The sequence below is a fragment of the Lissotriton helveticus genome, chromosome 7 (genome assembly GCF_964261635.1).
Source record: "Lissotriton helveticus chromosome 7, aLisHel1.1, whole genome shotgun sequence".
In the NCBI taxonomy this organism is placed as follows: Eukaryota; Metazoa; Chordata; class Amphibia; order Caudata; family Salamandridae; genus Lissotriton; species Lissotriton helveticus.
In genome coordinates this window covers 670,979,854-671,051,942 of record NC_136068.1, presented here as the reverse complement: position 1 = coordinate 671,051,942, position 72,089 = coordinate 670,979,854, and the positions used below count along the sequence as shown (strand labels likewise).

General features: G+C 43.5%; 1 long non-coding RNA gene across 1 annotated transcript; it reads left to right on the top strand.

The window, feature by feature from the left end:
- The first annotated feature begins 25,709 nt into the window (after positions 1–25,709).
- Positions 25,710–42,976, top strand: LOC144766957 (uncharacterized). The gene is made up of 3 exons (XR_013598001.1): positions 25,710–25,841; positions 37,579–37,834; positions 41,396–42,976. It is a non-coding gene; the product is annotated as an uncharacterized LOC144766957 (long non-coding RNA).
- Positions 42,977–72,089: the final 29,113 nt, after the last annotated feature.

Genomic DNA, 72,089 nt, shown 5'->3' with positions numbered 1-72,089 from the left:
AGTTTGGATCAGCCAGTTAGCTGACTTTTTCGTGGATAAGATTAAAGTTATCCACGATTCCTTTCGCCATCTATGCCTTTCACCACCGCCGGGCTTTACATCTGGCTCGCCCACATCTACAATTGAGGAAGGTCCACTTCTGTCGGAATTTCCGGTGATGTCTCCCACGGTCTCTCTTGACCTTTTGTCTCTGCTTAAGTCCGGCTCTCCGTCTGACCCTTGCCCGGCTAAATGTTTAGGGAAAGTAGCGCCGGCTTTAAATGCGCTGCTTAATCCTCTGCTTAATGCTTCATTGAGCACGGGTGTTGTCCCTCAAGCGTGGAAGCATGCATTGATTCTTCCACTGATCAAGAAGACTAACCTTGATCCTCTTATCCATGCTAACTACAGGCCTATCTCTCTCCTCCCTGCTCTGGCTAAGGTGACCGAGAAGCACGTGCATAGCTCTATTTCCAACTTTATTGAGAGTAATAACATTCTCCATGACTCTCAATCGGGCTTTCGCACGAATTTTAGCACTGAGACCGCCCTTCTCGAGGTCACCGATGCCATCAGAAAGGTTTTGGATACTGGAGGGAAGGCCATTTTGGTTATGCTGGATTTGTTGTCGGCGGCTTTCGACACCGTCCCCCATGAAGGTCTCCTTTTAAGACTCCAGGAGATCGGTTTTCGAGGGACGGTGTTGAATTGGTTTAAGTCATTTCTGACCGGCCGCCGGCAAGTGGTCTGGGCACCTCTGTTTTCCTCTGAAATGCCGCCGCTGGAGGTGGGGGTGCCGCAGGGTTCTATTTTGAGCCCTGTGCTTTTTAACATCTACATGGCCCCCTTGGCGGCGGTTGCGGAATCTTTTGGTGCCCAGATCATAACCTATGCGGATGACACCCAGCTGCTCTTCACATTTGATACGGGCAAGGACTTCGACGGCCCGAGGATTAGAGACTGTTTGGGAGCTGTCTTTGCCTGGTTCCAGCGTCACAGCCTAAAATGCAATTCCGATAAATCGGAATTGCTTTTTTTTGGATGTCCTCCTGATCCTGGCTGGAAGGCCTGGTGGCCTTCAGACATGTTTCCACCGGATGCCGCCTCTTCCAAAGCCAAAAATCTGGGCGTTGTGGTAGATGATGGCCTCGCCTTTGGCCCCCAGATCATTGGGCTGACTGGCAAATGCTTCGGCCTCCTGAAGATGCTGCGGAAATTTCTTCCGCTGCTCTCGCTGAAGCATAGAAAGATTATCGTGCAGGCCTTGATAGGTTCGCGTCTGGATTACGCGAACGTTCTCTATCTTGGCCTGCCGAAATATCTTTTGGCCCGACTGCAGATTGTGCAAAACTCTGCGGCTAGAGCCATTTTTGGCCTCCAGCGTAGAGCTGGAGCCACAGAGTTGCTAAAAAAATTGCACTGGCTTCCAGTCGCTAAAAGGATCGCTTTCAAGGCGCTTACTTTTGCCTTCAAGTCCCTTCATCGGATAGGCCACAAATATCTTCAGAAACGCTTGGCTTTCTATGTGCCTCGCAGGACGTTACGCTCTGCGACTTTATCCAAAGCCCTGATTCCGCCTATCCGCCTGTCTAGAATCGGAGGACGCTCCTTTCGATTTCTAGCGCCTCAAGGTTGGAGCGACCTGCCTGTTCTGCTCAGGAAAGCTGATGACTTGCTCTCCTTTAGAAAAGGACTTAAAACCTGGCTTTTCACTCAGTAATGGTTTCGCCTCCTTTCTTCTTTTATGTCCGTCGTGTTATGTTTCCTCTATTCCTTAGGCTCTTTGCCAAAGCGCCGGGACACTCCTAGGAGTAGCCGTGCGCTATAAAAGAGCATTTTTAACATAACATAACATAACATAACATAACATGTTGCCAGTAGTGAAAGTTCTTGATGACATGGGTGCACGACATTGCATTCGTGCATTGTTGTACTGCACACTTATGCGCCCCGAGAGTCAAAACCCTTACACAGGGTACTTACTTATCACCGGGCAGACGTTAATCATTTACAGTTTGCCTCGCTGGCTGGTTGCTGCTAATGTGGCCGTTAATTTGCAAAAGTGCAATTAATGCAGAAGCAAAAACTTGGCATCATCTATCAGAATCCGCCCCAGGAGCACAGAACATGCTGTGAAGTCTTTTTAGCAAAGCAGATAAAATTAACGAGTCTTCGGCTGCAAAGCTTCACGCAGACTCTCATCAGAGATGTGTTTGTTTGTGGTACATTTGTCACGTAGAGCCTTCCTCCTCCTCCTCAAGAAGCGTCTTTCAGTCCTTCTCTTCTTGTGCAAAACCCAAGACATTTTTCGGTTTGATGGAACGCCAAAATATTTCGACAAATTACTCTTACTGACACAGATGCCATGGGGAAATTGATTTGACATCCATCTGCAGAAAACGTTATTTTTTTATCTCAGAAAAGGCCCCTTAATATCGATTTGCTCACTTGATGCATGGACGTCGATGTACCATAATGGTAGGGTAGCGGAAGTGATATCTTTAGTGCATTACATGACAGGAAGTGAAAGCAAATGACCTTTGCCCCCGATGACCTCATGTTAAAAATGTGTCATATGAGTGACACTTTTGAAGTAAAAGTAACAAATTATAGGATTAATGAAATCACAAAAGCACCACTAAAGCAGATCACTGTCTATTTTTGTTACAATCTACACCTGCTATGACAGACTTGATACGCCAGGGGGCAGCAGTTCATTTACACAGCTACAAGCATATGCTAACAAAGTTATAGGCAAGTAGTGGCTAAAATGCCACGCATGGCCCGTATGTCCATATGACGCTTAAATAGCATAACCATCATATGCCCACACACACCCAACACATCCTGTGTTATACACACACAATGCCAGGTTTAGAAGCATATGCCACGTGAAGCCTGTAGTAGACCACCTTATTCCAGGTCATTATGAACACTGTCTCCAGTCCTGCACTATAAACCTACAAATCATTGCTTTCAGGTGTGCCAGTCTAATTAGTAAAATGAAAGTAAAGTAAAACTACAACACTCAAAATGCATCAGGTAATCACATGAAAGTCCAGGACTGGAAACAATGTCCATAATAATGAACAGTTTCATAAGCACATTAAGCGCTACACTACAATCACGTAAGCCCTCCCTTCTCAGGCTCATTATGGTTAGGTACAGTCACAAATATGCTGTACATTCTTGCCATGAATAAGTGTGCACTCGGCTGCTGAGTGGCAAGTGCATCCCCTCCATGTGCAGATATAGCCTGAATCACAGAGTAGAGACTCCTCATGCTAAGGTTTAGCCTGCACTGCTCATTGAAGCTTCTCTCTGCAACATCACAGTCTCTAATGCCCAGTGCAGTATCCTCATACACATGATTGGCTCTAATTCCCAGAGCAATTGCACCATGAGCAACATCTGGGGAATTTAGTGGGAATTGGCAGGACATCAGCACTTTTACAGACCGGGCCAAATCACCGGATGTGCTGGTTCAATTGGCTTATTCAAGCATGCCACAACTACAACTACCAGAATGCACTGAGTTATATGTAAGTCCAGCACAGGAAAAGAGGTGTCCTACCACAATTAAATGATCTGGAAAGCCCTATACTTTTTTAATGAACAGGAATACCAGGGAATAAAGGCCAAAAGAAGGACAAGTACCCAATTGTCAAAGCTGATAAAAGACAAATTAATGGCAACTACCAGATTGTCGCCGCAACAATGCAATGAGGACCTATTTTCAAACCATTTTTAGGGCAAGGGGGCATACTAAGAAATTACACACTAAAGCTTTCTATGCAGTGCAGATAACAACGTATTTGTGTTTTTACTGCTTCACCCCTTTTCCACCCTAACCTTCATCACACTGTTGCTGAGCGAAAAACAAATACTTTCAGCATCATTACCACAAATCCACATAGAAATCCACATTCCACTAGGGATGGATTTTTCAAAACTACAAGTCTCTTCCTCTATAGTCGCTCTACACATAAGACTTTCTATGCAGCCTTTTTTCTGAGCTCTGTGTACTGTTGCAATATCAAACGTTATGTTATGTTATGTTATGTTGTGTTATGTTATCAAAAGCTTATAAAGCGCACGATAACCAAAGTTTTCATGCCTTCTGTTGCTCATATACTGGGCTATGCCAAATAATTTATGGATATGGCTGTGGAAAATCAGCAGACCCCATTCTTTTCTGTGCATAGCCTTCACACAAAAGACTGCAAACTATATGGAAGGTGCAGTGCAATATATGTACCCCCAATGCTGCTGACCCAGCCATACCTCAAACATAGATGAACAGCTAAAGGAGTGAAAGCCACTATGTCTCACCTTACCTCACCTCATTGCCCATGGCTTCAGTGAGCTACAAGTAGCTGCAGGTGGCAGGAGCAGATATTTCTCCATCTCCATAGAAGACCTCAAACCGTTTGGAATTCTGATAATTTCCATTCACACAGTCTGTAGTTAGTACATTCCTTACCCACAACATTGCTTCTTTTGGTTGCCCGCCCCCAGATGCTGCGCACTGGGATAGCTGCATCTTGAAAGTGAAACATGGCTATGGTCAGTTTCACGCAGGCTTGTACTGGGAAGTGAATTACTGCAATTAATTATCATAATCCATGGAGTTAATTAGTAGAAAAGAGGAGTTGGCCTAACGGCTAGGGTGCTCCTCCTCGAATCTGTGGAACTGGGTTCGAGTCTCGGCAACGACGCCAAACACCCTGTGATTCTGGGCAAATCACATTCGGCCACATGCATCATTGTAACATTTTGCGATTTCTTAATTGCAAAAATTAAGGAATCGCAATTAAGAAATCGCAAAATGCTATGCATTAAGAAATCGCAATATTTTTTGCGCTTCCTTTATTTTCCTTAATTGCCATTCTCATTTTGCGATTCGCAATTAAGGAATCGCAAAATGAGAATGCCATTTCAAAGGTGCATGGGGGGTTCCAAGAACCCCCCCCTGCACCCCTGAAATTTAACTTTAAGAACATTTTTCACACACACATGCCCCAAAGGTATGTGTGTGTGTAAAATGAAACTTTCAAAAATGCACTTTTGTGCATTTTTGAAAGTTTTCGCAAATTACCATGAAGTTCAACTTCATGGTAATTTACCTCTTCCTATTTGCGAATTCGCAAAAAAAAAATATTCATGCATTGCATTTAAGAAATCACAAATTGCGATTTCTTAAATGCAATCGCAATTTAAGAAATCGCAACATAATTGCGATTCCTTAAATTGTGAAAAAATAAAGAAACATGATGCATCCCAAAAAAGGAAATTGCATTCGCAAACGGCAGAATTTTGCGATTTGCACCGTTTGCGAATGCAATTTACCTTGATACATGTGTGCATTAATCTCCCCATGTGTAACAAAAATAAAAAAATAATAATGTGTCTTCATGTAACACAACTGGTGCTAAGTATAGCGCTCTGATACCCGATTCTGGTCAAGTTCGCTCTATATAAAATTCCATAAAATAGATGAAAGCCAAACGGCGCAAATACTCATTACATTTTTGTACAATGTTTTCCCAACATCAGGAAAAATGACCACGCCTGCAATGCTCTAAAATCTGAATATAACACACTGTGCCAAATGTTGCACAAAATAATCACTCTAACAGCCTGAAGGTGTGATCATGCTTGGGGTCTGAAGAGGCTGTGGAGGTGGGCTGCTAGGTGATCCTCGAAACTGTAGCAGTTTCCAACTTTATGTTTTTATGTGGTATCCAGCCCAGTTGCAGGAAGCTTCCTTTTAAAGGAAATAAATGGAAAACAACAGCAGGATCCTATTTGTATCACTGCCTTGCCAACCACAGAGAGCAAGGGGCACAAGGGCACTGCCAGTGGTAGCATAGGACAAGTCAGGGGTTGATGCTGCGCCGTCTGGTGACCCGTAAATGACGTCCATGACTTGATGGTTTCCCAATTAATTATGACACCAACTGGTGTCACCAGTATTATTGACAGTTCTATTTCTCCTACAGTAATCACAAACATTTCTCCTGCAATGACCCTCACATCCTACTTTACCAGCCTTTCCTGTATCCTTATAGGCGTGATTGAGTCTGAATGATTAATACCTCTACCAATCATCCAGTGTTGTGAATGGTTCGGAGCATTGATGAACACAGCTGTTTCCAAATTAGCCTTTTTGTCTATTGCACATGCTTCGGCCTTCTCAAGGGTGGACTCATTTCTACAAGTAATATTAGAACAAGCAGTCAGTCCATTGACTTAGTCCTATGTCCTACGCACAATGGCCCACAAAAGTAGCAACATAATCCTCTCTGTTCTTTAACATTTATCTATATTGGCCCCCTAAGGAGCTGGTAAGAACATGTATGTATGCATGTATGGCATATATGTGCAGTTGAACCTGGCCAAAAGGCAAAGTGCTGCACAGGGGGCCAAAGGTAAACTTAAAGTCAATACATGATTGGAGAGATAGTTTGGTTCTGTGAGGAGAAGCAGACTCTTACTGCATCGAGATGCAGTGTTCTTCAAAGAGGTGCAGCTTCAGCTCTTTTAGATATCTTATTCTGCAGCTATCTTGATGATGTTCAGCCTATTTTGAAAATCCTACCTGCAACCATCAAACATAGAAATAGTTGTGGTGCCTCTTTAGTGGAAATAGAGCCAGTGACGGGTATATCTCATTTGCAGCTCAATCCCAGCAAAACGGAGCTGATGTTGGATGGCACGCCATCTACTATTTTTCTAAAAGAAGTCTGGCCAGTGGCTGTGGAATCAAGTCTAGCGCTTTCTTAGAAAGGGAAAAATCTTGGGGTCGAAATAGATTCTGAATTCTCAAATGAAAGAGAGAAGTAGAGAGTGGCTTTACTAACTGCATTTTTCCTTGGATGTCCCTCTTGATGAAACCTACGCCATACAGGATCAATGGCAACCAGGCCGAACCAGTAGCTGGAATCCAGACAGATACTAAATTGACATAAGCACTGATCTCAAACGGCGGAAACTTTCTTCGCGAAGCAGAGCCTTGAAAAAGTCGCAGGCCTGCATATCTCGACGGGGCGAAACACAGAACAGAAACAATTCTACCAATGTAATTTCTTTTCTTTATTCATGGTGTGTATCAATGAGAGTTTGAAGGATTGTGACAATAATAGAAAAATAATAACAAAGTGTTTAGCACAGAAACTGCAGAATATACAAGCCTTCAAAAATGCCTGATGTCGCCTGGAAAATGTACTCTCGCCGTTCCCAAGCACAAACCTATGAAATGGGGTGGCAGATCGTTTTCAGTGTGCCTGGTCACAATCTTGAGATTCATTTAACAAAGCACAAGGAAAATCCGAAATTGAATGGTGTTTAAACACAAGTGGGAAAATTATTAGTCAGGAAACGAAGCACTAGGAATCTGCAAATTTATAAAGCTTGATGGTAAGACACTACACACCTTTTTAAAAACGTTTGCCAGAATCACTAATTATAAACCTGACAATGATTTATACAATTTAAAAAAGGGATTCGTGGTGGTAGTTTAAACTTTACTGATACTGTGCAGGATTGACTGCAGCAGTTTACATCAACAACACTGCCGGCATAACACCGACCGAGTACTACATTCATGCCTTTATATCTATATCCTCAGAACTATGTTGTCATGAACAACTATGTTGATGGCCATTACACTGTTGTAGGTAAGTATGGACTCTCCTTTTGAAATACCTTATGTTTGGTGGGGGCTGCTGAAGCTCTCGGTGTCTTCCAGCCGGCAACTGGGACCGCGACCCTGCCGCTAGTCTCCCCCTGCCGCCGTTGCCTTTCCAGACCACGGCACGGCCGCAGTGAGGGGGGGACTCCATTTCCCAGCTACCCTTGCGCCAGGAAGCTGCACACGCCCTGCCCAGCGCCCGGAGGGGCATAAAGTTTGGCGAGAGCACCCGCGTCGTGGTATCGCGTGCGGGTCAAGCCCGGGACAAGGGCGGGCCGTCTAAGGCCGTCCGAGGATGGAAGAGGCTGGGCTGGGCCACCCCCCTTGGATGTAGAGGAGTGCAAGACTCTTGTTGCCTGTTGGACTGAGAAACAGTATACAAAGTAAGACATTAAGACTGTTAGTCATTGTGGACAGAATCAGGATGATTCATAACATCTAATGTGGTATCTGCTAAGGTTATTATTTGGGTGTTCAGATGTGCTAGGGTAGTGTGTATCGAGGGAAAAACAGGGTAGTTATTTCATTCTAGTAATAACTTCACTCTACCTATAGCATGGCTAGCTGAGTGAAAACCCGCTCATCAAAAGTTAAATCACATAATACCCCCACATCTCGAGCCACACAGCCGGAGCCTAACCTATCGCTCCCACGAAATGCACAGCCCACCGCGATTGACATCATGCTGCGGAAAGTCATTGGGGCAGTTTCTAGCGAGATCGAGCTCACAGAGAGACGCCTCTCCTTAACCCCAACAACCGACCCGCCTGCTTCGCAGAATAGTACTGACAGTGAGATAGTGGTGGTCTCCCCCAAGGCTATTTTGGCGTCACCCGCGTATGATATCCCTTGCGCTCAGATGCCCGTTGTGGCAGAAACGCTGGTAAATGAACCCGATAAGGAAGAATCTAGCTGCAAAAAAAGAAAAGTATACCCAAAGAAACCAGGTGCCAAAAAAACAAAAAGGAAGGTTACAGCATTGCCATCAGAGTATATAGATTTAGAGGATAGGGAATCCCAAGCAACAGAGGACCCTGTCCCGCCGAGGTGGATGGCTCAAATAAGTTTGGGGATAAAAAAACATTTAGAAATGTTTATTGCAAGCCAGATCAAACCACTAGCTAGCAGGCTAGATAGAATTTTAAACGAATTAAATAAACGTGGTAGGACACAAGATATCGCTATGATCACCAAATCATCAACCAATACGGTTACTAGGGTCAATAGTACGGAGCCCCAATCACTAACAGAAATTACTAACCAAGGTAACAAGAATCAGCCTGTCAGCCAGGTACCAACTTCATCTAACACTACCATACAATTGGGGGTGGGTAACACCACGGGGATAGAGCCAAAGGGTGCAGACAGGGGAACGGGTCAAGTGCAATCCCAGTCAAGTAATAACAAGCCTCCTACCCCTAAACCAGTAGAAGTTGCTCACATAAGGCAGGAGAGCACTGGTAGAAGTTCGACTTCCATGCCCACTGTTTACTTACCACCTGAAGCCTGCCCCTATGTGGTTGTACTGGTGGGGGTCCCGGAACTCAGGCCAGAACAGAAAGAGACGCACAATGAATTAAAAAACAAAATAACAAACTGGTTAAATCTGAATAGGCCCTTGCCAGAGAATAAAAGTGGGGAGATCCTCCATGTTAGAAGAGTGAACTGGCTAGGCACAAGAATTAAAGACACAACAGGTAATTGCACAATAGTGAATTTCAGGGACACAAGTTTAGTGGAATACAAATTGTGCAATGGCCACATAAGCCCTATAAGTTCAATAAGACCACTACCATTGGGTTATTTTTATCCAGTGCATCGTGCCCGCTTAATGCAAGGCATCTGCCGGGTAGACCAGGGCAGGCTTCAAGAGCACATACTGTTACCAATTATAGCTGGGAGGGCCACATGCAGAATGTACAGAGTGCTGCCGAATGGACAAATAGATTTAGCCCCCTTATGTCCCTGGACGCGAACGATTGACTGTCTAGATCAGCTCACTACACCACCGATTCAATTGGGGCGGAGCTAGGAACCACTAGGGCACAGGAAGTGACAGAACCCACGACAGGGTTGACTGATGTTATTGTCCCATCACAATCCCAGGATATGAATCTGACTAATTTGCATGTACAGCATAAAAGGGGCAATATTCTGGAGTACGAGAACCAACATATTATGCAGGAAGGCCTCAATATTGTAATGGGGCTAAGGGTTGTTCCAGCACAACAACCCATGTTAGCCCAGGGGGAACAGCCTGTGCTGGCAAGGTGGGAGGAAGGGTTAACAAAAGCACCCTCGGGACCAACGGATAGGACAAATGAATACTCACTAGAGGGGGGACCGAAATTCTGTCATGGAATGTAGCGGGACTGGCGGGGAAATTTCACAACAAAGAATGGCGACAATATATTAGTGGGTTCCAGGTTACAGCTCTGCAGGAGACATGGGCGGTGGAGAGTACTCTGTATCACATAGCAGGCTACAAATGTTTTTTTGTGCCTACTCAAAAAGCTAGATCAGGTAGGGCAATTGGAGGGTTAGCGCTATATGTTGACCTAAACCTAGAAGGAGTTTGGATATTGCCCCTCTGGTCCTCATTTACCCTTCAAGGAGCTGGATTTACTGGGAGTGGGTGGAGGTTGATTTTATTCAACATCTATAGCACAGGGCTTGCAACAGGAACTAATTCCCCGTTATAGGAATTAGATCATAGACTTAGTCAGGAGCTAGATGGCAAGAAAGGGGTTGTAGAACCTTCTGTTTTAGTGATGGGTGACTTAAATTGCCATTTATGCCCAAACTTGTTTCCATTGACTGGTGATTGGTCTTCTTGTACAATCGAGAAGGGATCTCACTTTGAACACACTCTAGAGGGAAAAGCCCTTAGCAAGCTTCTAAAATCCTACGCGTTGGAACACACAATAGACATGGTTAGCTTGGAGGAAGATGGATCTTTGACCCCCACCTTTAAAGGTAGAGGTTGTTCCTCCTATATAGATTAAATTGTGGTTTCCAGACTTTTTAGAAATTGTATTAACTCGGTCAGGATAGACTGGAGCATATTCAGTGACCATAATCCCTTGGTTCTTGTATTAATAGATAGAGGTAGGCCCAAGAGGAGTTTAGATCCGGATATTGAATTGAGAGCTACGGACCAGGGTAGACGACTGAGGTGGGCTGAAATCGACAGCAAAGTTTTTTATAAATCTTTAATAGATAAAGGGGAACATTGGATTGAGCAGTGCTTAGATCTAGAGATAGTGGGCAGCCCCCTGGTAGAGGCATTTCGGTCAGTCAGTAGCCTGGTCGAAAACCTATTAAAGGCAAAGGGCCCTGGGGGAAATATCCCTCATTCAAGATGGTTTGATAACAAATGCTCACGTGCACTAAGAGACCTAAAAGCCAGCTTGAAATCTAAGCCAAGGGATAGACTAAGGATAATCCACTGTAGACAGATATATAAAAATGCCTGCACACAGCCGAGGGAGCAAAGGCGAAGCACCCAGCCTTCCCGTTGTGAGGAGCGATATCGGCACTAAACGCTGCTGATCCACTCCAAGGCACTCGAGCCCTCCCATATTAGAAAAAGGACAGACATTAGATTTCCATAGCACCAGAGATGCCGCTCCTCGAGTAGCCCCCGTGCGCTCTTCAACTGGAAATACATTCCTCTTTGAATACAAGTCCGGATTTTTGAACCAAAGACCCAAGTGTCAGTTTTGGTCCTGAGGAGAACCCCCACAAGTTCCGGGGTTTGAAACGCGTAGACCACATTGGTCTCGGGTCATTTAAATATTTCTTGTCAAATAACCGACAGTGAACAGCAAGAGACTTTGAAACTCTACTTGATTTACAAATATTTCAAATTTGATAAAGGAAGAAAAATACTTCACAGAGTGTATAACCTATTTCATAATTTTTTGACACCGAGACCTATTATTTCTTTTGTTGAGTGAATGTATTCGTGTGAATGACTGGCCAAGAATGTATGAGGCGTGCAAGTGTTAAATCCACAGTATTATTTGTTGTTTGTATATATTGTATATATATGATGTTTGTATTTCCATGCACAAAAAATTGCATTTAAAAAGTTAAGAAATCTAAAAAAGAGCAATTAAAAATCATTTTTTGCAATTCTTAAAGCAAGTTGTTGATGTTATATTCATAACAACTTTTTCTTTACAGTTTGTCAGCTTCTGACTGAAGTTCTCAGCACTGGCGTTTGTTTTGTTTAATTATCGAAGTTTGGCTCAGCCTTGCTGAGTTTTGAGTCAAGACCCATCGTGTTTTTTGACTAAAACAGAGGAAGTCCTCTCTTCAAGCTGAAGCGTGGGCCGATTTAAGGGACGCTGGAGAAAAAAGAGAACAGACAGCATTTTGGAGAATAATCAATAGGCCATGCTTCCAGGACAGTACTACCCCAGACATAGGGAACAATATCCTGCCCGAACAGTGGGTGTCTTACTTTGAGGGCCTCTATAATCAGGAGCTGGCAGGAGATGGGGGGGGGGGTGTTGGGAGGGAACGCGGAGTACGGACGTAGAATTCTCTCTGGAAGAAATTACCAGGGGTATCCAGGGCCTGTCCCGTAACAAAGCTCCAGGCCCTGATGGCTCACCACCTGACCTATACCGAAGCAATGTTGACTTATGGGCCCCCATCTTAACAAGGGTTTTTAATGCGGCAGTCAAGTCCGAACTACCTCGTTCCTGGTCGACCGCAATAATTGTCCCCTCCTTTAAGAAGGGCAATTGGGACAGCCCTCAATGTTATAGACCCATCTCACTGATCGATGTATCGGCTAAAGTCCTGGGCCGGGTCATCCTTGAACGGTTAATTGACTGGACTGAAGAACACAGCATCATCGTAGATACCCAGTATGGCTTTAGAGCAGGAAGGTCCACCAGCGACCAATGTTTAAATCTGTACATGCTGGTGGCCAAATACACCAAAGCCAGCAATAAAGCCATATACAAGGGTTCATGGATTTAGCGGCGGCATTTGACCATGTGAACAGGAGCAAGTTGTGGGCGATGATGAGTGAGATGGGCATTGACCCTGGCCTGATCAGTATTCTTAGGGATTTACATCGGGATACAACCGCACAAGTGCGCTATAATATGGATGTCGGGAATACTGGACCTTTTAGGTGTACCAGTGGAGTGAGACAAGGGTGCATTCTCGCCCCTTTCCTTTTCTCGCTCTATATTAACAATCTAGAGAGGTCCCTAATTGCCCTAAACACAGACTGCCCGAAAGCAGGCTCGCGCCATATACCGGTGCTTTTGTACGCGGATGACAAGGCCCTGCTTGCCCGCACCCCGAGGGGTCTGCAGTGTCTGATTGACGGATTCACCAATTTTATGGACACTTAGATTTATCAGTGAATCTGAGTAAGTCATTTGTGATGCTGGCAGGTACGAATCCCTGTAAGATATTTGTATATAAGATAGGGTCTCACACCCTAGAGAAGGTGCAGTCTTTCTCTTATCTTGGCCTGCTTTTTGACGGGGCACTGAAATTTAAACCTCTAGTTGATGAGCGGTGCTCAAAACTCATATCTGCTAATGGTGCCATTACAAATTTTGCCCGCAGGCTTGGCCGTTGGTCTCTGGAACAACCTATGAACTTATACGGAGCCATAAGTTGCACCAAAGCCATGTATGCGGCAGAAGTGTGGGGTTTTGTGGACATCAAGCAGTTGCAACTGGAGGAAGGTAAGTATTTAAGAAGGGTTTTAAAAATCCCAGCTACCTCCCCGGCGATAATAGCCCACAGAGAATTAGGCAGACCATTTATGGAGGATCAGGTCAAGCTCAGGTCAATTATGGCATGGCTGAGAATCTGGGGAAACCAAGAAGCTGACCTGAACAGACAAATCATGAGAGACTGTTTTGAACAGGGATAGGAGCCAGCATATCCCGTGGCTTAAATATGTGAAGGACACTCTAGAAGATTTAGATGAGCTGGACCTTTTTAATAATCCTAGAGCGGTATCGAACCTGAAAAAATTGAAGATTAAAAAACGGTTACTTGATCAGTTCAATACACGCAGGGCACAAGTGGAAGCCTCGAAACTTACAGTCAGATCCCACTGTCTTATTAAGAATAGTGTGGGCATGGAACCCTATTTGTATCTGATGCATAATGCCCAGGATCGTTTTTTAATGGTTCATTTTAGGCTCAATTTATTACCTAATATACTGGCTGATCCACCAGGTTTTACCGTAACCATTGAGCAGAAGGGTGCCTGCGGCTGCGACAATAGGTCTCCGCAGGACACCCTTCATTTTGTACTTTTATGTTCTTATTATAGGTCCCCCAGACGGAAATTCTTGGTAGAGATTTTAAAACAGATGAAGTTTCGTCATGCCAAAGATGCCCTACTGTTTTTCCAAAGAGCAAATGACGCATGCACTTTATGTTGTATAATGTATTTCATTAAGGTATCAGTTAGGCTGAGAAACACTAGAGGTTTGAGCTAATCAATGTTAAAGATAAGCCTGTTTCTACCTTTTATCTGTATCGACTTTTTTATATGGAGTTCAGAGACTGTATTTAATTCGTTTTTAATTGTAGATATGTGCTTTTATGATGTTTTTTATTCATCGAATAAAGATTTCTGAACTGAACTGAACTAATACAAAGATTAAACTGAGTGTAAATATTAAAAATATTTTAAAAAATACAAGGGTAGAGGATTAAAACAATATTAAAATAAAATAGGTTAAGGGTAAAGGTTTATTGGCTAATTTAATTGAGATTGTATGTACTAGAATACATGTAAAGCTTACCAAATGTAATTATGTACATTAACAAATGGAAGTATTCAAATATTAAAAAGTATAATAAAAAATAGAGTTTGGTGTGATCGTCCTCCAGAAATATATTATTTCACTATTAATATTAAATAAAAAAATGAAAAATAAAGTTTTAAGGTTACTACAAGACACTGTAACTAAATGTAAATAATTGAAAATAAAAAAATAAACGTTTTGGAAGGTTCCCCTAAACATATTTTTATAAGTTAAGGATAGATATTGTGGTAAATAAAATGTACTAAAAAGTAATAACATATCTAAAATTTAGGGTAAAAACATTGCATTCTATTTCACAGGGCTTAAAATTACTTAGCATTTTCCTTTAAATTGTTGTCATTTTCGTTCACATCAGTTTAACACCATTTTAGGGAATTAAATACATTAATGTTTCAATTATTATCGACATTGCAGTACGAGGAAGTAGAATGACACCTTTTACAAACTAATACTCATGCTAGTTCTGATGTTTATTTTGTAAAAGAGAAGGGAACTTTTCGGATTATACTTGTTAATATTTCAAGTTAACAATGAACAGTGTATACATAATTATGTTTTGCAGGTCATTATCCTTGTATATTGTACAAAACAAGTTGATTTGGTAATTCCCTCTCTCAAGATGGCGCTATGTTTTAATTATTATATTTTTCCCATGCCTTAGTCCACTTTCTATTTTATATATATCTGTTTATGTTGACTCCTTTTTTACAGGGATTTGTTATGGCTCTTCCGTCCCATGTTCAGGACACGACTGACTTTATTAACAAAATCAAGGACATTAAATGGAAGGAACATTTTTGACTTATAGCGTTGGATGTTACATGGTTATACACGAGTATTTTACACAATGATGGTACCAACGCTATCCAATACTATTTGGCAAAAAGACCTGTCATACATCGTCAACACAGCGAAATGTTGATAGCAATGATACATTTCTGCATATACAATAACATGTTTATGTTCAATAATCTGCTTTTTCAACAAATCCAAGGAGTAGCCATGGGGGCCAGCTTCTCCCCCAGCTACGCCTGTTTATATCTTGGCTGGTGGGAGGAGCTGGTCCTTAAGGTACAATACGCTGAGATATTTGAGTTAAACATTATAACGTGGCTCAGCTTTACTGACGATTTAGTTGTGGTATGGCAGGGCACAAGAGCACAGGCCGAAGAATTTATTAAGAAGATCAATAACAACTCCCTTAATCTAACTTTTACGGCCAGCATCAGCGAGACTTCTGTCAATTTCTTAGACACACTGGTTTTTGTGCACAATAACAAACTTGAAACCCGCCTTCACCGTAAGGAAACGGCGGGCAATTCAGTTTTACACGCCTCAAGTGCTCATCCTCGCCACCTGGTCAACAGCATCCCCTATGAGGTTGAAACGTATTTGCAGCACTGAGGCAGACCTAAAAGAAGCTCAAGAAATGAGCAGACAGAGGTCTTTTGAGAGAGGCTATAGTCCAGCAATCCTGGAACAAGCAATCACTAAAACCAAATTGCTTGACCGCAATCATCTACTGGCTGACAAACAGCCAGTTGAATCCTCTACCAACTCCAAAATCAATCCCACTGTAGTCAATAAGCCGGACTTTAAACTGATCATGAGCTACAGCAGCCAGCATAAAGAAATTAATAAGATAATACAATCCAGCTGGCCGATAGTGCTCAACGACCCAGTAATAGGACCCCTGCTACCGCGGAGGGTGTCCTTTACACACAGTCGTGCACCTTCCATGAGGGATAGTTTAGTCACCACAAACCCTGAAATTTTAGAAAATAACTCCTGGTTACAGACCCACAAGGGATTCATACGATGTAAAACGTGCAAAGCATGTGTACATGGTGTCAACACCACTTCGTACATAACGCCCTTTAGTGAAAGATCATATAAAATAACCACACTTATGACGTGCAAAACGGAATACGCAGTATATGTTCTTTCCTGTCCATGTGGCTTACGCTACATAGGCAGCACGAAACTCCCAGCACATAAAATAATCCTCCAACACCTCAGAGCAATCACCAATGCAGACAATACGTACCCGGTAGCGAGGCATTTTAAAGAAATCCATCAGTCAAACTACAAAAGCCTCGGCTACTTTTTGATAGATGCTATAACACCAAGCAGAAGGGGTGGTGATCGCGAAAGCAAATTAAGAAGGTTAGAGACCAGATACATCTTACAATTAGATACTAAATATCCAAACGGTCTCAACATTACGGAGGATTTACATACTTGTTTATAAAACAGAGTTCAATCTTAAGGGCAATAACAGTCCAACTAATCCCATAAAAGTACTTTGTCATCAACACAGGTAACGGTTCTGAATTTCGTCACACATAATTTGTACCATCAAAATCGAAACACCCTCATTAATTGCGACAATAGAAAGTTGTAACATATCAACTACCAGAGATAACTCTGTCGGATGTACTCTATGCACTTTATTTATTGTAATATTGTAAAATTTGGGGTTGTTTGATATGTAGGGCAAACACAGGCCAAAATCTGTCACCTACAGCCCCACAATATCGATATCTAGAGGAATCCACTACCTCAGGACACCTTTTCACATATGCATATCATGAGACTGTATTTTAGACTACAGATATTTATATAGAATTGAGAAATATATATTTATATGTCTTAATCTTTTTATTTATTTATTCAAATAATATTTAATTATGTATCTATTTAGCAAGCCATGGAGTATGCATTTGCGTCAAAGTGAACATATAATATTGACATTGTGATGTATATTCACTCTTTATAGGTAGAAATTGAACAAGTCCAGTAGAGAGAGTGTCCTTCATAAAGGACCACATTATTTGAAACAAGTATACCACCACTTTAGGCCATATACACCGTATGAGGGGTACCATTGATAGTGGATCATTATTATAGGATGGAACAATTCATATAATTATGGAGCAACAAATCAGGTATCTGCAGTAAGGGACATATGTGTGTGACGGGGCGGGCTCTCCCATGAGGGTACAATCCACTTTCTTTAAAGTTTCCGACTCCGTATCTTTAACAGCGTCCCCTCCTCCCTCTCCCATCCTATCGACCCCAGGACAATGTGGTACATATGTGGCAGATTAAGGCAATATGTTAGTAACAGCATGTATATTGAAATATATGATGTTATGCTTCATCACTCTGAATTAGAAACAATAGTAGTGTCCACATTACTATGGTCAACACGTGTTTTAGCAGGATCAATTAATTTGTATTTAACTTAAATAGCACTTCTGCACTTTAGCAACACAACACTTATTTCTTTTATGCTGTATAGCAATTGTTTTAATCATGTGATGTTGTCGATAGTCCTAGATCCCCATTCAGATAAACTTGCGATTTGCATAAATATAAAAAAAATTCTTTCAATATGAGGTATTTTCCCGTGTAAACTATTAAGCTGTATTGAAATAATGGGAGTTTTATATTGAATTGCCCTTATAACTGTATTTTACATGTACATCGTTCAATTCATTGTAGGCGAAGTATTTCGCTACCTTTATGAACTTCGAAGTCATGTGATTAATTTGTTTCACCTGAGTTGTCACTTTAAATTGCACTCACATACCTGCACTCATTGTCGAGTGAACAAGCGGCGCAGGCTGCGAAACGCATTTTGGCGTATCCAGAATAAAGACCTTCTGATCACTTAACGTGGGTCTGTGTCCGGATTTGTGGCAAGCTGCGCAATGCAAGAAGCAAGCGCTGTCCCAGATTGGAAGCATGGATATTTAGGACTGCAGTGTTCTGTGCAGTCATCACGGACCCCTCCTCCGTTTGGTTGGTGTTTACAGCAGGACAGCACTTCCGGGGCAACCCGGTAGGAAAACACGTCCGTGAAGGAATAGAACGCCTGACCCCCCTAACCCGACAACCTCCTGGGAGAGTTGATGCTAGTAAGCCTTACCGAGTCGGCTGATGAGGAAGATATTCTGGCGGAAACCAGGTAGGACGCACAGGATATATTGGGGAGAGGGGAGTGCTCTGTTTCTCAGCTTGGGTTACATATTCAAGAAATACGACGCGTCTGAGAAGCAGTTACGAGTTTATTGATAATCTGGAGAATGTCATCAGACATGGTGCCTGAGAGGGAGGCGGATGCTACGGAGATGTTCTCTGATGCCCCTCAGACAGCACAAAGCACTAAAAACAAAGATCCAACTAATCCTGCCAGCACTGACTCACTACAAACAAAATTCAGAGCATTAGAAAAAAAGATGAGGCAGGAACAAAGTAAGTGGTGGGAATCATGCTCACTGCAACGATACATAGAGGTGGGACGCATTCCCCGGGGCTTACAAATATTAACAGCGCCCACATATGAAGAACCTAACCTGATTTGATGCGAGAATGGGCAGAATGCAACCTTAAGTTATCGCGTAAACTCACATTGATTCTAATCAAGTATGCTGACATTGATAGGGCGAGATTGTTAACAGAAATTGACACAATTAATGAAGAGTTAGAGGCGCTGGGAACACATGAGGAAATTGCCAAACTCCGCAAAGACATGCTGGGCCGAATTAAGAAAGAAGAGGACAAAATAAAAGAACGTAAGACCCAGAAATTCCAAAGAGATAAGAACGATTATGAACTGGGCCAAATATTTACGTTCGCGAAAAAATATGATGCAGTACGCAAATCATACTCTAAGAAGGGAGCATTTACAAACATGCCCAGCAGATCAAGGACAAACGATGGGATGAGTGAAACGTCATCAGTGAGCCAATTCTCTTCAACAGGCAGTGAGTCCGAAACGGAAATGCGGGACCTCAAAGGTGGAGCCACTAAAGACAAACCATCCGCAGGCGAGGAAATGAATTTTTTATGCGAGGAGCACCTGGCAACCCTCAGACCAAGAGGGCCACAAAACACGACCGCAAGTGGGCAAACCACAAACGGGGCCAAAGGCGCAAAGCCAACAAATGCAGGAAACAACGCCAAGCCAAAATCAAGGGGGTATTGGAGGAAAAGGTCAACCAAACCGTCATCAATCTCTCTTCAGCAATCCTATCAACAGATGAAATCAAAACCTTAAGCCTAGGGTTATCATATTGTCCAAAGAATAATTTCGATTACGCCAACGCCAGAATGGATATATACAAAGGCGTGCGAAAATTAAAACTGAAAAAATATCACACAATGAGGAATTCATCTAGTGTACAAGAGAATCTGGCACAAAGCGGAACAACTACAAGTCAGCTACCTAAATCCCAAATGGAAATGGTAAAAACATTGGAGGAACTATGGAACAATCCTACAAGCCAAGTCATTATGCCATCACAGGCGGTGATTAGTGATATAAACATGAGCAGCACCACATTGGCACGCAAAAGTAAAGGTTTTACAAATTTTAAACCCAAATCTGCATTCTCGCCTATAGCTGTCCATGATTCCATAGACACATTCCATGAGATAATTACAAATAAAATCAAAAAATTGAACAAAAAATCAATATGACTAAAAAATATCATTGTGTCCAAGATATAAAATATCAACAATTGATGACCAAACTTAAAGCAAATAATAAGGTGGTAATTCGTAACAGTGACAAGGGCGGTAATATAGTCCTATGGGCACAAAAGGATTACAGAGCAGAAGCGTTCAGCCAACTGAACGATCGTGAATGCTATGAACGAACTAACATAACAACGTTAAAAGCTACTTACCAATCCTTCTATAACAAACTGAAAACATGGAGAAAAAGGGATCTGATTAGTGAGGATGAATACAAGTATCTACGAAATGACAACCCCACTATCCCGACAATATATTTCATACCTAAGATCCACAAGAACGCCAAGGTCGGCCCATCATCACTGCTCGAGACAGCCTCTTGGAAAATACATCTGTTTATGTTGACTATTTTTTACAGGGATTTGTTAAGGCTCTTCCGTCCTACGTTTGGGACACGACTGACTTTATTAACAAAATCAAGGACATTAATTGGGAGGAACATTTTTTACTTATAGCGTTGGATGTTACATCGTTATACACGAGTATTTTACACAATGATGGTAGCAACGCTATCCAATACTATTTGGCAAAAAGACCTGCCATACATCGTCAACACAGCGAAATGTTGATAGCAATGATACATTTCTGCCTATACAATAACATATTTATGATCAATAATCTGCTTTTTCAACAAATCCAAGGAGTAGCCAAGGGGGCCAGCTTCTCCCCCAGCTACGCCTGTTTACATCTTGGCTGGTGGGAGGAGCTGGTCCTTAAGGTACAATACGCTGAGATATTTGAGTTAAACATCATAACATGGCTCAGATTTATTGACAAATTATTTGTGGTATGGCAGGGCACAAGAGCACAGGCCGAAGAATTTATTAAGAAGATCAATAAGAACTCCGTTAATCTAACTTTTACGGCCAGCATCAGCGAGACTTCTGTCAATTTCTTAGACACACAGGTTTTTGTACACAATAACAAACTTGAAACCCGCCTTCACCGTAAGGAAACGGCGGGCAATTCAGTTTTACACACCTCAAGTGCTCACCCTCGCCACCTCGTCAACAGCATCCCCTATGGGGAGATGCTTAGGTTGAAACATATTTGCAGCACTGAGGCAGACCTAAAAGAAGCTTAAGAAATGAGCACACAGCGGTTTTTGGAGAGAGGCTATAGTCCAGCAATCCTGGAACAAGCAATCACTAAAACCAGATTGCTTGACCGCAATCATCTACTGGTTGACAAACAGCCAGTAGAATCCTTTACCAACTCCAAAAATCAATCCCACTGTAGTCAATAAGTAAGACTTTAGACTGATCATGAGCTACAGCAGCCAGCATAAAGAAATTAATAAAATAATACAATCCAGCTGGCCGATAGTGCTCAACGACCCAGTAAGAGGACCCCTGCTACCGCTGAGGGTGTCCATTACACACAGTCGTGCACCTTCAATGAGGGATAGTTTAGTCACCACAAACGCTGAAATTTTAGAAAAAAACTCCTGGTTACAGACGCACAAGGGATTCATACGATGTAAAACGTGCAAAGCATGTGTACATGGTGTCAACACCACTTAGTACATAACGCCCTTTAGTGAAAGATCATATAAAATAACCAAACTTATGACGTGCAAAACGGAATACGCCGTATATGTTCTTTCCTGTCCATGTGGCTTACGCTACATAGGCAGCACGAAACTCCCAGCACATAAAAGAATCCTCCAACACCTCAGAGCAATCACCAATGCAGACAATACGTACCCGGTAGCGAGGCATTTTAAAGAAATCCATCAGTCAAACAACAAAAGCCTCAGCTACTTTTTGATAGATGCTATAACACCAAGCAGAAGGGGTGGTGATCGCGAAAGCAAATTAAGAAGGTTAGAGACCAGATACATCTTACAATTAGATACTAAATATCCAAACGGTCTCAACATTACAATCTTAAGGGCAATAACAGTCCAATTAATCCCATAAAAGCCCTTTGTCATCAACACAGGTAACGGTTCTGAATTTAGTCACACATAATTTTTACCATCAAAATCGAGACACCCTCATTAATTGCGACAATAGAAAGTTGTAACATATCAACTAGCAGAGATAACTCTATCGGAGGTACTCTATGCACTTTATTTATTGTAATATTGTAAAATTGGGGTTTTTGTTATATGTAGGGCGAACACAGGCTAAAATCTGTCACCTATAGCCCCACAATATCGATATCTAGAGGAATCCACTACCTCAGGACACCTTTTCACATACGCATAGCATGAGACTGTATTTTAGACCACAGATATTTATATAGAATTGAGAAATATATATTTATATGTCTTAGGGCCAGATGTAGGAGCCCTAATACCGGTCGGAAACGGCCGATTTCGGCCGTTTCTGACCGGTATTAGGGTTTTCAGATGTAGGGGGCTGAAAATACAGAATCGGTATATTTACCGAATCGGTAAAATTACCGATTCGGTAAATTACCGAATCGGTAAATATACCGATTCTGTAATTCCAAATGTAGGTGGCACAGTTTACAGTGCCACAGGCCCTTAAGAGTCGGTATTTTACCACACAATCCTATTGTATGGTAAAATAACGAATTCAGGTGTGCATGCACATCTGTGCATGCACACCTGTGCAATGTGACACACAGACATGCCCTTAGGGCATGTATGTGTGCCACATGTCACACAAGCCTGTACTTGGGGTGCTAGAGGGTGTCAAAGTGACACCCCCTGCACCCTTGCAGGATTCGGTATTTACCGATTCGGTAAATACCGAATCAGTATTGCCCATTGATTCCTGTGGGCTTCAAGCCCCATAGGAATCAATGGGCAATACCGATTCCGTATTTACCGAATCGGTAAATCCCGAATCTTACAGATTCGGTATTCCTGAATTCGGAATTACCTACATCTGCCCCCTTCTTCCCATTTACAGACTCTTAAATACCGAATCGGTATAATTCAGTATTTAAGAGTCTGTAAATGGGAATTACCTACATCTAGCCCTGAATCTATTTATTTATTTATTCAAATAATATTTAACTATGTATCTATTTAGCAAGCCATGGAGTATGCATTTGCATCAAAGTTAACATATAATATTGACATTGTGATGTATATTCACTCTTTAAAGGTAGAAATTGAACAAATCCAGTAGAGAGAGTGTCCTTCATAAAGGAACACATTATTTGAGCCAAGTATACCACCACTTTAGGCTATATACACCGTATGAGGGGTACCATTGATAGCGGATCATTATTATAGGATGGAACAATTCATATAATTATGGAACAACAAATCAGGTATCCGCAGTAAGGTATATATGTGGTACATATGTGGCAGATTAAGGCAATATGTTAGTAACAGCATGTATATTGAAATATATGATTTTATGCTTAATCTCTCTGAATTAGAAACAATAGTAGTGTCCACATTACTATGGTCAACACGTGTTTTAGCAGGATCAATTAATTTGTATTTAACTTAAATAGCACTTCTGCACTTTAGCAACACACACTTATTTCTTTTATGCTGTATAGCAATTGTTTTAATCATGTGATGTTGTCGATAGTCCTAGATCCCCATTCAGATAAACTTGCGATTTGCATAAATATAAAAAACATTCTTTCAATATGAGGTATTTTCCCGTGTAAACTATTAGGCTGTATTGAAATAATGGGAGTTTTATATTGAATTGTCCTTATAACTGTATTTTACATGTACATCGTTCAATTCATTGTAGGGGAAGTATTTTGTCTACCTTTATGAACTTCGAAGTCACGTGATTAATTTGTTTCACCTGAGTTGTCACTTTAAATTGCACTCACATACCTGCACTCATTGTCGAGTGAACAAGCGGCGAAGGCTGCGAAACTCGTCTTGGCGTATCCAGAATAAAGACCTTCTGATCACTTAACGTGGGTCCCTGTCCGGATTTGTGGCAAGCTGCGCAACGCAAGAAGCAAGCGCTGTCCCAGATTGGAAGCATGGATATATATATGTTTATATATATATATATATATATATATGCCATAGACTTAGTCTAAATCGCCGAGCCGCCATGCAAGGAGCATTTCGAAGACCAGAAACGAAGAGTCGAACAAGAGATGCAGGCGAGCAATTAGGTGTCTATTTAGTACAAGCGCACCCTGCCAGCATGACGTTTCGGCCTGCCCAGAGGCCTTGATCACATGACGCCATGGAGGGAGCAATCAACTTTTAAAGTGCAAGTGCAAACCAAGAAACGCATATGATTGGTATTACGACACAGAGCACAATGGGCAATGAAAAAAGACTAATCATCAAGGACACATCTTTAAGCATTGGAACATGACACCGGTAAAATACAACATTTTTGATTATAAATAGCTGACATTACGTAGCTAAAATCAGTATATACATGGGTAAATCCATTTTAGCAGCAATTAATCATAAAGCAGCAATTATGGCAATAGTGCAAATATGCTTGTGCAAATACGCAAAAAGTGCCTCACAATTTACTGTCATGAACCCAATTCACTTGGTCAGAATATTTGTATAATACAAAACTAAATGAATATGATATATCATACTCAGCGAGAAAACTGGCAATCCACAAAAATACATATGGCCAATTCCCACGAAAACAAAATAATTAAGTGCCTGCTTTACATATTGGCAGTTTTACCGCCATCCCGACACAGTGGCAGTCCCTAGTACTCCACCTAATCAACACTCTTTCGCCCACCATATTTAGATGCATGCAGGCTGCTTAGCCATCTGCTTCGAACAAGTGTTTCCAGCTGTCAGGAATGGTCAGGCAAATCTTCTTTGCAATCCTCAATTGCTATCTGCAGTTATTAAAATCCATCAAGTTCGTAAATCTAGTTCAAAAAGACACACCTTCAGTCGATGGTCTTCACTGTTTAATAAAGGTCTATGGTCATTACTGAGGCAGAATTCTAAGATGGCCACCTTGATTCATTGTTAGGTTGCCGGTCTAGTGTTCGCGATCGCGCAACGCTCTCAGTTGGTTTTGCGGTTCCTCACCTGTGGAACTACGCACTTCAACTCAATTTCTTCGGGGAACGGTCGCGTTATATTTGCCGCCGTTTCCATTCCGGTTTCTGAGGCTGAAGTTGTTTGGTGCTGGATCCGTGAGTATAGACCTAGACCTTGCTGAATTAAGGCTAAACCGTGGATGCGGTAAGTTCATTTATAGTCCATTATTTTTCTCGAAGGACGCTGCGGTCCTTATGACCAATTGTTGCTGAAGAGGAAAACATCCATGCAGATTCCTCGCTTTAAGGAAGAGAAAGTTAGTCTTCACGAGAGTTATTTATAGTAGTTATTGTCACAGAGACCTGCTGAGACATTATAAGACAGGGAGATAGATATGATATGAATATCGTTTCCTGAGCAATTTAGCAAACAGACTTTGATAATAGGATATTAAGTGAACCACTGAAGCAGTGCACGGAAAAACTTGGGCAGAAGACTCCACAAGTATGTGTAGTTATATATATATATATATATATATATATATATATATATATATATATATATATATATAAATATATAAAGATACTTATCACCGAAGGTGAAGCCCAAGTCCTCATTTCATTTCATCATTTTGGACATCCCATTTGAATGCTTCATTGTTTCACCTGCATAAGAGAAAGAAAGGACAATCATGCAAATACGGGGTGCAATAAGGTAAAAAGAATCCCTTTAGATAGATATAGTGAGTTGGGGTCTAGTACTGAGAATAACATTTATCTATGTCATTATTTGTACTCTCATTTTAGAAGGATTAACAGCATTCCACGTTGTAGAAAATACTTCGAGAGAACAGCTACCCACACTGCTAGAACAGGTAATTACATTAGAGAAGTGAAGTTTACAGTCATAAGAGTTAAGGAAAGATCTGCCAGAGAATATTATTTTCTTTAGGAGGAAGACTCAGAAAAGAAGAAGAGTGCAGTTCTGTACAGCAGAAGGAAGACGTGGTGTGTTTCTCTCTTACTCCCAATCCCCTTTTCCCCCTCTGAGATGCCGGAATCTATATGATCTTGGTATATCAGTGTGGGATAGAGGAATAAGCATCTGCTCCTGCGGAAGCTAAAGATTCTGGATATAAGGTACTCGACACCAGCCTTGGTTTGGGGCACTGACGTGGTGGACTACAATACTAGCAAATACTACACCATTGCCGTAAGGGTGGCAGTTTCCTGCTGAGCCGATTTTGATTTCACAGTTGTGGTGGCGGTCTTCTAACAGCGGTTCACAGACAGAGTGAGTCTGTCGCCATAGGCGCTCAACAATGCACCATCACTGTGGCCATTGGATAGATGCTAGCAGAACACACCTGAGGTAAATTGGCCAAATGGAAACACCTGCATACTACACTATAAAACAGACTCCATTCCAGACCATGATCCTTTGCCATTCCAACTCCACCACAACTGTTAATCCCAGAGGCTTTGCCAGTGAAGTGAGTTTTTTTTCCATTCTCCTTGTCTCCGGTACCTTTATCTCTTCTCTTTTAGTATTGTGAGGTGAATAATTTACTTTATTTTTCTTTTGTGCACAATGCCAGGCCCCAAAAATTCACATTTTACTGAGGATGATATCCTCAGAGTAGAGCCACAATTGTTTGGAACACAAGTGCAGAATACACCCATATCCCAGAAAAGGCAAATGTAGGCCAGAATAGTCAACAGAATTAAAATTGTAGCAAACGTGAGCACACAGGAGGGAATTAGGAAGGGGTGGAATTACCTGCGGGGTAGGGTGCGTTCCTTGGCCTTCAAGTGTCACATGGAGGCCCAGAGAACTGGTGTAGGTTCACACAGGCCACCCAATACCATTCATGCCCTGGAAGATGAAGGTCTTGCAGATATTACATCCTGACAGCGTGACAGGAATACCTGGTGGGATGGAGTCTGGTAAATTACACTTTGCAAAGTCACAATAAACCTCAATGTCTTGTTTGTTCTCAGCTCTGATGTTGCCATTGTGTCCTGCACATATTTTCCACACATACAAACCTCAAAGTGGGAGAGAGGAGTTGGCCTAATGACTAGGGCAGTCAACCTCGAATCTGGGGAACTGGGTTAGAGTCTCGGCAATGACGCTGAACATCCTGTGATTGTGGGCAAATCACTTAATCTCCCCATGCCTAACAAAAATGAATGTGTCCTCCTGTAACGCAACTGGTGCTATGTAAAATGTTCTGATACCCGATACCTTCAGGTCAAGTTTGCGCTATATAAAACTCTGTAAAAAGTAAAGTATCAATATCAGTTAACTTAGATTGTTGGTGTGGATGTATTGTTGTATCTAAGATTACAAGTGTAAATCTCCACTGTATATCACATGATGGTTTGGTGCCTGTAAGTGATACACCAAATACCCATTACACATATCTGTGTGTCAAAATGTAGGTGTCTGGCGCTTTTCTACTGCATAATTTCCACAGATATGTTCCACCAACTATTTTGCAAGCATTGGGAAGTTGTCTTTGAAATTACTACAACTACCATGATGCCCTGCTGATGTTCCTCTAAACACTATTGCTACATCATATTGCTCATTCTCTCTTTCCTAACTGATTACAGTATATCATAAAGTGTGATGTAGTGATCAATCCCTATTCTATGCTCTCCTCTGAAAATGGTTTGTGTTGTTTTCTGAATGTTAATCACAACAAAAAGAGTAGGACTGCGCACACTGAAAGGTGTAACACTGATCACATTTTAGCATGCTTCTGGGTTTTCACCCTCTGGTCGGGGTGCATGAAGTAAACAATAAGGCCAGCGTCACCTGAATAGGAGACATCCCCCTGAGCACTGCGGAAGTCCACCAATAGTGGGTGTAAGAAAGGATGAAGGATTCACTTATGTGTCAAACAACGAGTAAAATCCCAAGGTGCAAAGTTCCAATATTTTATTGTAGATAGGTCATTGATATTCCATGATTCATATAATTCCCATATAATTTCATATGCAGAAAATCATGTCCAGTGTTTCAAGATCCCAATACATTTCAAGCTATCACAGCCCTTCGTCAGGGCCCAAATGATCTCAAATAACCAGCAAGAATACAATGAAAAAAACGAGTTCCGTCCAGCATAGATGTAACATATATACTGGTGAATGATAATGAGTGAAAAGAATACAGTGGGCTCGCTGATGGTGAAATTGCGTGCAAGACGCGTCATGTCATACGGTGAACACTACCTGAAATGCCGAAGTGCAAATAGTATACCAACGTGCCACTTGAACAAAACTGACGTTGGAGTGCAACAAGGCGGCATGGATACATCATGTCTACTCTATTTCCATCATTAACCTACAACAACAACAGGACAGAGCAGGCCCACGGCACCCATGAACAATCCTCCATTTAGCTTACATTTTGAAAGGGGCAGACAATGCACATATGTAGCAACATAGTATTTTATAAATGACGTGACTAAATCAATGTACCACTGTAAGTCATACCACTACACTCGACTCCACCACTACTACACAGACATGTAGGTCTGCTGTGGTTGTTGTTGCCTTGTTTACCTTTTATGCCACTCATGAAATGCCCTGACTTATTCCATCAATCATCACCGATTCTAGTGAGTGACTGCAAAGATATTATGTCACTGGGGTCATCATCATTGTGTTGTCCAACCCAGTGTGCAGTGTGTACAGAGTGAGTCCATATTCCATGTTCAAAATGCAATGGATCGGCCTGCAGTAGAAGTACAAATATGTTATTAAAAAACAAGAAGGGTAACATTGACTTGAGTTACCTGTAGTGTGTGGATTAAATAATAGTATACAATGATTTCACTTCATGCACAACAAACAACAACAACATAAATCACTCAGTCAGCGTCCAATGCATGCCATCATTCATTCGCTGTTCCTTCTCATCTTAAGTTAAGGGGCAGTCTCTCTTGGCTCGGAAAGGAGAATAGCTATAGTAGTCATCATGTTCCACTTCTTTTGGAGGGACTCAACGAGGCAACATTTTCTTTTGTCTCCTATTATTCTACATCCAATCATCATCTGACTTGAGGGTAATGGGTTAAGGGCAAGTCAGGAGGATGGAGGAGCAGGACTTGGAGGAGTGGACTTCAGTTAAATACAGAGAGCTGCAACTCCAATATGGCAATAAAAAGACTAGAAGACAGTGGTGATAGATTTGTTGTGATTCAAAGTTTCAAACCAGAAAGACAGACACACACAAATAAATGTACATATAGAGGGAAGAAAGTAAGAAGTTCAAGTCTAGTTGTCAGGGAAGTATCGCTCGTCCTCAAACTCTGGGGGTTCAACCAGAAGTAGGTAATCATCTAACACACTACTTCCGTCATCTAAGTCGCTGTCCTCATATTCCTGCGTTGATTCATGTATTGTGTAATTCTGTGGTAAAAAGTGCTGATTCATTTTGATCATTGTTAACCTCTACACATTGTTTGGTGGTAGACTGGTCCTTTTCACTGTTACAATGGCACCAGCAGCACTGAAAACACATTCTGAAGAGACACTTGCGACAAGGCAAGCCATATAGTTTATCTCCAGCCTGCTGAGCACTGGCCATTGGCCCCTTGTCCCATATCAATGCTGCAATGGGTTTTGATCAATGTAAACCTCTCTCTGTTGGGTCATCTAGATAGGCCTGGACCATCCGCTCAATGTTCAGGGGTGCTACACTTTGTTTGGCCTCTTTTGTCTTTGCATCAGCACTGAACCTAACAATCCCTTGCTGTAAATACCAATCCTGTGCCTATTTGACTGGGGCTGATGATCCAGTTCTTGCTGTTGTGAATAGTGTTGGTGACCGCTCTGAGCCAAACGCACTGCCTTCAGGCTCTGAAGTGGAAATTGATGCCGGATGCCCTGCTGCAGTACTTGTTGTGGGTTTGAGTAGTGGGCCTTTAATTGCCAGTCATTCATTTTCAAAGTCACTGGCTGCCTCAGCTATCCAAGTTTTGTACAGGCAACCTCCAGTTCTGAAAATGGAATTAATGTCTTACTGTTCAGTGCTGGTTTGTACCGTGGATCCAGATTTGTGGCACAAATGTAATGTTTTTCTGACACAATCTTAGTTTGCACCCTTGTATTTTCAGCTAAGCAATGGCATAAGCTCTTCACCAACTCATATGCTTCCTTTTATCCTCCACACCTATGTACGCTTCAGAAACCTCCTTCAGCTGTTTATCTAACATGTGCAAAAATGGGATAGCTTGGCCCTTAGTACAATCCTCCTTGCTGACTTCACATGTGAAGACCTCGAAAGGAAGAAGCATCTCTGTCCAGCATTTAACTAGGCACCATTGGTTACATCTGAAGGGTCATGCCTTTTACAGTAGCATCCCCTCTTTGCATGACATATTCATTGATTGGTCTGTCCTGCTCAATCAGATGGTCAAGCATGTAATAAGTTGAGTTCCAACGTGTTGCCACTTCCTGGATGAGCGCTTTGACTGGCATTCCATAGTCATGTTGAATGATCATCAGCCGCTTCTGGGCTTTAAAAGAATGGCTGAAATGTGTGCATATTCTTCGGCAGGTGGTCAGTAAGTTGCTGACTATGGCTTCTTTTTTCAGAAAGGCTTGAACAATAATGTTAAAGCAGTGCGCCAAACACGGGACCCTGAAATATGCACCATCCTCCATGGCCTTAAGTACATTACTGCCATTATCCATGGCAACAAAACCAATGGTAAGCCCTCTTGGGCACAGGCATTCAACTACCTTGCTGTTAAACTCTTCCAAAATATTTGCAGCAGTATGAGATTTCTCCATGGTGAACATGGGTACAGTTGCATGTTTCTGAGTAGCAAGAAAAATCTCAGCAGTGTCAACAACACCTGCTTCAGATATCTTTTCTCTAACCCCCACAAAAGAGATCCAGTGTGCAGTTATGCACATGTAATCACTGGCTTGGCAACTGGTCCACATGTCTGTTGTCAGGTGGATATTGTGAACAGCATTCTGCTGCAAAGCTTGTTTAAGCAATTCCAGCACATCATGATGTAGTGCTGAAACAACAACTCTGGTGAAATAGGACCTTCTGGGAACCTTCCATTTAGAGCAGATGGCTGACACAAATTCAATGAAACCCACCCCTTCCGCAAAAGAAAAAGGGAGAAGGTCCAGCGCTAACATTTTTGCCAGCTTCGCATTGTACAAACGTGCCGTTGGGTGGTTGTGTTCGTACTGCCCCTCCAACCTAAGCATGCTGCAATGGTAGGCTGGATTATTTTCCTTTGTGGTGCAGCTGTCTGCTTGAAACCAGTTGGGCTCAACAACACACTTTTTTTCATTGCTGTACTCGGTTGCCTTGGTGTCTCAGTATGACTCTGCATCTGACTCTTCTTAATATGGTACCACTGAGATGTTGCTGAGGATGTCGGTTGTACCACTACACTGCTGTGGACAGTGCTAGAAATGTGTCCCTCTTGTTCACCTTCCACCGCAAACATATCATCTTCTACTTCTTCATCCCCACCAACAGCAATGGGTGCAGTTTTACTTTTTTTTCTTGTACGCGAAGTACGTGTGCCTCCCACTGGATTATGTGGTGTTTTTTTAGATAAGTTGTTTGGCCTCCGGTACCATAGCTTGTAACTAGTTTACCCCGTCTAAAAGCGTGTTGCCAAATTGAGCATATAGCAATGTTCTCCTCCTTACTGCTAACCGAAAAGAAGTCCCAAACTGGGGAGGTGAACTTTCTGGTGCTACTGGAGGTGCCACTCTCAATGCCAGATGAACTAGAGGGTGGGCGTGGAATTTGACTCTGTGCACTTACAGTACCACTACCTACTGAGGTGGTGGTTGAGCTGGATGTAGATGTAGGTCCCTGCCGGGCCTTAGCAAATGCAAATATGGAAGCTGGAGGTGGTGTTACCAGTTTTGGTTGTATCCGTGCTACATCCCTTGCAGCGAGTTTGGATAGGGTAATAATGTTGGTCCCCACCTTCTCTGGGCCGGGAGTGATGTTCATGATGACTGGCTCATCCTCATCATCCCCCTCTTCTACATCAACCTCCATAACTCAAAGGCTTTCTGGAACCTTCCTTTTCACTAGCCTTGTCTTGTGGCGGGCATCACTCTCAGACTGAGCTGGTGGGTTCCAAGTGGCATTTAGATAGTCAGAAGCAGGGCTTGAAGAAGAAGTTGATGGACTAACCCTCCTTTTCCTTTCTGGGGATCTGGAAGACAATGGATCTTCTGAAAGAGTTGTTTGCTCATCTTCGTCTGCAGGAAGCTCGATTTCCTGAACTGCCCCTACTTCAGGAGGAACAACTACTATTGTGGCCTGTTGTTGCGGCTGTTGTTGTGACTTTTGTTGCTGCTGTTGTTGCGGCTGTTGTTGCGGCTGTTGTTGCGGCTGAGGTGGCGGCTGTTGTGGTGGCTGCTGTTGTTGCCCACTTTTCTGCTGAGTTTCTACCTGTGTTGATTGGGTACTACTTTGCGATAATGACATTTCAACATCAGTGCTCGTTAGTAGACTGGCTACCTCTGCAACACTCATGGGCTTGGGCCTAGGTTGGTGGGGTGGGCCCGCTGATATGGAGCTGCTGCTCCCAGCTTGGTCCCCAGACACCGCTGATGCAGGCGTAATTTTTTGTTTCCCAAAAAACATATTGGCCGGCAAACCAGTGTTGGTAAGTGCCACTTCCTTCGTCTGTTTCTTCTTCTCACTGGCAACTTTCTTGGTACTGGAGGACCTGGGACCTTTCTTTGTGGATGACTTCTTCCTTCCGATGTCAGCAGGACGCAGGTGCACAAGTTGCAGAGATGTCTGAGGTCACACGTGACGTGGTGCACAGCAGGACTTCTGTCTGGCAGTATAACGGGTGATGATGACACCTCCTCCTCTGTCTTTTTGTGTACCTAAAAGCAAAGAAGCCAGGAGAGGAACATCAGTGAAATGTTGCATTTGTTGTGGTTCAATTACTACTAGTACAAAAAAACAAATATAATATGTAACTTAGTGTGTGGTGGTCACACTTGTTAGTGTTTTAATATTAATTGTATTAAGTCAATTTAAGTTATAAAGAATACATATTAGTGGAACCATTTGTGAGACTTTGACAACAAGGGCTTTCATGGTATACTGTGTACACTCAGGAAGGATAGAAAAGAAGAAAAACAAAAACAAAAATACAAGTGCAATGGAAGTGGAACCTGTTTGGCATTAATTTGCTCATCACATCATTCAGGGAGCTGCAGCTGGCAAAGGGGATGGAAGCAGTAAGCCGAGCGGAACATAGGAAAGACATGGAGGCATATATGGCAGAAGCAGCACACTACACACTACTAAACTACCACCGAAATGGCCACCAGCCACATGGACACTCACAATCACAAGCAACAAGCAGGAGGCCTGGAAAATAATGAACTGAAACAGGCCTATAATAGCCAGTCAAAGGAGGCATGCTAAACAACACAGCTTTCAATGCAATAAAATGCATAAACGGAAATCCACAGGGCTAAACAAGGTGTGCAAGTTACACAAGAAACACACCACACATATACACACACACATAACTAAGGTATTCATTTAACACGCACCCAAAAATTGAAATTCCCCCAAAAAACACATTTTTCAATTCAATCCAATGCCATCCATGCCCTAAATGATGTTTAAATTCAACAGAACACACAGAAACAGTTGTTTCATGCACCAATAACTACCTCTGAGCCTACTGGATGAAAGGACAATTGGCAGGCTAGGACACAAGCCTGTAGGCCTATGGCAAAATCACACTGCCTGGCTTCAAAATGGCTACCAGCCACATGGCCAGACCCACAACAACAAGAACCTAAAGGGAAGCCAGACAATGCAGGCCTATGGCAAAAGCAAACTGTCTGGCTTCAAAATTGCCACTGGCCACATGGCCAGGCCCACAACAACAAGAAGCCTAGCCCAAAAAGGAAACCCATGCAGGACTATATGGCAAACACAGCATACTTATAACTACTACCAGAAATGGCCACCAGCCACATAGACACTCACAGTCACAACAAGCAACAAGCAGGAGGCCTGGAAAACAATGAACTGAAACAGGCCTATAATAACGAGGAAAGGAGGCATGCTAAACAACAAAGCTTTTAGTGCTATAAAATGCAAAAACGAAAATCCAGAGGGCTAAATAAGCTGTGCAAGTTACACAACAAACACACCACACACACACACAACAAATGCCTTTGTTTAGCACACACCAAAAAAGTGAAATATCCCAAAAACACATTTTGCAATTCAATCCAATGCATCCATGCCCTAAATGATGTTAAAAATAAATTCCACACACACCAAAGGAACAGTTGTTTCATCATGCACTCATGACTAGCTCCGGGCCTACTGGCTACCCACAATAAATTGTTTTAAAAATGATGAAAAATACAAAAATGCTGTAGTTGCAGCAACTGCAATGCCCCAATAAAACAAACACAAACTTTCTTGTAAAATCTCAAATCCAAAAGTCCTCAAATCCAAAAGTCCTCAAATCCAAAAGCCCTCAAATCCAAAAGTCCTCAAATCTAATGATATATGATGCAGCAGACACAAAGAATGATCCTTCCAGCTCCAAATCCAATTGGAAAGTGAACAGGACATGGACAAAGCATTGGGAGGAGCCTGCTGGACATGAACAGGAAGTTGGAGACTCTGGGGCACTTCCTTCCTCTACAAAAAAAAGTTTGAATAAAAAAAGGACTCCTTGCACTAAAAAGTACTGCCAAATGTCAATCTGAGAAGTTTTTTTTCATCCAAAACATTATTTTCAGGAAGGTTTTATGCTGTTTGAGATATTCTTCTTCTCCATACTGCAAATGTTGCATGTTTGGCATCGCAAGATTTACCAAACTGCTGCCAGATGACTGATGGCGCGTCCGAATGATGTGTTCGCGATGGCGTGTCCGAATGATGTGTTCACGATCGAACACTCTCGCTGGATTGCGCAACTGTCTGCCAAAATCTTGTGTCGCACGCGAACAGACAGGAAAACTCGTTGATGAATGCAGGGATCCCGGTAAGTCACTACAGCGCATGCGAAAATGCATTTTTAAAGCACGAACAAGGAAAAAATTCTGCTACGTCGTGGATCGCAAAATTTTCGGCAAGTTCCACAAGCGGAGCATATTTTACCACCCAGGCCTAGTCTCATCACTGAAGATAAAACTTCCTGCAGCCCAACACCGAAAGTTGACATACCACCAGATACTTTCACAGTGCATTGGAAGGATCCTGCGGCCACAAAATGAAGTTCAGACATGATTTGTACAATTGTTGTAATAGATGTGGGAATTCTGTTGTGAGTAGAGCTCCCAGTTTTATGGTATTTTTTTTTTAACATTTCCATCTGGATTTATCCATATTTATTTTTCCATCTTATTGGTATTTATCCATATTTATTTTGTGTTTTGAGAATAAATAGAGTCATAACACGGTAAATTTCCACATTTATTTAACTGATAAACATGCACTCGTACTTTGCTGCCTGTCGCGTTGTAGCAAACTAAGCAGCAAAATATATCCAAATATAGCCAAACCTTACACCCACAAGAAAATATCAGTATTATAATACAAATATATGCTAACACATGTCTGTATTCAGGGAAATCTGAACCCATCTTTTAACGTCCCATTCGGTGTATCTGCTCAGCTGGGATGTACGTCATTACGACGCACACTTTTACAACGCGTTCCATTACAACGCGGTTGTAACAACGCAAGTCGTTACATCGACTTGCTTTGGGGGGGCGCAAATTAAAAAAAATGTATTTACTATTCCAACACCAGTCCCCGTGGATAGTAGGGAAGGTGTTGGGATAGTAAATTAAATGATTTACTATCCTTGAGCGCCCCCCAGCGCAATTCGTTGTAACAACTTTCGTTGTTATGACCGCGTCGTAATGGAACAGCGTTGTAAAAGTTGCGTCGTAAACGTCGCATACCGCTCAGCTGTTGTCCTAGAAAGCACAAAAGACAGCATGGAGAGTCACCCACGAGACGCATAATTTTCCGAATTTTTCCGCTTTTAAAATTAAATACAGACACATTGTTTTCTCTCTGTATTTATCCATAAAAATCAGTAGATACGACTCCAGCTGATGCAATAAATCCAGTATAGTTTGCCTATTCAATCTGAACTTCTTGATTATTTCCCTTTCTTCCATGGTGGCAAGGTCTGGAAAGGGGTTGTACACCGGTGGCTGTCGTCTCCACACTCTCCCAGGGTGTATATGTCTGCTTTGAAGAAACATGTGAAAATATTTTTACATTATCCACAGCAATATATTTGATGAGCAACACAAAAGTCATGTTTTTTACAACATTTAAATGGGTTAATACATATTTTGAAGCAACATTTGCTTTTTGTCCTTTAACCATCACAAATTTATGTATGGCCTTAATATGACTCTGAAAAACAAATGTGTAAAAAATCTATAGCAAATGTATTATTTACGCATTCTTATTTTATTTTGACGTTTTGCCTCCAAAAATATCGTCAATGGAGGTGTACACAATACAGTGCTGATATTGCGTTTCAGCAGAGTAACATACAACACATAAATGTTTACTTAAAATAAATAAGGGGCCTATTTACAATAAAATGTTGGAGTGCGTAGCTGTGCCAAATTTGGCAGCGCCACACTGAGACATTTTTAAAACGCAGGGATGAACCATATTCACAAGAAAATGACGCACCCTTGTGTTTCCCCTATCGCTGGTGCAAAAAAAGCTGAATAGCGTCAGTGCAGGCACCCTGCCTGTTTTAGAGTGGCCTGCACTGCTTAGATGTTTGTTTATGTGTGGGAAAATATGCCTTCCTGCACATAAACAATCAATAATGGCAATTTGCACCTTCTTTGTGTGCTGCAGAATCCGACAAACAGAGTAGCGCACAGCCTTGACGTCACTTATTGGATAGGAACAAGGTGACCCTTGTAAAGTAAAGGTTGAGGAAAGGCTGTGCTCATGTGGCATCATGATCATCAGGCTGCAGATAGCAAGGCCTACCATTGAGCAGTGCTCAGTCAGAATCATGGGCCAGGTCATACAAGTGATGCACTGAGGTACAGCTGTCAAGAACATATATCCTTAGCAGGTCAAAATTGAAGGTGTGCTTAAATATGCCCCTGAATGCTTTTAAATGGACAACAGTTGAAAGGGAGAGTTTCCAGCTAACAATTCTTTTCAATTGACTCATATTTCAAAGAATACCATGTCCACATATCAAAACCCTTATTCACAGAGATCACTCACTATTCATTGTGCCATAATCTTAAGTAGTTCACAATTTTTAGCACTTCGCAGAAGTAAGTCACATTATAGATTATTAAGGGGCCCATGGGTTGGATGATGTCACAGGTCTGGATGTGTGTGTTAAGACCATGACATGGAATGAGGATGGGCAACATGTCGCTATTGAAGTGTGTATGAGGATATTGGTTTATCTCAGCATGTGACAATAAACATTGTATGGGAATTTATGAGTTATACTACAGATAGCTGCAGAAAATTGTTGTGACAGCAATACAGACAAACAGAAAGTCACAATACCATTGTTTGTTCTTTCCTTTCTTGTATCTATACAGATCAATGCCCACTGGAAGCACTAAAAAAAGAAGGCCATCGCCAGGAAGATGTGGATCCTGGGGGTCTACATGCAGTGCAGCGTCCATTGCTGCAAGATGTAGGAGGACCCATAAGATTGCAGAAGTCCAACTTGGGAAGTCCTCCCAATGTATGAGGGGTGCATACCACACCCTGACCCCCTAATGGCCTGTATTCTTGCGATGGCCTATCCAAAGCTTGATGGGCAGTTGAGGGCTCGACAGCAGCAACAAGGGGGTAAGTTCTTATCAGAGTTACACATTACATGACCCATTTTTTGTTACAACCAGGATTTTTCCACATCAATATTCAGGGTGACCCATATTCAATGCTCAAGAAGTGTTCTTGAAGTTGTAAGTTTTACGCTAAAATAATGATGTGCCTTGTCTTCTGTTTTTGGATAATTATCTCACCTGATTCTCGTCCCAAACCAATGAACTGTTCTGAGCAGACACATGGCTGGGTAAAATCCACATATATATCATGTTGTTTGATGTAATGAGGCATAGTTGTAACAAACAGACAACTGGTCTTCATTGTGTCAGGTGTCATGCTCCTTCACTGATGTGGATGATGCCATGTTAGCCCTATTACAGATGACATAGCATACTACGCACTTATGATTAGGCCTGGGCGTGAAATTCTGCCCTTGTCACTGAGTTTGGAGAGTTTTTTCCACTCCAGCTCCGTGTACTGCACTGAGTTATGAAAAACTCTCCTATGTATTTTTTCCCTCGCTCATCAACATTAAGTTGGTGAGCGCGATTGAGGAAAATTTTATTCCTGGTGACATTTCTCAACGTGGGCAGTTGCGGGTGGCTGCTACCACTCACGTTGAGAAACCTTCCGTTCACTTTGGAATTGGAATTGCAATTGGATTTACAGAGCGCATAGCTACCCGGGGGCGTCCCAGCACTGGACTCATAGATAGTTCTCGGGAGCAGAAGGGACCTAAGGGAACACCCATGTTTTCAGGAGCTTACGGAATTTTAATAGGTCGTTTTCCCTGCGAGTGTTGAGGGGAAGGGAATTCCAGAGTTTGGAGGCGTTGTATGAGAATGAGCGTCCTCCTGACCGCGCCCTTTTGACTTTGGGACGTTTGCTAGAGAAAGGTGGTCAGATCTAAGATTCCTGTTGCCTTTGTCTGGTTTGATCAGGGATCGCAGGATTGGGAGGCCCTTGTCTTGTAGAATTTTATGTGTGATACAGAGGGATTTGAAGTTGATTCTCTCATGGATTGGGAGCCAGTTTAGGGAGCTAAAGGCAGGCTTAGCAGAGCATCGTTTTTTTGTGCTTGTGAGCAGCCTCGCCGCTGAATTCTGAACCAGTTGGAGTTTGTTTATGACCGGTTTCGGGGCGCCAAGGTATAGGGCGTTTCCATAATCCAGCCTGGACCGGATGAGGCCTTACATGAGTAGTTTTCTGGAGTGGGGGGGGTAAGAGTGGAAGGATTTTGCGTGAGGTGCGTAGGAGGCCGAAGCAGGTTCCCGCGGTTTTCCTAGCTTGTGTTTGGAAATTGAGGTCCTGATCAAGCCAGACACCCAGGCTTTTTATTTCTTTTTTTTGGGGTGGGGACTGGTCCCATGCGTGGTGGCCACAAAAGCTTGGTGGTGGGTTTGGATTGATTGCCTAGCACTGGGGTCTCTGATTTATCTCCGTTTAGTTTGAGGAGAGATTTGCTCATCCAACTGGAGATTTCTGTGAGGCAGGAGCATAGGTTTTCCTGGCAATGGTCCGTCTGGTTTAGAGCGACCACGAGCTGGGTGTCATCAGCGTACATTATCGGGTTGATGCCAAATGGGGTTACAATATCCTCCAACGGAGACATGTACACGTTGAAGAGCGTGGGGCTTAAAGATGAGCCCTGGAGCACACCGCATTGGAGTACGACAGCTCTGGAGCGGGCGTTGCCTTCGGGACCTGAAAGGTTCTGTGTTCTAGAAAAGATTTGAGACAGGATAGGGCTGACCCTGTAACTCCTATTCTGTTTAAACGGTGGACAAGGATAGAGTGGTCCACAGTGTTGAAGTTGGCACTAAGGTCCAGGAGGATCACTTCTGCAGATCCACCAGTGTCCAGGATCATTCTTGCCTCTTCTTTGAGGAAGTTACCGAATGGCAAAAGAAGAAGCACCCTCTTGCCCTGTGCATGGTGCTGATTGCGCTGATTTTCCAGTGCGGGACAAACACCCGGTGCTAAAAATCAGCGCAAACTTTGTGACCTAGCGCACTCCGTCACTTGCGGAACTCCACGTAACGTCGCAGAGTTTTTTGTCTCACTTCGCAGGGGAACTCGGCGAACTCCACCCCGGCCTTCTTATGATACAGTGGATGTAGCAACCGTCACATTGGTAATTTGGGTTTCTACACAAACCAGACCGAACATGTGATCCAACATGACTAATGAGTGCAGAATTGATGGCTACATATTGGTATCAAGACATATCCTAAATTTGTTCAGCATTAGAAATACTGTTTCATACATATTAAACAGTGACAGATTTTCATGATGTCTTTCTGCTTCACAAATGTGTGTGTAAGGCACTTAGCTTTTGGCCAAATAATTGAGCTAGGTATGCACATTTTTATGAAACACAGAAATGAATGTGCACACTATGGTGACAGTGTACCAAATACCCCAAACCATTCCTTAATGTCCTTTGTAATGACCAGATGAACAATTAATGATGGAGTAAAATGGGAAACGTTAAGGTATTTTGGAAGATGGATTTTTCCATTATATATATATGTATGAGTATTTCATCAGAAAAACTCAGATTCAGGCCAAACCCATGACACATTAGGCAAATGTTGAAATACATAAAGGTGTACTATGTTGCCTATTGTGATTTACATTTCAATCTTTGAAGTAAATATCATGTATGAATCATGTGTGATGATTAGTGTGATGTTCTACAGTGTTTTGACAACATTGAAAGATAGCATATTTTGTGAAAACATTTCACAAAGATACAACAAGGTTCAAATACCTATAGATCTTTAGGAGTCAAATTTGAAGATGCTTTTGCTCTGTACTGAGTGCACTGTAAATGTCACAAGGGCAATGTTTTTCATTATGTTGTAGTAGTTATTTGTCAATCCCCCAAATATTACTTTTCGACTGTCTTCAACAGCACTGGTATATAGATAGTATGAGATACATGGCTAAGCTAATTTAGTTCAGAATTCATTTATGAATGTTGACACTTAACATATGCTTTACTGACTTGAAGCGAGTTTTACCATAATTAAATGTCCAAACAATTGTAACCTGCTTGCAGTTTATGCTAATATTAGTTCAACATTGCAGTATATGCTGACAGACATTGAGTCCTCATCATCATCATCAATAATCTTCATTCGGTCAAATTATAGACGATAAAAGAACAGAAAATAAATACATCTTCACAGCCATTGAGTCATATTTGACTCATTGATGATAAGCATGCAGATTTTAGGGCCCAGTGAACACACAGTACAAAGGTATTGTTGGGGTATGTCCTTTTTGGTAACATCAGTTCACTAATCTGTACAACAACGGCCAACCATTCTGAGGTGTACCACAGTTCTTGTAGAGACATAATAATGGATAAGAGACAACATCATACATGATATAGGAGATATCATAGGGAATTACATAACTGGTACCATCTGTCTTCAGAAAATGTGCTTACGCTAATGTAGTACAAAAGTTTGAGAGGCTTGAAGCAGGTAACTGTTTTGTGGTGAAAGTTAATGATCTGATCTGTTTACAGAGATTCAATAACACCATTGTGTATGTCCTTTCAACATCATCCAGGGCAGGTGAAGGAGAAGATGCCAACGTATGTGGAGAAGCATCTGGCCACAGAAGTTCCTGTACCAACACCGAGGGACATAGCAGCCCAAACGTTGAGTGGAGTGCAACAGAGGCCACCAGTCACATACATCTTCTTCGGAGGCCTCTTCCAGCGAGCATTCCCTAGGAGTGGCGGAACCTACTCCTCAAGTTACACCTGCGTCCTTATCTGCCACCCAGAGAAATATCTCCACCCTCCCTCGGTCTCCCCTCTCACCCCCGTAGTTGGCCCACCCAGGTCCCTTAAAAGGACTGGGATCTCTTTTGCTAGAGGCACCTTCCCCCTGTTTCTCTGGTTGCACTGAATGTGAAGGGCAGGATACAATCTCTGGAGCATTGATTTAGGCCCGACTGGCCTGCCAAATGCCAACAATGGGCTTAGCTGCCATATTCAGGAAATAGTAGCTTACCTTAAAGGCATTCACAGTGGTAGGTCTGTCCTACAGCGGTAATTTAAAACTCTGGTCTCCATATTTACCGAAGCCTCCCAGCCACTCCAACCTTTTGCCACATCTCCTACCCCTTCACCATCCCCATCCCAGTTCCCTATTCCCAGCCCTGTCCAAAGCATACTCAAACCGTTTCATGAACGAACTCAACTAGACACAAGCAGGCAGCACACACAAACAGAAACACCACAAAAAGAAACTCAAGTGCTCATACAAACAGACAGCACACCCACCACCAGAAACACATGCACTACACTCACCTACAGCACACCGACAGACGGCGCACCCACTATCACACACACACAGGCACCACACCCACAGATAGTACACCGATAGGCAGCCCACCCACCACTACATGTACATGCACCGCACCCACCACCAGCACGCTGACAGGCAGCACAACCACCACACACACACATACACAACACCCACAGACAGCACACACACCATCACACACATGCACCACATCATCCACATGCACCATTACCACACCCAGCACCTCCACAACACACATACACAGACACAAGTACCTTAGAATATGCAACCAAAAACACAGATGCTCAGAATAAAAAAACAAGCACCTATAACACAAGACACACCCAAACTGGCACAACACACACCAGACCCACAAGCACCTGCACCATCAACAAACACATGCACATCAGAAAATGCCACTCCCTCTGCCTCCCAAACCCCACTCCCTCCCCAAAAGCCTACCAAGTTTCCCATTGAGGATCAGAGTATTTCCATTGCCCTAACCCTTCCCACAGACCACACACCAACCCACCCATTCTACATCCCACTCCACCCCTGCCAATCGGTCATCCGCCCCTTCAAAATCCCAACCCACACATAAAAGCCCTAGGAGCATCCCTCCCAAAACCACAGCCCCAGCTCCCAAACCCAAGGGCACCCCCTCCCTAACCCTAGGGTACCCCTCCCAAACAAAAACTCTCTCATATAAGATCTTGAAGGTGCCAGCTCTGCCCACTAGATAACCCTTGCCTAGCAGTTTCCCTTTGGCAGTTATGTAGGAAACAGGATGAGTGCCATGGCACAAGGACTTTTGAAACCAGGAATGGACTGCCATTCGGATTGCTTTCATTCTTTTGAGAATCATTGGTTTGAATAAATACCTATTTTTAGTTTCACCAAATTCGTCCTGGCATTATTTTTCCTTAGCAATTTTGTGTTTCCTAGCACAGTTTCTGAGTAAAATATGTAGTACTTATTTGTCTTTCCCATGATGGCAGATGACACGACTGGTTTGTTTAATGTCTACTGTGTTACCTGCATACACTGCTTCACATTGTATGTTTTGGTCATTTGATTTTAGATGTAGGCATTCATCAAAGTTGTGCACCAACTATTTAATGTAAAAACATTGCTACAGGTGTGTGTGTTTCATCTTGATTACTGATCAGTATGAACACATATGTATGGCACCTTCCAAAATTCAAGTGAAATAGTGAAACTGGATATAGCACAGGACGTGCACTAGACAAGGGGAAATATTACAAGTATGTATATGTTGATTACTACTAATTTGTGACTGACATCCATTTGACAATTAAATTCTAAGACAAAGGTAACACTGTGTCTAGTGCAATTTCTACATCATGTAACATTGAACTTATCCCTATGATGTGTTTTGCATTTGCTTGTAATGTTGGTATTATCAACATATCTTTCGACACACCGGTATGGTGACTTTTGGAGAAAAAAAAAGTATATCCTATTTTGTACAAATGTCCATTTTTTGGGAAGGCAGCTTGAAACAAATTCATCCATACAATGTGATAATATAGGTGTGTTTCTTTAAATTTCTAAGACGTCAACATTACAGACATATACATTGCACATTGGTATGCTATTGCTTGTACGAGTGATTTCTACATGGGTGTAGCTTACCGTCGATGGCATTCACTGTGGTGTTAGTTTTGTTTGTCATCAAGTAGCAGCGGCAGGACTTGGCAAATCAGATACATGGCGAAACAGGAAGTGTGAAAGTGGGAGAAGGGGAGTTTTAGCCTTATATCCCTTCAATTCTGCCAACTCAGGTGTGGAGGTCTGACCACCACAGTCACATTGGTGGGAAGGCATATTGTTATTGGCCCAGCAGAGAAACTGGCGGTCCTCCCTCCAACAGCAGATTTTGCCTATCCCGCCATCAACTCAGTTGAGATTTTCTAGCAGGGACAGTGAAACCGCAGTGGTCTTTTGTCTATGTAATAGCCAACATCTAAATATGGCGGGCGGGCCATGAAGTCATCAGGCTGGAAGACCCTCGAAAAAGCAACTGTAGGAACGATTCCGCCAGGATGAAAATCAGGCCAGGCCCTTAGTAGGATTGTTTTTAAAACATGAAATTATGTAAATTACATTTAGGACAAAGGAAGAGTGGAGGTAGAAATAGTGTTAAAATACAATTTATATTTACACTCGGTATCTTAGTAGCAGAGGATGTTGTGATGGTGATGAGGTTGTATGTCTAAATAGATGATGGGGATGTCATCACATGGAACCAGATAACACTCCTTTGCTTTTTCCCAATCCCTGAAAACTTCAGGTTCAAGAAAAGAATGTGGTGTACCTAAGTGTCAGCCATTGTGTTTCTCTGCTGTGATTGACAGAGGAAAACCAAAGAGAAGGATGGACGGAGTGTTGAACAATGCAAGCACTCACCCCCATCAACTGACCTGGGTTTAATCCATCATCATTCTTTAGCTCACTCTGCCACCCCAGTTCAGACGTGACCATATGTCAGTCAAAATACTTTTATTCGATTTTGGGTAAAATCATAAAAAGACATACATTCCATACAAAAAAGTGCAAACGTGCGTTTACAAGAGTTGCTTCAAGTACATTCATATTTAAAAAGGTTAAAATACATTTTCAAGATTATTTCAGATACAATCAAATAAAAACAGTTGATGAGGGAATTTGTGCAAAAAGCAAAGAGCCGTGCAAAATATCAATGTGAGCTACAGTTGGAGAACAGTCATTAAGTGCTATCAGCAGTAACATGGCTGGATTTAATGCGTGCTGCTGCTGCCAAGTAATTTCCCATACAAAATATAATGCGGATGTTACTCTTGGACTGAAGGTAAAGAAGTGCCGGTCTGACTTGTGTAAAGCCAGCCTCCCTCAGAATTGGAAGCAAATGTTTCTTTCGGGGAACTGCAAATTATGAACAAAACATGACAAAGTGCTTAGTGTCCTGAGTTGAGAAGTTGTCGCAGGAGCAGGGAGGGGCTGACACTGGTTTGGCCCAAGACTGATAATTGCCCAGATGGTAATGAATCAGATTGAATCTAAATTTAGTCAAGAGGAACCTGTGAAAAGGTCTAGTGACAATACTGAGGTAGGGTTCCATGGCAGTGGAGCTTGTTAATATATAATGAGACCTCACCGAGGGCTTCTGAAGTTCTTTTTCCTCTCGGGTAGATCTTGCCAGAGTCAGAAACTGCCTCTAAACCAAAACTACACCTGTGTTTCTAATACATGAAGGAAATTCAAAGAGTTCCGGTCTCCCTAATTGGTCGAAAGACTTCCTCAGATAATCCAGCCAGGGGATCTTTTTGTAGTGATCTAATGTCATAACATCCTCCATAATTGTGTGGTTCAGGGTTAACTCCTTGTTAAGCCACGTCCTTAACCAGAAGATCAACGGAGCCAAGTTAAGCCTATCTGTAATGTAATCCATACCCACCTCCGCTTGGATAGAATATGTTGGGGTCGATGATGGGACTGACAGTAGAGAGCGTAGGAACCTGTTTTCTGCTCTCTGTATAGGCTCAAGCTGTAAATATCCCCAGATTGGGGCACCATACAAGGCGATTGGGATACATTTAGAGCTGTAGACCTTCAATAGGGCCTCCATCTGCCTGGCCCCCAGTCTTTTTGAGAAGGCCATAAGGGCCGCCGATGACCTGGCCACTGATAGGCTTTTTGCCCTAACCTGTGGGCCCCACGATCCCCTCTCGTCGAAGAGCACCCCCAGGTAGGGGAAAGTTGCCGTTCTAGAGACCTCTTGGCCCTTACATCTAAAGGTTTTAGTCTTCCCTTTACGCCTATGTGCTCCAACTACCATTGTATGGGTTTTACCTGCATTGACCTTCATGTCCAGGTCATCCATAAAGGTACCAAATGCGTGCAACAAGCTCTGCAGGCCGTTGCCGGTGCGGGCTATAAGGACTGCGTCATCCGCGTATAGGAGAGCAGGAATCTTAGCTTCTCCTACACGCAGGACGTCCCCCCCTGCCTCCTCCAGGTAACTGCCCAGACCTTTGATGTACATGGTCAACAGTAGGGGGGCTAATATACAGCCCTGCCGTACCCCCCGCCTGGACTTGAACTGGGGACTGCATCTTCCCTCCCTGGTGACCCTGACCATAGCGGACAAATCCTGATGTAAAGAGGCCATGAACCTGACCAGGGCCCCGTCTATCCCAATCCTCAACAGCGTGGCTCACAACTTGGACCTGTTCACCAAGTCGAAGGCCGAGGAGAGGTCCATAAAAGCTAAAAATATTGACCCCTCCTTAGCCACGTATACTTGGCGATCAGAAGGTGCAAATTGGAGCACTGTTCCATTGTTCCCCCCTTCTCCCTAAACCCGTATTGGATGTTGGCCAGCCCACTGCAGTTCTCAATGCTCTCCCTCAACTAAGTTAACAAGACTCTGCCTAGGATCTTAACGGCAGAGTCCAGGAGAGACATAGGCCTATAACAACCTGGGTCATCACGATGGCCTTTCTTGAAGATTGGAACAATGATGGAGGTTGCCCAGGAGGTTGGGTGGGAGCTACCAATAGCCGCGTTGAATACATTAGTCAAAACACCCGCCCAAAGACCTGGGGAATGTTTATATAGATCGGCCGGCACCCCGTCAGGGCCTGGTGCTTTGTTCCATGAGGTTTCATGGATAGCTTTTTCCACCTCGCCCTTGTTAAAACTCATGGGGGTTGTCTCGGGGGCAGCAGACAGACTTAAGGTGCAGTCCACGGACTCTCCATCATATACTGTGCTGAAGTGGCTAATCCATTTATCGTCCAAAATCACACAGTCCATATCTGAGTTGGACGTTTCGGAGAAAAAGGGCTGGTTTATTATGGTCCAGAATTGTTTACTGTCCCTCAAAACGTCTACGCTAAGTAAGTTATCCCAGGCTGTTTTCCTGATTTCCTCTTTCCTAGTTTTGATGGCCAACTTGTATAGCTTCCTTTGGGACGCTATATTCTTCTTATCCCTCAGTATGTGCTTGAGTGCAAGCATCAAAGATCTGTGTGCTTAGGAGCAATTTGCATCAAACCAGCGGTGATGCTTGCTTGCTCCCTTCCTCGCACTGGCCGTAAGGTCAGTCGCAATTTGATTACAAATTGCTTCAAAAGCCCCGTTATTTCATGGACCGGGGCCGTGGTGTTTTGACAGACCTCTAAGTGGCCATTAATTTTGGGTAAGAACTCTGCGTAAAAAGTATCAGGCACCACATTCGCCCATTTAAGCCTTCTCCCCTGGTCCACTGAGCGTACTGTGGGCCGTGCCTCTAGTGGACGGGGCTTAGGCCCCATGTGCTGCCCCCAGGCCACCTCTAATACTACAGGGTTATGGTCACTACGTACAGAGACCAATGTGTTATATGAGATTACCCTGTTCAGGATCCCTGGAGTCATAAATATATAGTCAATAATGGACCCCGGGATGGTGCCTTTATAAGTGTAAGTTCTAGGTTTGCCTTCAGGTGAGTTTGGTTCATAAAAATTATAGTTGGCCAGCAGCTCTTCTAACTCTTCTCCCGCTGTAGAATGCTCAAAGTGTGGGCCTTCTAACCCTGCGTAGTCCTCATCGTTCATTATGCCACAAAAACCATTGCATGGGTGAATATTAAAATCCCCCAAAAGAATAAATTCGTGATTAAGACGTGTGTTTTGACTGACAGAGGATAAAAAGGAATCTAAAATGGCTATACTATTGTTTCCAATATCCTTATTCATTGAGTTATAAAAGTTAATGTAAAAAGTGCTCTTGGAAGGGGAAACTGACCTTTCGACTATTAATAGATTTGAGGAGGGATTATTGACCAAGTTCAAGGACCCTTTAAGATTTAAAGAAAAAAGGGTTATGAGGCCTCCCATAGCTCTGCCTGCTCTGCTTGGGGAGGCAGCAATGACGAAACTGGTAAAGCCATCCAGCCAGAAACTATCTGCAGTATCCCATGTCTCTTGGAGGGCTATAACTTCATATCCAGAAACCAGACCCACCCAATCCTCATTCGTTACCTTGTTTTTAATACCTGCCACATTCCAACTACGGAGTTTACACACCGTAGCCTCCTCCCGCTCGAGGGGTCCTATTGGGGGGGTGCACACGGGCTAGTGGTCAATCAACGTCCTCCATGCCCTCCGTGCCTCCAGGCCTGACAGGGGTGCGAAGCGGTTACTGATGACTAACCCGCTACCCGGTGGTATGTCGCCCGCCGCCTGGTTGTAAGATGACAGTAATGGACCTCTGGCCTTTGAACACAGCATTGGGAGGAACCCACAGGGGAGCCCCCCTTGGAAGTGGTTTCAAGATTGGGCCCGTCGTAGGATGACGGTGTGCGGCATAGTCTCTCTCCGGGGGGGATAGAAAAAGCCCAAGGGTACAGGTCTCACATGGTCCTTTGCTGTTATGGCAGAACCATCCCAAAAGAGTTTGTCTGCCACATTGGGCCTGTTAAAGTTAATTACCACACAGTCCCCCTGGGTGATCTTTTTTTTTTTTCCAACCCACCCCATCCTCCTTGCAAAGATAAGCGAGCCTGAAGAGTCCACCCCACTGGAAGAGTCAGCACACCATATTTTCACTTTGTATAAAAGTTCGGTGGTGGATTCCCGCTCGCCCTCTTTAAGCGGTGGCACCCCTATGAACACTGCGACCAAGGGAGCGGCTGCCGGAGGCAAGCTTAGATTGAACTTGCTCGGTAGTATTTTCCTACTTAGAGGCATAGTTGGTTGCATCCGTAGAGGAGGAATGGATGTATTTCCTTCCTGGTTTGCCGAGGAAGCGCCAGGAGGGCACTGCCCACCAGAGACCATACCATCACCCCTCAGCGGGGGGGGCTGTGCAGCTGAGACTTGCCCCTACTGTCCTGCCAAAACCTTGGGGCATTGTGCACCTCTTGGGCAACTCCGCAGGCAGAGGATAGGAGTTGATGATTTTATCCAGCAATGAACATTTCTTAAGAAGGTCAGACAGGCATGTGTTCAGTGTGTCGACAATGTCCTTTGCGATCCCTACTAGCATTGGCTCAATTCTGGCAACGAAAAGGGCCTCCAGTTGATCGCCAAAAGGGTCAGGGGGTGTGGTCGATGCACATAGAGCTTTAATTTTTTTGCCCCTGTCCCTCTTCGATGGTTGGGCGGCCGGCTGGGGATGCTGCGCTAATTCAACAGAAGCACTAATGGGGGTGACCGATGTGGCCCAGGGGGTAGGATTAGTTGTAATAGTCACCACGGGTTCCAGGGGTAAGGGGGGAACTACGCTCGATGGGCCCTCTATGCTAGTGCGTGGGGCCTCAGTTGTGGGCGACTCTACCAAGCCAGGGGGTGTCAGACCCAGGTCTTGTTCAGCGTTGGCGATTTCTTTGGTAAGAGCCCCCACCGCAGATAAGACAGTATTGACTTAGAGTGTCTGGGCATTTTAGCGTTTTTTCCCTCTTTATCACAGTTAGGAGCTTTCTTGCGCTTACCCGTTTGTGGTAGTTGTTAAGGGGGTGGCCCCGCCCCGCCTCCTTCTGCCTCAGACTGCCAAATGTCAAGAAACTGCCTTAGTTGTGAATGCTGCAAAACATGACATGGCGTGACATAAGTGTGTCAAGGGTACAATATTACTGATGAGCTGAGTAGGCCCTATCCTATCACTGTGCACAGGTGCAATGTAGAAGTGGTGCTTTTTCCTTTGATTGACCATAGAACAGCAGCAGGATGACTTTGATCCACTCAGTGGTTCAAGATTCTGACAGTACCACCTGTGCATATTGGGGGCTTACCATGTTTGGCTTTCCTGGCTCACTGCAGAGCCTAAATATCTGTTTTTATGCTCCTGTAGATTGTAAAGTCAATTAATTTCACTTGATATTACTCTGAGTCAGTTGTGGCTGGTGACATTTGAAAGTGGTGAGGCGTAAAATTATTGTCGTACTGTACTGCGGTGAGCAAACGGAGCAAGCAGTTCGAACCACCTTCGGGGCAGTTCTCCGAGAAAAGTTTGAAAATAGTGGACAAATGGTGCATTTTCAAGCAAATTTGAGGAAGCAGGAAGGTTAATAAAGCAATACGATTGAATTATTTATCATTTAAGAAATTGCAATTTTTTATGAGCCATAGAGGTGATGGAGATACGTCACTCCAGGATTATCTACTGTTACCATTTTACAAAGTGTGCATGTAGATTACAATAAACAAATGTGAAACCCGTGGGCAAAAACAAGATTATTGCTGTAATCCTTAAGGTATCAAGACAAAGGTATCAGAGCACTTTACATGAGCCCTAGTTGCATTACAGGGACACTTCATTTATTAGGCATGGGGAGATTGATTGATTTGGCCAGAATCACAGGATGTTTTAGCCTCTGCCAGACTCTAACCCGGTTCTTCAGCGTCAAAGCTGGCCTCTCAGGCTTAGGGACAAATGGTGGCCTAATTAGGAATCGAACTCCTAGTAATCCAGCTCTGCCTGCAGTTGCTATTTAACTCTCTTTTACATACTACTTTCGAGCCACTTTGTAAAGGGGATGTAAAGAGTCCGGGAAGTCAAGAGAGAGAATATGATTAGATTTTACTTAAATTACAAGCTTTTCCACATGACATTTCAGGGGATGAGTAGAGGGGTGTAAGAGACACAAAGATCAGAATAAAAAGTGTAAACAAGGCCGGGCGTAAAAGAAAGGATTTAAAAAGCAAATATTAAAACTGCATTGCGCAGACAGGCTTGTGTTCACAAGGTAACACACCCACTGTGCACCGCCCTAAATCTCCCCATTGAAGCATACAACTAGCTGGTGAACGAGAACCGCATGGTGCGAGCGGAGAGGGACTTAATATTCATTTAGCAGCTCAGAAGGTAGAGCAGGCTCCCACTTGGCGCGCTTCCTGAAAAGTAAGTAAGCGAATTCACGCGAAATCGAATTTGCAATCCGCAAAATCCGCGTATTCGTGCGAATGTGCGGATTTTTGTTTTTTTGCGTGTTGGCGGGTTTTTTGCGTGTTCACGGGGTTTTTGCGTGTTCGTGGGGTTTTTGCGTGTTCGCAGGGCGCTTGCATGGGGAAGTTACCCATGCGGTCGTGTATGGGCCCAGCACCCTCTGGTTCACCACTGCCACCCTCTGGTTCATCACTGCCACCCTCTGGTTCACCACTGCCACCCTCTGGTTCACCCCTGCCACCCTCTGGTACACCCCTGCCACCCTCTGGTTCACCCCTGCCACCCTCTGGTACACCCCTGCCACCCTCTGGTACACCCCTGCCACCCTCTGGTTCACCACTGCCACCCTCTGGTTCAGCACTGCCACTCTCTGGTTCACCCCTGCCTCCCTCTGGTTCAGCACTGTCACCCTCTGGTTCACCACTGCCACCCTCTGGTTCACGACTGCCACCCTCTGGTTCATCACAGCACCTCTGGTTCACCACTGCCACTCTCTGGTTAACCACTGTCACCCTCTGGTTCAGCACTGCCACCCTCTGGTTCACCACTGCCACCCTCTGTTTCACCCCTGCCACCCTCTGGTTCACCACTGCCACCCTCTGGTTCATTACAGCATCCTCTGGTTCACCCCTGCCACCCTCTGGTTCAGCACTGTCACCCTCTGGTTCACCACTGCCACCCTCTGGTTCACGACTGCCACCCTCTGATTCATCACAGCACCTCTGGTTCACCACTGCCACCCTCTGGTTAACCACTGTCACCCTCTGGTTCAGCACTGCCACGCTCTGGTTCGCCACTGCCACTCTCTGGTTCACCACTGCCACCCTCTGGTTCACCCATGCCACCCTCTGGTTCACCACTGCCACCCTCTGGTTCACCCCTGCCACCATCTGGTTCATCACTGCCACCATCTGGTTCACCCCTGCCACCCTCTGGTTCACCCCTGCCACCCTCTGGTTCAGCACTGCCACCCTCTGGTTCAGCACTGTCACCCTCTGGTTCACCCCAGCCACCCTCTGGTTCATCACTGTAACCCTCTGATTCATCACTGCCACCCTCTGGTTCACCACTGCCACCCTCTACCGAGACCTTTTGTGACGCAGCGGCAGCACAAAAGATGCGCCATGGTGCTGGGTATTAACAACGTGACGCATCTGAGAGATGCGTCACGTTGTAAAGCCCTGCGCCATCAGGAGGCGTTCCGGTGCAGGGGAGGGCGTTCCTGCGCAGGAACGCCTCCTAAATGTGGCTGAGTGAAATCTACAAGATTTCACTCAGTCACTTTTAGGCCAATGCTGCGTCAAAACCCTGCGCCTGCTTGAAGCAGGCGAAAGGCTTGATGCAGCATTGGGGAGTTAGGGCCCCCCAGAGCATTGCTGGAGCTGCGTTCGAAGCGCGACGCAGCTCCAGCAATGCGCTGCTTTTACGGCAGAGATGCGTGACGCATCTGTGCCGTTTTTGCCACATGGTGCACCGCATTCTAAATGCGGCGCACCATGGGTGGCGGAGCTGCGGCGCACAATAACTGGCGCATCCCTGGGGATGCGCCAGTTATTGTAAATCTGCCCCAATACATTTAGCCAACGAGGGAGCACTTACTGATTAGACAGTAGAAAGTACTCTAGTTGAGTAGAGGTATTGCACAAAAAGGTGGCATCTTCGTGGACAAACACGCAGGGCGGTATTCATTCTGCCCCCTGTTAGACTCCTTTTTTTGTGCCCTTCTGCCCTCTGTTAGACTCGTTTTTCCCTTGTTTTTCTGCCCTTCTGCCCCCTGTTAGACTTGTTTTTTGTGCCCTTGTGCCCTCTGTTAGACTCGTTTTTTGTGCCCTTCTGCCCTCTGTTAGACTCGTTTTTGTGTCTTTCTGCCCCGTTAGACTTGTTTTTTGTGCCCTTCTGCCCTCTGTTAGACTAGTTTTTCCCTTGTTTTTCTGCCCTTCTGCCCTTTGTTAGACTGATTTTTGTGCCTTTCTGCCCTCTGCATCACTACATCATCACTCAGCGCTACCCCAGCATCACTCAGCACCTCCACATTATCACTCAGCACCACCACATTATCACTCAGCACCACCACTCAGCACCACCACAGCATCACTCAGCACCACCACAGCATCACTCAGCATCACCCCAGCACCACTCAGCACCACCACAGCACCACTCAGTGCCACCACCGCATCACTCAGCACCACCACAGCATCACTCAGCACCACCACATTATCACTCAGCACCACCACAGCACCACTCAGCACCACCACAGCACCACTCAGCACCACCACAGCATCACTCAGCACCACCACAGCATCACTCAGCACCACCACAGCACCAATCAACACCACCACAGCACCACTCAGCGCCACCACAGCATCACTAATCATCACCACAGCATCACTCAGCACCACCACATTATCAGTCAGCACCACCACAGCACCACTCAGCACCACCACAGCATCACTCAGCACCACCACATCATCACTCAGCACCACCACAGCACCACTCAGCACCACCACAGCATCACTCAGCACAGTTGCTCGCATTGCTGCATTTGCGCTGCTGCTGGCGCTTTGTATTTTAATATTTCCTGGTCTACTATTTGCTTTCATTTATTTTATTTTCTCCCTGGTTTTAGCGGGTCTAGGTTGGGCTCTTTCCCTCCCTCTTACCGCACATAATTGAGCTGTCAGCACCGCCGCTTTGGTGGGTCTGGGTTCCTGGGGGGGTCCGTTTTGGTCGCCATCTTGCTTTGGGCTCTGCCCAGCCCGGCGGGCGCCATCTTTGAGCGTCCTCACGCTCGTCCTGTTCCTGGGAGCGCCTACTTAAGGCGGAGACTCAGATGCCTGTTGCCTGAACAGGTACTCGCATTGCTGCATTTGCGCTGCTGCTGGCGCTTTGTATTTTAATATTTCCTGGTCTACTATTTGCTTTCATTTATTTTATTTTATCCCTGGTTTTAGCGGGTCTAGGTTGGGCTCTTTCCCTCCCTCTTACCGCACATAATTGAGCTGTCAGCACCGCCGCTTTGGTGGGTCCGGGTTCCTGGGGTGGTCCGTTTTGGGCGCGATCTTGCTTTGGGCTCTGCCCAGCCCGGCGGGCGCCATCTTTGAGCGTCCTCACGCTCGTCCTGTTCCTGGGAGCGCCTACTTAAGGCGGAGACTCAGATGCCTGTTGCCTGAACAGGTACTCGCATTGCTGCATTTGCGCTGCTGCTGGCGCTTTGTATTTTAATATTTCCTGGTCTACTATTTGCTTTCATTTATTTTATTTTCTCCCTGGTTTTAGCGGGTCTAGGTTGGGCTCTTTCCCTCCCTCTTACCGCACATAATTGAGCTGTCAGCACCGCCGCTTTGGTGGGTCCGGGTTCCTGGGGTGGTCCGTTTTGGGCGCCATCTTGCTTTGGGCTCTGCCCAGCCCGGCGGGCGCCATCTTTGAGCGTCCTCACGCTCGTCCTGTTCCTGGGAGCGCCTACTCAAAGTCATCTTCTCCCGCGCAGCGGGATGCGCAGTCGGGGCGCCTTCGCTGCGCCGGAGTCGTGCCAGAGTCCTGCCCGTCTGCGCCCATCAGCGACGAGGAAGCGCGAGCCGCGGTAGGACTCTGGGCACTTAGCTCGATCAATATCATGTCGACACCTCTGATACTTAGTTATACTCGTGATGAGTTGTTGTCTATTGCTGGAGGACTTGGTGTTGGTCGGTACGATCCGGTACACCCTTTATCCGGCCCACATGTATGTGCCTGCAATAGCTGGTCTTTAGACAAACCGACCAGGATTCGATTGTTGGAAGAGAGTGTCTCGACCACAAATAATAACATCGCGGGCCGTGTGCTACGGATCTGGAATCTGAACGTTAGGTCGTTGGTTAAGCATTATCAACATGTACATGACCTCTTAGTTAAGGATTCGCCCGACCTACTCTTCCTCACTGAAACATGGTTACAAGATTCTGATGCCGCCATCCTCAACCTTACTTTTCCATCTGAATATACGGTTTTTACTTTGAACCGTCCGACGAGGGGTGGCGGCATCGCCATGGCAGTAAAATCGTGCTTCCCCTCGGAATGGAAATCCCTTGATCTGCCGGCCTGTGAGAGTGCCCTTTTTAAAGTGGCCTTCAGTCATCATTTCACTCTCAGCGGTATTCTCATCTACCGTCCTCCAGGTAACGACACAGTTTTTAAGGCTGCCCTTGCCGATATGGTAAGTTCCCTTGCACCTAGCTGTGCAAATTTTAACATCACGGGCGACCTTAATATCCATTTCGATTGTAGGGCGTCCACGGCCATATTCTGGACCCCTTTTTTACTAGTCTTGAGAGGGCGAAGGTGTCCAACCCGATCCCGGTGGGCTGGACTGACCACCTGTTGGTGGAAATCTCCTGCCCCATTGATGATCGGCCATTTAAATCGGCGGAAAGATTGGTTTTTAAAAGGCAGTGGCATAAGTTGAAACTAGAGGAGTTTTTCGGGATGCTGGAGAAAGAGCCCCTGGGCTTTATTTCGAATGTGGAACAAGGTTGCGAACTGTTCTGCAGATGGATTTCGGACGCCCTCGATTCCCTCATACCAATGTGCTGGTCAAAATGCCATACTAAAGTACCAAGCCCATGGTATAATGACTCGCTTGCCGAGCTAAAAAAAATCTGCCGGAAAGCTGAGAGGGAATGGAGGAAGAGCTACGATCTTAATCTGAAGTCCATTTATTTTGCCAAACTTAAGATCTACCACAGGGCAATCTGCAGAACCCGGGCCGCATTCTATGCCCAGGAATTCCAAACCAGCACCAATCCCTCAAAACTAATTTTTAAGGTCATTAAGGACCTTCTGGATAAAAGGGCCACCTCGACCGCAATCTGCACTGACGCCCATTGTGAAGGTTTGGCATCCTTCTTTTTAGAAAAAGTGCAGACTATTTATCGAGCATTTAACCGGTCACTGCCTGACCCAGAGTTAGGGAGCTCTAACTTGCCGGATGTGGAGATTCTGTCTTCTTTGCCGGACTTGTCCACGGAGGCCTTTGACTTACTGGGTCTCAGGATCAAATCTGGCTCTCCGTTAGATCCGCTGAAGCCTGATCAAATCAGGACTCTTCCCCTCTCGTGTCGGGCTTCGATACTTTCTCTAATTAATTTGTCGCTATCTTCTGGAACGGTCCCTTCCTCGTGGAAGCAGGTGGTAGTTACTCCTGTCTTGAAGAAGGCTACTTTAGACCCGGCTTTGCCTGAGAACTACCGCCCCATATCCCTTCTTCCCTGGATAGCCAAAATCACTGAGGCGCATGTATATTCCATCCTATCTGACCATCTTGCTCGCAATAATATCTAAGACCCGAGTCAGAATGGTTTCCGGTCGGGACACAGTACCGAGAACGCATTGCTCTATATGACCGAGCACCTACGCGGGGTGCTCGATGCTGGGCGAACGGCGGCGCTCCTCCTATTAGATCTGAGCGCCGCATTCGACACTGTGTCCCACCGTATTCTGACTCAGCGCCTAGAGGAGGCTGGTATTACGGGGACTGCTCTTCAGTGGTTCTGCTCTTTCCTCTCCGGTCGGTCCTTCAAAGTGGCTATACCACCTGGCCAGTCCACCTTCCATTCTCTGGATTTGGGGGTCCCTCAGGGCTCCTCGTTGAACCCAACATTGTTCAACCTGTATGTGAAACCGCTAGCTGCGATCGTCAAACAATGGGGTTTGACAATGACCTCATATGCTGACGATACGCAGCTGGCGGTGACTCTGAGTGGTGACCCTGAGGTGGATGCCCCTAGATTCCGAGCAGGACTTTTGGCCGTAGCAAATTGGCTGAGATCCAATTGCTTACAACTGAACGCCAAAAAAACTGAAGTTATGGTGTTGGGAAAACATGCAGAGCTCTGGGGAGATCAGTGGTGGCCGCCTGAATTGGGCGTCACTCCTGTTCCAGTCTCCGAGGTAAAGAATCTAGGAATTTGGATGGACTCGGCCCTTTCTTTCTCGAGTCACACGAAGAAGGTCGCAGCTACCTGCTATGGTATTTTGCGAGGCCTTAGACCTGTCCTCAAGTTTTTCGATTCTTCCACCCGGCAGCTCGTGGTTCAAGCCACGGTTCTATCTCGGCTGGACTACGGCAGTGTGCTGCTGTTGGGGATCAATCAGGCTGAAGCATCTAGACTCCAAAGGGTACAGAATGCCGCGGCTCGGGCCATTGTTGGCCTTCCCAAACACTGTTCAGTGTCCAGTACGATCTCTGCTCTACATTGGCTGCCGGTTAGGCAAAGAATTAAGTTCAAGTCGCTATGCTTGGCCTTTAAAATCCTGAAGTTTTCTTCGCCCGCGGCACTTGCGAACTTGCTCTTTCCCTACATCCCGTTGAGGTCCTTGAGATCGGAGGCTCTCCATCTTGCGCTCTGCTCCCGTTTTAAACTCAGTAGGATGGGTGGGCGCTCTTATCGAGTACTTGCCGCTGGTTTGTGGAATACTCTCCCGGTGCACATCCGTGCGTTGAATAATCTCACTGTTTTCAGACGTATGATCAAAACTTTCTTGTTTTCTGTTCCCGCCTAGGGTCCTTTTACTTGTTTTGTGTTATGTTTCAGTACCTGTTCAAGCGCCAGGACGCCCCTTCGCTGGGGCAGCTGTGCGCGATATAAAAATTAATAACATAACATAACATAACACCACAGCACCACTCAGCACCACCACAGCACCACTCAGTGCCACTACAGCATCACTCAGTGCCACCACAGCATCACTCAGCGCCACCATATTACCACTCAGCACCACCACAGCACCACTCAGCACCACCACAGCATCACTCAGCACCACCACAGCATATCTCAGCACAACCACAGCACCAATGAGCACCACCACAGCACCACTCAGCGCCACCACAGCATCACTCAGCACCACCACATTATCACTCAGCACCACCACAGCACCACTCAGCAACCACCACAGCATCACTCAGCACCACCACATCATCACTCAGCACCACCACAGCACCACTCAGCATCACTCAGCACCATCCCAGTATCACTCAGCACCACCACAGCACCACTCGGCATCACCACAGCACCACTCAGCACCACCACAGCACCACTCAGCACCACCCCAGCATCAATCTGCGCAACCATTCAACAACTGGTTCAAATATGTTCTCTCAATGTTTCAAACTTTATTACAAATGTCACAAAAAGATGTTAATATTTCACTTCTGTTCATGGATTTTCGTCACAATAAAATACACTGAACATAATCTTCACAAAAGTTATTTACAAAAGTTTAAGCTATTGCTATTATAAATTAAAATCACTTTTATTTAAGTATTAAATATTTAAAAAAAATTAAAAGCCATTGTAATTTGTAGTATCAATATAGCTAAGTCACGTAAATACAAAACATGTTGCATTACAAATGCTATAGGTGTCACATTTGCGAAAGTTATAACTATTGGCATTGTAAATGACAAAGCTATTAATTTAGCTATTTTCAAAACCAACACATAAATAAAAAAAATTGTCATTTACAAGACCAATAGCTCAAACTTTCCTAATGCGAGACCTATTGCATTGCAAATGCTTGTTTTTATATCTGTCAGTGCTTCCTGTTGAGGTTTACTTGTTGTGACAGGCGCCTCATTGCCTACTTGTAACTATTCTCTGACCCTGCTTCAAGGGTCAGAGCAGGGTCAGATAATAGTTGCAAGTAGGTAACGAGGCGCCAGGAAGCACTTCCAGGCTTACAGCAGCAGGTGCCCAAGTTGAAGTTAATTTCTTTGTAACCCTTTTGTAAAAGGTTACAAAAAATGTGCTTCAACTTTTGCACCTGCTGCTGTAACCCTGTAAGTGCTTGGCTGAAAATTCATCCCTTCTGATTCGCGGATTTTACCACGATTTCGCGAGATTCGCGGATCATCCGCAAATTCCGCAAGCGGAATGAATTTTCAGCCCATGCTTACTGAAAAGCCAGCAGGATCCGCCATATGTTATGGCGGCTCACTGACAAAATACCGAATACAAAAATATAGAATTACCAAAATATCGATGAAAAAATATAGTATACAAAAATATCGAATTCCTATCTACAAACAGGTAAGTACAAAAATATTGAATCAAAAATATCGTTGTAAAAATGTCTTAAAAGTAATTTAAAATTAATGAAATAATAAATATATTTAACTAACACATACTTAAAAATACTTAAATAACCTTACAATTATTAAATTAATTAATTTAAGTTATAAAATAAACCATACAATTTTATTTAATAATACATATATATATATATATATTACCTACTGGCGGTCGCCAGTAGGTATATATAGTTAGGATTTTTTCTCTATGGGTTTTTTGAAAATTCTATGTCTAATAACTTTGGCGTTTGTGGACGGAATTGGCTGAAATTTTCAGGAAAATGGCACATTTTGTTTCTGAGCAGCCCTTGAAAATTTGGGGGGGGTTCGTCCAGTGGGGGCCGAGAAAAAAGGGGGGTCCCAAAACGTGTTTTTAACATTGAGTTTTCCATAGGGCGGTTGGCCTCACTTTTAGCCCGAACGGCTGAATGGATTTGCACGAAACTTGGCAAAATTGTAGGGACTGGTAGCCCGATGTGCCTTTTGTAGGTCTCAATATATGTGCTCCAGTGGATTTTGAGAAATTAACGTTTAAAAAAAGATATATATCTGTAACAGCGGACCGGGCAGCGGCCCAGGACGCGTACTTTTCGCGCAACGGAGCTTTGTGAAGCGAAGCTGATTGGTTCTCTGGCGTCTGTCAACATTCCAAACAGTCCGTAGCGGCCGCCATCTTGTCTCTCGGTAGGATCGAGAGACAAGAGGAGGCCAAAGCGAAGGGGCAAATGACCATAAGGGGGAATAGTAGATCCTCGCTGACCCCCTAGGTTTGATGTGGAGGTTTTAAAAGGGCCCCGCGGGGCAAAAAAAAATAATAATAATAATAATCGAACGGCTGAATGGATTTGCACGAAACTTGGTAAAATATTAGGGACTGGTAGCCCGATGTGCCTTTGCTAGGTCTCAATATATGTGCTCCAGTGGATTTTGAGAAATTAACGTTCAAAAAAAGATATATATCGGTAACAGCGCTCCGCTTCGCGTACTTTTCGCGTTACGGAGCTTTGCGAAGCTGATTGGTTCTCCGGCGTCTGTCAACATTCCAAACAGTCCGTAGCGGCCGCCATCTTGTCTCTCGGTAGGATTGAGAGACAAGAGGAGGTCAAAGCGAAGGGGGAAATGACCATAAGGGGGCATAGTAGATCCTTCCTGACCTCTTAGGTTTGATGTACCATTTTGCCAAGTTTGGTGTAATTCCGTTCAGCCATTCAGGCTGTAGACGTATGTAAATGTCCTATGGAAAATTGCATGGGGAAAACACATTTGAAAGTGTTGAAATTTAGAACCAATTAAAATGTTACTTTGGTTTTGTATTTGTGTGTGATGAAAGTTAATTGGTTATGTATATATGTCAAATGAGAGGAAACCACAGCCATTTTGTGATACTACTGTCTGAGGTACATTTGTGAGGAATTTTTGGTGGTGAATTTCTGGTGTTTGATTTACACAGTACTAACACTTTTCCTACTTTTAAAAAGGTGAGTTGTTAATTTGTAAGGGGAACTATGTTGTACACTTGAAGATAATTTGAAAAATGTTTTCTGTTATTTATTTGCAGTCCTTCTGTTATACTAAATACTTGATAAAGTTAGTTTTATATTATGTATTACTAAAAACGATAAATGAAAGTGATTATTTTTTTCTGCAATTTACAGCAAGCAATTTCAAAATAAAATGGCTCACAATGAAGAGACCGTGGCAATTTCTTTTGAATTGTCCACTACATTGATTGAAATTGAGAGCACCAATAATGAAATATTGTCACAAGGAGGACATGACTTGTATGATTCCATTAGATTGATTGAAATGGACAGCACCAAGAATGAAATATTGTCACAAGGAGATGACTTGAATGATTCCACTACGTTGATTGAAATTGAGAGCAGCAATAATGAAATATTGTCACAAGGAGGAGATGACTTGTATGATTCCATTAGTTTGATTGAAATGGACAGCACCAATAATGAAATATTGTCACAAGGAGGAGATGACTTGAATGATTCCACTACATTGATTGAAATTGAGAGCACCAATAATGAAATATTGTCACGAGGAGATGACTTGAATGATTCCACTACATTGATTGAAATTGACAGCACCAATAATGAAATATTGTCAGAAGGAGGAGATGACTTGAATGATTTTTTTGATCAATCTCTTGATGGCGAATTTATCGAGTGTTTGGAGACCATAGAGTTACAAGAATCATTATTGGAGACTTTTCATGAGGACATTGCTGATGAGGACATGTTACTAGTTCTTTCAAATTTAGAAAATTCTGAAGAATAAATTTATATTTAGAAATCAAAAATTGTTTGAGACATTATTCATTTTTATTTTTAATTTATGAGGTTGTAGCGAAGTGATTGTAGTATAAAATGAGACTTATAGTATAGAGTGCAACATTTTTATGTTACATGGTAAGTTTACTCATATTTACTTCCCTTCTGCCACTATATTATCTCCAATGTGTATTTGACATCTCTTCTTCATCTCCGGCCTCCTTTCTCTCACTGTGTGTCTCCGATGCATCTTATCGCTGCTATTTTGTGTAATTACAGAAGAGAGTAAAATAAAATAGTTCGGAACGTGAAAAGGGGGCAAAGTAGAGTACTCCTCACCCCCTAGGCCTTTTTAGGCGGTCCCAAAAGGATCAGTTTCTGCTTTCCTGAGAGATTATGGTATGAGTTCCATATACCACAATAACTTGCATTACAACATGCAAGATATCTATCTCCTATTACCAACTTTTGGAGATATTCGCGCTAAGCGCGAATATCTCCAAAAAGTAACACCTGCCCTGAGCAGTTCTTAGCCATGTTATCCAATGGGAGGTGGATAACATGGCTAAGAGCATTAGCTCGGTAATGTATGAATATCGCTGAGTTTTTAGCGATATTCATGCATTGCGGCCGTTTATTATCGCATTTGTGATAAACCTTGATAATAGCAAGGTTTATCTTCGATAATTTCTGATGATGCTTAGCGGTAAAAAATTCGTTGGTAAGCATCGTTAGCGATAAATATCGCTTAACTTTGGTAATATGCCCCAACGTCTGTTAACGTTCGATTCGAAGGAAATGAGGAAGTGTTGAAAAACATTGTCTGCGCCATCTTGCCTTTTTTGAAATGCCACACTTTTGTCGTGCACGGCAGCCATTTTAGATGTCTTGACCAGACCCACTCTCTGCACGCTGTCGATTCGTAGCATGGCTCCTCACCCTCGCAAGCATCTTCCCCAGGCACTGGTCACCCCCGCTCTCTGTCTTATGCATGGGCAATAAACCTCCCCCCATCTGCGCTGCTCTTCCCTGAGAATCACACTGTGCCCGCCCGACACCTCCCTTTCGCCCTATTCACTACCGCACCCTCTGACACTCCTCTTCCTCTGTGTCCGATTGTCCAGGCTATCAGCTAGCCCTGCAGATGTAGTTTATGGCCCCAGCTGTAAAGAATCACCCCTCTTCAAAGGAGTTATAGTAGATCAAGGCCCACACCCGATGAGATCCGTCACACCACACGTGTTCCTACTATCTGAAAACTATCCTGTATTGTGATTGGGGAGGGGACCGAGCCTGAAGCGGAAGATTCCAGGAATCACTCTTTGTACATCAAAGTTTTTACAATTATGTGTCACATTAAAAATATATAGCACTCCAACAAAGTAGTAGGAATATAAAACTTTAATAACATATAAATATATACAACAAAACAAAAACAGTAAAAACATTTAAACAACGAAGAGACCGTGGCAATTTCTTTTGAATTATCCAATAGATTTATTGAAATTGACAGCACCAATAATGAAATATTCTTGTCAGTAGCGGTCTGTTGTGCGAATAGTTCCAAGGCAGCAGAAAGCGCTGAAATCTAGATGGCACGAAAGTGATGTCTAGCAAGTTGCCGCCCAGCAAATAACGGCGTGGGGCGCCGCGGGGGTGAGTGAGTCCAGTAGGCACCACAGCTATTCTTACCGGCATTGCAGAATTACTGCTGGGGACAATGCCTGTGCTGTAGCAGGGTCACAGCAGAAACAAAAAGGATTCTGTTGAAGATGTTGTTGGTTTTCAATTTGAAAACAGTTCTGGTGTCAACTGCTATGTTATTGTAGTGGTTAATGTTTTGTTTTCTCTAGAAAATGTAAAAGAGGGGGAGGCAGTCCAAAGTTCCGTTAAAAGGGCAAAGGAAAGGATCGGTGGTTTGAACTATCAGTCAAAAAGGGGAGGGGGTGCAACAATTTTTCCTACCGGGTCACACTGTGCTTTCACCGGAAGTGAGGTCTGCAGGATTCTAGTAATTCAAAGTGAGGCTGGCGCCGACGTCCCGCGGATACAGTTTCGTCACTCCACGGGTGATCATGGCAGTCATTCCCCATCGGGGGTCGGAGACTCCCGCGGCTCCTCTAGAATTTTCAAGGTCGTGGAGGACTACGGTGGTGGAGTCAACCAGTGACCGGGCCATTTCTTTATGCTGGGCCCGCTCTTGCCAGGTCGACCGCCATTTTGAGAGTTCGGTAGCTACTGGCGATCGCGGGGTCAAATGAGCGGACGGGCTCCACCCTGCCGGGCGAGACGTTGCAGCATGGCCACAGTGGAAGAACCCTTTTCCGGGCGCATGGAGCGCTGAGGGTGCAGCTGGGAAGCCTCCACCTGGGGAGGCGGGAGAGGCCTGTTCGCACCGTCTCTCCCTCCCAGTGCACCCCACGGCGTCTCGCTTGAGATTTGTTATGGCCGGACAAGGCGATGAGGACGAGGGGGGGGGGTCGGAGGCATGTGCAAGACATCCCCCCCCCAGGGTTCTTGCAGCAATTATACAAGAAAGAAGAAGTGTCCCGTCCGTCTTCGGGCCGGGCTTCCGGTAGATGTCGGCCGGACGCCCCTGGCTCTGGCCCCATGAACGGGTTTCTTGGTTTATTGGCTGCAGCCGGATCCCGTCGACCTCGGCCCCCCGACCGTTGGTGGCCGGACCGGAAGAGCATGTGGCGGGACTACCTGCAACTCTCAAGGGCCACCGCGGCCGGACTGGGAGAGAGAGGGGAGGGTCGAGGAGACATTCCCCCCCCCCCTGCAACTGTTCAGCGTTGTAAAGGCAATCCCCTGGCCGGGTCCCGCTGGTCTCGGCCTCTCCTCCGGCTACACCCTACGTTAGGATCTCCTGGCCGAGGCGTGGCAGCAGGACCTGCCTTATATGGGCTGCTCCCGGCTGGGCGTAGCCGGAACCCTGCCCCACCTTGGAAGTTTCCAGAGTGTGGGCGGATGTTCTACTGACTTGCATTTTCCCTAGTCTATCGATTTTTTTGGCGTGGCAGGCGGTGGGACAGCGAGGGGTGATTTGGTTTCTCTTACTGTTTTTCTGGTCTCTCACCACTGGCATATTTCTAACGTTTTCTTGTTTCTAGGACATTAATAGGTTTTATCATTACGTTATGTTATCGTTTCTTTGTTCGTTGTTTAATAAAAGTTCATGTTCATCAGTGGCCTACTGATTTTCGATTTCCTATTCTTTTCTTTCCAGGTTGTTTCATGCTAAAGTTTCTGTTAACAGGATACAGTGATCACTTCGTTATTATTGCATATGTCCTTTTCACTAGGGGTGCTCTCTGGTCGGGCCAGATGACGTATGTCTAGTAAATGGTCCGGGTGAAACAGGTGCATCAATCAGTGGGGAGTAGATAGGCATGACAGATTACAACGGGGGAGAAAGGTCCGCATTACGTACCCTTTCACTATTTGCAAAGATTTTCCTACGTTTATTTGCAAACAGGGAATACCTCCAAAAAGAACTAATTCCCAAACAGTCAATGTTCGGACAATCAATCAATCAATGAGGAATGAAATAGGTACGACGTGTTAAAGGCTTGCGTTACCTACCCTTCACTATCTGCAAAGGGAGAGAGAATATTCCTATTCTTCCTCGTTTGCAGGCAGAGAAGATCCTTAAGAGAACCAACTTCGAACAATTCAATGCTCGATTCAAACAATCAACAAGGGGTACTGTGAACACAAATGAACGCCGCTTATGTACATACGCATTGCTATTTTCAACAGGTTGTTCCTAATGTTTCTATTTTAGCGAGGTCAAAAAGAGATCCCATTAGTGGCCTACTGATTTTGCTCGATTCCTTTTGTTTTTTTACACGGTTTTTCGCTATCTGCAAAGACTAAACAGAGTATTTTGACTCTGTGCTTGTTTGTAAATAGAGAATGAACCAAAGAGAACAATCAATCAAATGGAGAGAGAAGCAGGCACGACGGATTACAAAGGGGGCAAAGGGCTGCGTTAACTACCCTTCACTATCTGCAAAGAGAGAGTACTCCTAATAGAAATGAGGGGTGGGGGGCAGCATTCAAAGCAGATCAGTGTGCATAAACACGAAAATGTTTTTACTTACCACGTACTTGACATTCGACAGCTTATGATATTTGCTATTAAAAAACCATTGAAATTCACTGAAAAAACCATAGGTTATAGACCATATATAGTTAGGAATTAGCATTTACAAAACCTTGAAAATTCACTGAAAAAACCATAGGTTATAGACCATATATAGTTAGGAATTAGCATTTAAAAAACCTTATTTTACTCACACAAAACCATTGAAATTCCATATATAGTTAGTTGCACTAACTATATATCGCGCACCCGCAATCCACTGCTGATGATGTCACATATTACATCATTCATGACATGGTCAGTGACATCACTGATGACATCACTGATGACATCTCAAATGACATCACTGATGACATCTCACTTGACATCAATGATCACATCACTGATGATATCATTCATGTGATAATACAATGCATCTCCTCACACTGTAATATAACCTCCGTTACACCCAGTGTTAAATAGAGAGTATCATTTTTGAAACCATTGACACACCAATACTAGTTACTACATACGCACTCACTGATTCCTATGTCTACACACACATTCACTCATACAATCATTCATACATACAATCACTCATCTTTACAACACTATCATATGCACTCATACACCTATACAGACACTCACACTCTGCCACTCATCCATGGAGTTACTCACACACCTAGTCAGTCCTGAAAAGAATCAATCACACTTCCATTTTCTCATCTATACAGTTAAACACAGAACACCTTACATTTTTGAAACATATACTAACACATAGTTACTCTCTTATAGAATCACTGATACAAGTACACATTGATCTGCACAGAGTCACACACCTCCCAGCCAGCCATACACACACTCAGTCTCCCATACAAATACTTGTGCAACCAATCAATAACCCATATAGCTACTTATATAGCTACTGATCAACACATGCAGCAGCTTGCACAACAACAGACATACTGATGCACACTTTCAGACAGTTTAGTCACTAACCCGTGCATTCAGTAAGACGCATTTAATCACTCACTCATACAGTGAATCACGCACCTACTAAAACCTTCATTCAGACACTTATACATCCACTCATTCTTCAATATGTAAAACATATTTAAACTTTACAGAAACACATAATCACTGGATGTTGTCATCAGTGATGTCATCAGTGATGTCACTGACCATGTCATGAATGATGTAATATGTGACATCATCAGCAGTGGATTGCGGGTGCGCGATATATAGTTAGTGCAACTAACTATATATGGAATTTCAATGGTTTTGTGTGAGTAAAATAAGGTTTTTTAAATGCTAATTCCTAACTATATATGGTCTATAACCTATGGTTTTTTCAGTGAATTTTCAAGGTTTTGTAAATGCTAATTCCTAACTATATATGGTCTATAACCTATGGTTTTTTCAGTGAATATATATATATATATATATATATATATATATATATATATATATTAACGTAATATTAATAAAAATATACAATATTTTAACCGTAGGATAGCGGGAGGGTAGAATTGACTATTACCACTCCAGTGAGTGCAACAGTAGGAAAAACATTGGATAGCGTAGGGGTAAAAATTACTATTCCCACTCAAATGAGTGCAACAGTAGGGAAAGTGTTGGATAGCGTAGGGGTAACAATTACTATTCCCACTCCAGTGAGTGCAACAGTAGGGAAAGCGTAGGATAGTGGGAGGGTAAAAATTACTATTCCCACTCCAGTGATTGGAACAGTAGGGAAAGCGTTGGATAGCGGGAGGGTAAAAATTACTATTCCCACTCCAGTGAGTGCAACAGTAGGGAAAGCGTTGGATAGCGTAGGGGTAAAAATTACTATTCCCACTCCATAGAGTGCAACAGTAGGGAAAACGTTGGATAGTGTAGGGGTAAACATTACTATTCCCACTCTAGTGAGTTTAACAGTAGGGAAAGTAATGATTTAATATATTAATAAAAATAAATTAAATATCAATACCAATACAAAATGAATTAAAATTAATTACCAATGTAATATTATGTAATAATTAATCAATTAGAAATACAAGTAAATATCAGTTATGAAAAATAATTACCTATTCATAATTAATTAACAACGAATTAATTTTTAATAACAAAAACTAAACAATAATAAAAATTAATACTAATTAATAATTAATTAACAGTGACTTAATTTAAAAAAGTATTTTTAATATGTAATTAATTACAATTAAATTACTTCCCACCCTATTCCCCTATAAACCCACAATCCGCTACATAAAATAAATTAATACAATTATCGTAAATATCAATTATTTATTTAATACAAATTAATTACCAATTAATAAAAAATCATTATCAATTAACAATTAATTAACAATTAATTCAAAATAGATACAATAAATAAATAAAAATATTTAATTAATTACAATTAATTTACTTCCCACCCTATTCCCCTAAATACCCACAACCCGCTACAGAACTAAAACGCAAAATTAAATTAAAAGTAATTAGTAATTTCTAAAAATTAATATTTAATTTAATATAATAAATTACTTCCCACCCTATTCCCCTACAACCCGCTACAGAATTAAATTACGCAAAAATTAAATAACATAAAATTCATTACTTAAAATAAATTTTTTTTAAATATAAATTTTTCACACATATACTAACATACAAAACACTTTAAAAAATGTGATATTATTAAAAATTCGATATATTTTAATACCTATATTATATACTTCGATATATTGACTTTCTATATTTTAAAAATCAATATTATATTACTTACCTGTCCATTCGATATTTTGTCCATTCTATATTTTGACTTCGATATTATGGCTATTCTATATTTTGGATTCGATATTATGTCTAGTTACCGTTATGGCTTTAGAACCCTCTGCTGACCTGTTATAAATGTCTTGCAGCCACACAAGATGTCCAGAAGAGAGCCCCTCGCCTCTTCTCTTTTCTAGTGAATACGATTTTCATACTCAGCTTGGCTGGGTAGAATTTCTCTTGCAGGCAGTCACATGAAAATTCATTGTTCAGGACAGAGCTGCCAAGCACAGGATACGGGTTTTGTTCATACAATGAAATGCATTTATTGTTTTTACACAGAAACATGTTCCTGAAGATGCGGTCCATCAGGGCTTAGTTCCATGACCGTATTATTTGTAAAACACGAGCACTGGCATGCACCCAGGCTGGCCAGTGCTGTCCGAAGAAATGTGGGTCACACGTGACTCAGCCGCAGACACACGTCTCCAGGTGAATATATGGTGTATACTGATTGTGCGTGGAGGTGTAGGAGTGTACCACTGAAGCAGTCTTTAAAATTGTGTGTGTGAGTGTTTGCATAAGTTTGATAGATGGTATAAGAGAGACGGTGTGTGCGCAGATGCGTGGATTTGAATGAATGTCTAAAAGTGTGTGCATGCCGGTACATGAGTCTGACAGAAATCGCCTGCATCGCATAGAAAATGCATTTGCATGACAGTGTGTTTTGGTATGAGTGAGAGAATGAATGAAAATGACAGTGTGTTTCATTGGGAGAATGAGTTTCATATTGTGTGGGAGAAGATATATGTCGGCGTGTTTCGTATGCATGTAAGAATCTGCTTGTGCGCCTGCACAATTTATTAGTCGGAAATGGACTCAGAAAATAAAAAAAGAAACATATCCAAGGCGCCACTTTTCACTGGGGGGAAAAGCACCCCTCCACTGATTTATAATTTATGTTTACACATCCTGGATTACAGTAGGCTTAATTTGCTGGTTAAAATTTCTAATTACACTGTCCTGGACAGGTTGCAGGAATCACGGAAAACGAACAGAGCAGCTGAGTTTAAATTCACGAGGGTCATGCATGGGATCTTATAACACCTACACACATTTTGCACACAACTGTGAACCAAGCCAGTGGACAGTGAAGCAAAAACTCACAGGTGTCTTAACCGGCACACGACCCCACTTCGAATCGCAGTCGCGGCTCGTGGGGGCTGGGGAGGGTGTCGCGCGGGTGGGGGACAGAGGGGAGTTTTTAAATAAATAAATAAATCCTACCTGAGCAGGTGAGCGCCGCATCGGGTCCGTTGGCGCCTACAGAAACGGAACAGCTGCATCACTGCTGGCAAGTGGATGGCAACCCTTCTCAGCCAGTCCTGGCGCTGCCAGCAGTGCCAGGATTGACTTAGGGCATGGTTACTCTCCGCCCGCCTGCCCATTAGGAGACCGAGGTTTGAGCCTTTGCTCAACCCTCGCTCTCCTAATGGGCATGGGTCAGCCTGTGCCGACACTAGTGCGCATGACTGGGCACAGCGGAAAAATTTGCCGACCTTCCCCAGTCACGCGCACTTGTGGTGCTGCCTGCGGCCCCTGGTCTGACAATCATGTCAGTCAACATGACATTGGACCGCCCACCCCCTTCAGACTCTGAAGGGGTGGGCGGTCCAATGTCATGCTGACTGACATGATTGTCAGTTCCCCTCGGCCCCCTGCCCCCTTTACTTAAGTAGACTGAGAGTTTACTTAAGTTCAGAGATGCCGAGAGAGCTGCGGGCGCGGGCGGGGGGGGGCAATGCCTCAGCGCCCTAATGGACGCACCACCCCTGCTCCGAGTTAGTGCTTGTATTTTTTATCAGATCAGTTAGGAAACAATGGGCAGGTCTTACCTCTTTCTGTTTCTAAACTTCTAAAATAATGCAGTAACTCACAGAAATATTGGGTTAAAAGAATTCACTTTACACACTGCAGATGCATAAAAACAAGCTCTCAGCTATGTGGTGACCCAGTGCAGCTTAACATGATGCAGAGATTTAATTAATCAAGCAGTTGAAATGATTAATTTTTAATGATCTAAATATTAGTAAAGTGATAAATGCAGCAGAAGCTACTTCTAAGTCCTGAGTTACAGAAAATCAATTTCAAGAGTAATTGCAAGGAGGGTAGTGAGAGAGGGTGGACTTGAAATTCAAGGCAAGAAGATTGGCTAATGGTTATTGAAGTGAGATAGTTCTTGTGGATTGAATGATTTGTGTTACCGACCCTGTTGGTGCCAGCAAATCTTGAAGGTGTGGAGGGGAAATGGAGATACAGGCGGATTACAAGCTGAACCCTGAAGGTCCCCTAATAAATGAAGAGATGTATTCTGTAGCCAGATTAGCAAAGTGAAATCTTATCGCATGAACACGCTGACCCATATTTTTCCATTGCACACAAGGTGAAGATTGACTGTGAGGTTTCTCCTGCAGGGCTCTGTTGCTGCTCCCGAAGGGAAGTCCATTCTCTGGTAATCTCTAGATGGACTGAGGTAAAGGGATTTTCCTGAAGGATGGAGGAGAGGTCTGAGCCACATATTTACATGTTCATAAGGGGTGGTCTTTGATAGGAAGGGATAGAAGGTTAATAAGCCCAGTCAACCCCCACTGAGCCCTCTTGTTCTCTGCTCTTGTCTGTGCCTAAACGAAGCTGCAATTTTTTACCCACCCATCCCTATGATTCCTTATGGAAGAAGATTTTTTATTTCACAAGCAAATCAGCAAAAACAAAAATCATGGATAATCTTATGGTATCTGCTGTCAAATTAAAAGTGGGCTAAACTGACTTTGATGTGGATTACGCAATGGGTAAGGTGAAGGGCCTACTGGTAGCCTTTGCCTTCTAGCTCTACCTTGGGTTGCTCACATCATGGTGTCCTCATGTGCTGGAAGGCCTGTGATGTGACTTCACCATGGGTGCCTCTCCCTGGATATTTGGCATCAGTCTTGTAAATTCCTGAAATGCTGCAATGTAAAGAAATACCATAATGCACGTGATGATTATATTTTTGGCTGTGATGTTAGAAAAAGGAAATTACATCATGCAGCTCAAGATGTTAGAAATAGCAATGTTGTCACAATGTCAAAGTCGGCAAGATGCGTTATCACTTGCGTATGTTCCTAATGTCTGTCATGTCTTATCCCTCACATTTCAAAGTTTTACTGTGAGTAAATTAAAGTTCAACACAAAATCTGTAAATTAGTTTTTAGGTTTACCCAGATTTTGGGTGTACCTTTTCAGAAAAGAAAAAGTATTTTCTTGAGTCCCCTCACTCACCCAGGGTTGCCCCTAGGTGACATGTTTCATCATTGGGGCCAACCCAAGCATCTACTGCTTGGGGTGTGCTGCGACTTGCGAAAGAGACGTAGGAGCACTGGTTTGTGAATCTATGTGTAGTGCAGTGTATGGTGGAGTGGCGATTTGTGCTAGTTAAAAATACCTAACTAGTAAGCTAAAGTTTTATTCCTGCTCCTAGCTGGTATGATAAAAAAGGGTAGATAGAGGAAAAATAACTGTTATGTGGTCATGATCCCTAATATCCTGTCGACATGTTTCAAGGTGTCCCCTACACTATTTCTTCAGGACAACACGAGGGCAGTCCCATGTGTACCACTCTTGTGAATAAACCAAAATTGAGGCGGTGAAAAAAAATTTTTTAGAAAGAAAACACACCTGATGTGTGTGCTTCATATTTATACATACGGTTAGCGCTGAACCCGCAGTATCTGCA